This window comes from Medicago sativa, chromosome 6 (genome assembly GCF_051527215.1).
Source record: "Medicago sativa cultivar Bolivia chromosome 6, Bolivia_mono, whole genome shotgun sequence".
Classification (NCBI taxonomy): domain Eukaryota; kingdom Viridiplantae; phylum Streptophyta; class Magnoliopsida; order Fabales; family Fabaceae; genus Medicago; species Medicago sativa.
Genome location: NC_140754.1, coordinates 34,969,104 through 35,029,010, shown reverse-complemented (window position 1 = coordinate 35,029,010; position 59,907 = coordinate 34,969,104). Strand labels below are relative to the sequence as shown.

General features: G+C 34.0%; 2 protein-coding genes and 1 pseudogene across 2 annotated transcripts; 2 read left to right on the top strand and 1 right to left on the bottom strand.

The window, feature by feature from the left end:
• Positions 1-22,021: 22,021 nt before the first annotated feature.
• Positions 22,022-32,255, bottom strand: LOC146914768 (putative pectinesterase 55). The gene is made up of 5 exons (XM_085717505.1): positions 31,951-32,255; positions 30,976-31,135; positions 29,197-29,403; positions 28,606-28,832; positions 22,022-22,394 (listed from the first exon to the last, which is right to left on the bottom strand). The coding sequence occupies exons 1-5, from the start codon at positions 32,253-32,255 to the stop codon at positions 22,232-22,234; spliced, it is 1,062 nt and encodes a 353-aa protein (XP_085573631.1). The 3' UTR covers positions 22,022-22,231.
• A 5,851-nt stretch (positions 32,256-38,106) lies between these two features.
• On the top strand, positions 38,107-38,957 carry LOC146914767 (uncharacterized; annotated as a pseudogene).
• Positions 38,958-46,932: 7,975 nt separating this feature from the next.
• LOC146914766 (cytochrome P450 82A1-like) lies at positions 46,933-49,242 on the top strand. The gene is made up of 2 exons (XM_085717503.1): positions 46,933-47,965; positions 48,470-49,242. Exons 1-2 carry the CDS (start codon positions 47,021-47,023, stop codon positions 49,100-49,102), a joined length of 1,578 nt encoding a protein of 525 aa, XP_085573629.1. The 5' UTR covers positions 46,933-47,020; the 3' UTR covers positions 49,103-49,242.
• Positions 49,243-59,907: the final 10,665 nt, after the last annotated feature.

The window sequence follows — 59,907 nt, the reverse complement described above, 5'->3', positions numbered from 1 at the left end:
TTTACAAATGCATGAGCACATAGAATGCATGATTATGCATGTATGAACGCTTGGAAATGCATGATTGGTTTACAATTTAGCAGAGGAGTTTCACAGAGACAGACAAAACATTGGAAGATTGGGACGTGGTGGCTCGTGCTACAACATATACATATAGGAATCCTCTTTGGAGAGACCGTCGTTGAGAGACGTATTGAAACCATGGCTAAGGGCAATATATCATATCGCATATACAAATCTTGTAGAAGAGGGAACCTTGGAAGATTCTTTGATACAGGTCACCATTGCTAGGCGTGTCAGTGCTGGGTAAACATTGAATGTTCGCATCTGTGGTCAATGCTTTTCATATATTTTTCATTTTTTCAATCTTTCGTTTTTCAATCCCATTTTTGCCTGAACTGCCCTTTCGGGTTTTCGATTCACCGGGAATAAATTCTTTTCATTGCCCCATTTTTGCCTGGATTGCCTTCATAGGTTGTCAATCAGCGGGGTGCTCATTTTTGCTTAAGCCGCCCTTTCGGGTTTTCGACTTAGCGAGCTTTTCATTTTCATTTTTCATTTTCATTTTGTTTTTTCATTCTTTCCATTGACCACAGATCACCTTGGGGAACAACCTTCCTGTAACATGTATTGAAATGGACATTGATACACATTTATTCATGCATGTTTCACTGGAATGTACCCTATTGCTCAGGTTTGCTTTCAAAATAGACAGAAAAAAGATTTTTCAATTTTCAAAGATGTTTGTTTCAGACATTGACATTATCAAAATAGAAAGAAAATATTTTTGTATATAGCATTGAAAACAGAAAGAAAATAGAATTTCAAACAAAAACACAGGCTCAAATTGATGTAGAGGAGTGAAAGTCAGCCAAAGGCAATAACTCTACGGATTTACAAAGCTTGGAAAATGGTAATTTTATTGGTTGGTGGTACATTGAACACGATGACCACTACATTTCATAGAAATTTTGAATTCACAAGTACAGAAGCTTCTGATAAAGTCGATCATTGACAGCTGCAGATGCCCTAAGGGGTGATGGTGATTTGCCAGATATAGTTACTTGTCTTTTATTATCAATCTCATTTTTGCATGAACCGCCCTTTCGGGTTTTCGGCTCATCGAGACGCTCATTTTTGCCTGAGTTGCGTACAATCTCAGCGAGCTTTTTTCATATTCATTTTTTTGTCCCTAACTTTTGCCTGGATCGCCCTTTCGGGTTTTCGATCCATCGGGAAGCGCATTTTTGCCTAGGCCGCCCTTTCGGGTTTTCGACCTACCACGCTGTTCTTTTCATATTTTTAGACAAAGTATTTCTTGACTATATCGGCATTTACAGGATTCGGAAGTTCAATACCATCCATGTGTGTAAGGATCAAAGCACCACCGGAGAAAGCCGTCTTGACAACCTAATGACCTTCATAGTTAGGTGTCCACTTGCCCCTTGGGTCGGGTTGCTGACTTATCCTTCTTTTCAATACAAGTTCGCCTTCCTTGAATTCACGAGGCCGGACTTTCTTGTCAAAAGCATTCTTCATTCGCACTTGATACAACTGTCCATGAGCCATAGCGTCCATGCGTTTCTCTTCAATCAAATTCAACTGATCATACCGACTTTGACACCATTCAGCCTCAGTTAATTTTGCTTCCATGATCACTCGAAGAGACGGAATCTCCACTTCCAGAGGGAGAACTGCTTCCATGCCATATACAAGAGAAAAAGGAGTTGCCCCGGTTGAACTGCGCACTGTAGTACGGTAACCATGCAAGGCAAAAGGTAGCATGATGAGTCTCCCATTCACCTTAAGGAATCATCGTAGATGAGTCTCCCATTCACCTTTTACCTGATTATTGACAAGCGCGGAATCATCGTAGATGTCAAGATGCTTGATTCTCATATCAATGGCTTCTTCAATTCCCAAGATACACGCTTCATATTCAGCCATATTGTTCATGCATTCAAAAGTTATTCGAGCAGTGAAAGGAATGTGGTGCCCCTGCGGAGTTACAATAATGGCCCCAATCCCCTTACCATAAGCATTGACAGCGCCATCAAATACCAACCCCCATTTTCTATTGGGATCCGGCCCTTCATCAATCAGCGGTTCCTCACAGTCTTTTGCTTTCAGATACATAATCTCTTCATCAGGGAACTCAAACTTAATTGGTTGGTAATCATCAAGAGGTTGACAAGCAAGATGCTCAGCAAGGATACTTCCTTTGATTGCTTTTTGAGTTTTATACACAATGTCATATTCAGACAACAACATTTGCCAACGTGCAATCTTTCCAGTAACAGCAGGCTTTTCAAAGATGTATTTGATTGGATCCATTCGGGATATCAACCAAGTTGTATGATTCACCATATAATGACACAGGCGTTTGGCAGCCCAAGCTAAAGCACAACAAGTCTTTTCAAGCATTGTATACCGAGTCTCACAGTCAGTGAATTTCTTGCTCAGGTAGTAGATAGCATGTTCTTTCTTTCCAGTCTCGTCTTGTTGACCAAGAACACAACCCATGGATTCATCTAATACTGACAGGTACATAATCAAAGGCCTTCCTTCCACTGGTGGGACAAGGATAGGTGGTTCCAACAGATATTCTTTAATGCTATCAAAAGCTTCCTAGCATTCATCATTCCATACAACAGGCTGATTCTTTCTGAGCAATTTGAAAATTGGTCCACAGATAGCAGTCATGTGAGATATAAATCTTGAAACGTAATTCAGGCGCCTGAGGAAGCCTCTGACTTGCTTTTCAGTTTGAGGGACCGGCATCTCTCTGATAGCTCGGACTTTGTCAGGATCAACTTCAATGCCTCTTTGGCTGACAATGAAGCCTAGCAGCTTTCCATATCTTACACCGAACGTACATTTGTTGGGATTCAACCGCAGTTTGTACTTTCTTAATCTTTCAAACATCTTTTTCAAATACACAACATGTTGCTCTTCATCACTTGACTTCAGAATCATGTCATCAACATATACTTCAATCTCTTTGTGAATCATATCATGAAACAGAGTAGTCATGCCTCTTTGATACGTTGCACTAGCATTTATCAAACCAAACGATATCACTTTATAACAGAATGTCCCCCATGGAGTAATGAAAGAATTTTTTTCTCTATCTTCAGGTGACATCCGTATCTGGTTATAGCCAGAGAAACCATCCATAAAGGAGAACACTTTGGATTGAGCAGTACTGTCAACGAGTACATCAATATGGGGCAATGGGAAGTTATCTTTCGGACTAGCTTTATTCAAATCTCTGTAATCAACACACATCCGAACCTTCCCATCTTTCTTTGGCACTGGTACAATGTTGGCGATCCACTCAGGATATTCAGCTGTCATGAGGAAACCTGCGTCAATTTGCTTTTACACCTCAGCCTTAATCTTGAGAGCCATGTCTGGACGAGACCTTCTCAATTTCTGCTTGACGGGAAGGTATTCAGGCCTTGTAGGTATCCGATGCTCCACAATCTTGGGATCTAGACCCGGCATATCTTCATAGGACCATGCAAAGACATCTGGATAATCATGGAGAAGCTGAGTAATCTTCTTTTTTACCTCTGGCTCAAGTGCAACACCAATTTTGATCTCCCACTTGTTCTCTTCAGTACCCAGATTAACGAGTTCAATCTCTTCCTGGTGAGGCTGAATGGCTCTTCTTTCTTGCTCAAGCAGTCGAGTGATCTCATACGGTATCTCTTCGTCATCCTCCTCATCTTCAGCTTCGTATACAGGGAATTCAAAATTTGGAGGAACCGTAGGGTCACTGTGTTCAACGGGTTTATTATGGTTCAATCTGCATAATATGATTGGGATGATTTTAGAAAAAGGTTTTTTATGCAGATTTTTGAAATTAATAAGAAAATAAAGATGTTTTGGTTTTTTCTGGCATTACCATTATTTCCAAGAAAAAGCACTAAAAAGTAAAAAAACAAAGAGTCGCGGAAAAAGACGACAACTTTTATTGATAACGGCAATGCCGAAACAAACATGCCCTTACAAAGACATCACTTTCACCTTGGGCAGAGCGAAAGGATTGTTATTTTGAAAACAAAGAAAAGCATGAGCGTTGATAACACAGGCACATCACTACTTTTAGCAGCATCTTTGGCAATAGCGTTGATAAACCCAGCACTACAGAAAGTTCCTGTTGAAACGCCCGAGGTCGGGGAGAAGCCAAGGCCCTCTCTGCGCTTATTCTCCAAAACCTGTATCACTTTGCCCCTGCCAGCAGCTTGCCCTTCTTGAACAGCTTTCTGGGCGTCTTTCAATGAAGCCATAGTAGCACTACCTCTTCGGGGTTCTGCGCCTTCAAGAGCCAAGCCTTGGAATGACGTTCCTTCAGCGGACCCTGCTTCAATACAAGAGAAAGATGACACTTTGCTAACCAGATACGCTTCTTCACCATGTACAGTGACAAGCTTACCGTTCCTCACAAACTTGAGCTTTTGATGCAGAGTGGAAGTTACTGCCCCAGCATCGTGAATCCACGGTCTTCCGAGGAGGCAGCTATAAGAAGCATTGATGTCCATGACCTGGAAAGTGATCAGGAATGTCTCAAGACCAATGGTAATTGGCAGATCTACCTCTCCAAGAACATCCTTACGAGATCCGTCAAACGCCTTAACCAAATAACTACTCCCCCTCAGAGAGATTCCATGAGGACTCAACTGTCTCAGTGTAGACTCAGGCATTACATTTAAGGATGATCCAGTGTCCACCAACTCGTTGGATATCTTGTCAGACTTGCAGTGCACTGAGATATGCAAAGCTAAGTTGTGGTATTTCCCTGCTTCAGGAAGTTCATCGTCACCAAACCACAAGTTATTACAAGCAGTAATGTTCCCACTATTCCATCGAACTGATCCACGGAGACTTCATGATCAACATAGGCCTGTTCCAGCACTTTCGTCAACACTTTCCTGTATGCTTCTGAGCTTAGGAGTAAAGACAAGATGGATATTTTTGATGGAGTTTGCAGCAGTTGGTCTACAATCTTATAATCGCTCTTTTTGATGAGCCTCGGAATCTCGTCCAGATTAGACTCTTCAATAGACTGGCCCGATGGGCTGGCATTCTTGTCAACAGGAGGACCAACCGGTGGAGTTACTGTGGCAGCAGGTGTAACGACCTTCTTCTGGAACAAGGGTGGACGGACCCTTCCACTCCTCAGAGTTGTAGTTTCTTCAGCAATGTTACTAACCGCAGCTGGGGATACCAGAGGCACTTCTATCCCATTCTCAATCGTAGTCGTATCATACTTGTAAGGGATTGCCTTAGTAGAGGCATAAGATACCGGGCCAGGTAGCCTGATCACCAAGGGTTCGTCCTCCCTTGTCTGAGGTACACTTTTGGTAGGGAAATCATGAAACACTGGCACAATCATACAAACGTCACTAGCAACTAAGTGCTTGTTGTCCATTAGACTCTGTATATCACCCTGTACAGTATAACAACCCATAGGATTCTGAAGACACTCTGAACAGAGAGCAAGATCGTGATTAAACAAGGAAGCTTGGCAAAGCTTGACATGTAGTGGCACCAAAGGAGTAGCAACATTACGAACATCTAAAGTGGGAGCCTTTCGAGGAACCCGAGATGTTTCAACTTTATCAAAAGCCTCAATCATGTTAACAGCTGCATGGTCTGGAAGTGGATTGTCAAGAACGTGTGGAACACTATTTTCTAAAGTCAATCGTCCTCTGTCTATTAAATCCTTTACAACGTACATCAAAGCATAGCACCCTTCAACATCGTGGCCCTGAGCGCCCTGATGGAATTCACATCTGAGATCCTGTCGGAACCTGGGAGGCAATGGCGTAGGCGGAGGCTTGCCTGGCCTGGTGACGCAATGCCCTCTAGCAAGTAGAGTTGGGAGCAGATCAGCATACCGCATTGGTATTGGTGGAAAATAAGGCCTGGGCCGAGGGCCCTGTTGTTGTGGCTGTTGCTGTTGAGCAGGAGGCTGCTATTGTACCTGCTGGGCAATGGCATTAACGGACACTGGTGGTTGACCCGGTGGCAGGGGATATTGCTGGTAGAATGGTAGGAAGAAAGGATGTTGAGAGTACTGCATATATTGGTAGGGTAGAGGTACTTGAGCAGCATTAATTGGAGCAACAGCAGCTGTAGACTGGTTACCGAACACCATCCCTACTTCAGATTATTTCTTCTTATGGTGGCCATTACCATACTTCTTTGGCGCACTAGCTGAGGACTCACCTTTTTCAAGAATGATGATGCCTTCTCTGACAGCCTCCTCTAGACGAGTTCCCATAGTAACCATGTCGGAGAAATTATTTGGTGCAGAGACTATCATTCTTTCAACATATTCTTTCTTCAAAGTTTTCAAGAATGTCTGTGTCAGTTCTTCCTCATCGAGCCGAGGAGAAACACGGGCAGCTGCCCCTCTCCATCTCTGAGCATATTCACGGAAGGTTTCATCTGACTTCTGAGACAAAGACTTAAGAGAATCCCTATTCGGCTTTAAGCGGGTGTTAAACTCATAATGATTTTCAAAAGCAACAGCGAGTTCCTCAAAAGTATGGATATTGTCTTTACTCAAGCCAGTGTACCAATCTGCCGCATCTTCTGTCAAGCTATCCTGGAAGCAGTGGATCATTAGCGCATCATTATCTGCATAGTTGGCCATTTTCCGGACGTACCGAATGACGTGGCTATGTGGACAAGAAGATCCATTGAATTTGTCAAAATCTGGCACTTTGAACTTCTTAGGAACCTCAAATCGGGATACCAGGCATAGATCACGAGCCTTAGCAGAAACACCGTTCCCACGGCTAGCTTTGACCTCACGGAGCTCTCCAGCTAGCTCTCTTAATTGTTCTCTCATAGCCTCCATTATAGGGTCCTGTCCATGCGGAGTGTCAACATCGATTACCTGTTGCACAGTGTGCACAACAGGATCGGTAACAACAGTTGTCACTTGAGGCATAGAGGTACTTTTGGAAGCAAAAGTTGTCACAGGAATCTGTCCTTGATTGCCAATACCAGAAATACCAGCCACAATATTAGGAGCATAGAAAGCTGAGAGTCCATAAGGGTGCCCATTGGGCATAACAAACCGAGCATCAGAAGCCACAGTGGATAATGGGATGGATGGAATCATTTCAGTAGTAACCGGAACAGACGTGACCGGTTGTTCTTATGCAGCCATCAGAGTAGACATAGCGTCATGAGCCTTAGTCAAGTCTTCTTTCATAGCAGCCAATTCGGCACGGAGCTGAGCATTCTCTTCTTCAAAGTTAGGGTTTGTGATTGTTCTTTTGTGTTCTTGGTGAATTCTGAGATTTTGATCTAACTGCCAAGAGAGAGAAAATCTCTTTCTGTTTCTGCAATTTGCTGAGTTGTTGAAATCTGACTGGGGAATGTGATGACTGGGCCTTTATATAGCTGACGTGTGTACTTGAGACCCAATGGGTGCTTGCCACGTATTCTGGACTTGCCTTGGACTAATTTTGGCTTAAGGACCTTTCTGCAAAAATAACAACTAAAAGGACTAATCTGCAATTTAGTAAAAGAATTCAAAAACAAATTTTAAAACAACAAGGGACTGGACTACAACTTTTAAAATGCAACTTTAAAATTTTGAAGGACTAAAATGCAATTTTTTAAAATTTTGAAGGACTAAGATGAAAATAATAATAAAAATTGGAATAAAATTGGTAAAATGGAAAAAACGTAAAGTGAAACAATTAAAAAACACAAAAAGGACTATAATGAATCAACTACAAAATGAGGTACTTTAAAGTAACCTCTCTCTGTCAAAATTTCATGTGAAATGACCAAAATGCCCCTGGGGACTAAACCAACTCAAAATGACTCAAATGCAATTTTTGAAGTGGATTTTAACATGGAATTGAAACAAGGATTTTTACAAACAAATTGAAATGACTCAGAGACAATTTTCAGGGATTAAAATGAGTTTGATTGCAGGAAATGACTAAAATACCCTTTTTCATGAATTTTTGCAAATAACATTGAAATAAAATGCAGAGAAATATGCAATTGATCAGAGACAAATTCAAATGTCTTGGAATGCAAGAAAACCCTTTTGGATGGCTTGAAATGCAAGAAAACATAGACAAAGTCACAATTGAAAATAAAACAAAGATAGGAAAATATGCAGATAAAGCATGGTAAAAAATCAGGGTAAAACAATATCAAATTGGCAATCTCTCAAGAGTCAAAGGCACATATCAGAGATGAAAAAAAAATTTGAGCAAGTATTTTTAGGTCCAAAATTAGGGTATAACACCACTAATCTTTTGTTGTGTTTTCGAATCCAATAGACAGCTTTTGCAGTGATGATTCTTCAATCCTTGAATCTTTTGCAAATCCAGTTGATCTTCAGCTTCTGGTGAAATGACTTCTGATGAGGCAGCTTCTGATGACGCAGCTTCTGATGATACAGCTTCTGATAACGCAGCTTCTGATAGTGTGGCTTCTGGACCTCTTGTCTTCAGGAGCACTATTCTTCAGAAGCACTTTACTAACTTCAGGAGCGGCTTTACTTCAGGAGCGCTTTATCTCTTTAGGAGCGAGTTGCCTTCAGGAGCACTAAGCTTCAATTTTGTTGATTCCTTTCGCTCTTTATTTTCTCATTCAGAACCAATAAATGATGTAACTTTTTAATTATAGTCCTGTACACTTGAACAAATATTAGCTAGTCAAATTTACAATTTTTAATACCTTGTTATCATCAAAACTCTTTAAGGTTCATTGTTAAACACATTTTGTTCCAACACACTACTCCACTCTTCATGTCTGCTATAGTACAAGAATACAGCTGCACCTACGTTGGTTATTCGCTATACATGGAATGGATTTGAAATTGTTCCTTCATAGGACAATAACCAAATCAAGCAATAGATCATTGGTGATTATCAAGATCCAACAGCGACTCTTTTTGATGTGCTGACAATCAACAACATCTCTTTCACACCTCTATATAAATGAGTGAAGACTTGAAGATTCAATTTTACAAGTGCCAAAACTCTCCTGAAATTGTTCCACATCAAAGTTCACTTAGAATTTCTTAATAACTTTCATATCTTAGAAATTCTAGAGTCTTAAGAGTCTTATCTGATTTGTATTGTGAACTCCATTGGTTGCATATCAAGTGTTTAACCTCAATTTTCTGTGTAATTTTGTTTGAATAGAAGTGTTTTACTTTTCAGCTTGAGCATAGGAAGTCTCTTGTAGTTGTGCTTGAGCATAGGAAACCTCTTGCTTTTGTGCTTGAGTAGTTTGAATTCTCTTGCTTTTGTGCTTGAGAAATTGTAATCAGATATTGATTTCACTGAATACTCCTTGGAAGTGCAAGGGGGAGTGGACTACTTCCGGATTGTGGAAGGAACCACTATAAATTGCTTTGTGTCTTTCTTCTTTCTCTCTCTCTCTCTCTCTCTCTCTCTCTCTCTCTCTCTCTCTCTCTCTCTCTCTTTACTTATCCACTACATTTAGACTCTGAACATTACTTCAGAAGCTGAACCCATAGATTCTGACCAGTGATTTCAGTTTTAGGAGAAGAAAAAGCTAACACAATTCAACCCCTCTTCTTGTGTTTTTCTCACCTTCATTCTTTTCTTCTCCCTTTTTTTTTGTCCCTTCGGATTTAAAGAGTGTGCTTAACGCCATAGTCCCATTCGATTTATAATGTCCCTTTGAAATTTAAAATGGTCTTAAGAACATAATCCATTCGGTCAATTTTTCTCACTTGAAAATAAGAGTATTATTAAGATCATAGTCTCTTTCGATATATATTGTCCCTTTGGAAATAAGAATGATTTTAATAATATAGTTCCTTTTTTATGTTTTATGCCCTTGGAGAAGGTAAAGGTTAGAGTAGTGGAAACACCATATTAGAGTGGTCCTAGTACCATATAAGAGTGGTCTTAGTACCATAATAGAGTGGTATCAATACCATATTGTAGTGGTCTTGGCACCATATTTAAAGGTGTATTTTTAGAACAGATCATATAGTGCAATAGGACTCTGATACACTTGTAGCTGAGTTGTTTTATCCAGGGGGCGACCTAGTCCGCGAATCAGCCTAGTAATCTCTTCGATGACAGAAAAATATTTTGAACTAATTTTGACTATCGGTCAAACAATTTAAAGACGTTTGCTTCTGTCATGTCTACCGAAGAAATTACTAGTTTTGGTTGGTTGTTTGTAAGTATAACAAGGATAAGACAACTATATAAATACTCCGGTTAAAAGATCATGATAAAGTGTAAGAAAATGTCGAACACCGTTTTGCAGGCTTATCTGAATGAATAGTAATTCATTGTTATGAATACTAAGATCAACCTTTTGGTGGATCAAGTGGGTGATAGACTTTTTTGCTAAGACTTTCTGTTTTTGAAATTTCTATTTAGGAAATTAATTTCTGCAAAAAGATTTTGGTAGGAATTAAAATTTCTACTAAGAAATGGTTGAGGAATTTTTTATGCTACATGTTTTAATGCAAATTAGTTACGTTCAATGTTGCATGTAAATTGTTTTCAAATCTTTGACAATACAACATGACATTAAAACATTTGATTTATAGAATTTAATGTCTTATATAAGTGACATTAATTGACTTCAAAGCATTGACACATTTGAATTATTTTGGAATTCAATAGCTTGAAAACATGATTTGATTTCATTAATTGATATAGTTTCGGTTGACATTTAAGATATGGAACAAATATCATGCATTGAGCCGTCTAATAAAAATAAAATAATCAAATGATATTTGTTTTTGCACATTGCAATTCATATTTGTCATATCTATGATTATATCGTAGAACGAGATATGTTGTATTTTTTTTTGTATATGACTTTTTGTAGTCAAGTTAAAAATAATTAAGCAGTTGCATAAATCAATATTTAGATAATCTATATATTTAAACTTAATTCATTATGATGTATGAGACTTTGATGGTAATTTGACTAGATATGAACAAATATTTTATCACTTTTAGCGATGACTGTTTAGACTATACTTTGACATATCTCGTGAGAAATAAAAGTGATACGCTTGACAAGTTAAATAAAATTATAACTAAAATTGAAAATCAATTGAATAAGAAAATCAAGTGATTTCGTAGTGATAGAGGCACAAAAATATCATTTCCGCACTTTAATGAGTTTTATAAATGGCACAAAATTATTCATGAAACATATGTAACTTACTCTCTTGATATGAACGGTAAAGTGATTATAAAGAATAGACTATTTACCGAGTCAGTTGTTGACATCATGCTTAACTGTGCATCTCGTTGTTGGGAAATTTTTTATCAACTATTTGATTTGTGCTAAACAGAGTGCCTTAATCTAAGAACAAAATTTCTATCCATGAAATTTTGAAGAAGAGACAATACATGTTGTCTTATTTTTTTGGACTTGGGATTGCATGGCCTATCTTCGGATTCCAGATCCTAAGAGAGTAAAACTCACTAGTAGAGCCTATGAATATGAATTCATTGGGTATGATATTAACATGAAAGCATATAGACTTTATGATCTAAATGCTAATGTAATCATACAATCAAAAGATAATGATTTTTATGAAATTAAATTCCCCTTTAAATTAAGAAAAGGGAAATGCTAACCGGTGCCCCCGGGGCACTGGTTAAGGATATGAAAAAAGAAATTATATAGTAGTTAATGCATTGAAATTGTGTAATTAATTTATAATAAAGTCAAAAACAGTTTCCTTTTATGGTAATAATTCCCTTTTATGGTATGCTTAACAAATGCCCCGGGGGCACCGGTTAGCAGGACCCCTATATTTATAGGTGGCTGAATTTTTCGTATGTTATTCCCTTTGATGTGGGGGAACATTTTATTCAGTTTGCCGCTCTTGGTGGTCTTGCAAAGATGCGTCAATCCATTTTACAGGTTGTCTGGTTTGCAACATCGTGGGAGATTTGGAAAGGAAGAAACAATAGGATCTTCACTGGTAAACAATGCTCAATTTTACAGGTGGTGGACAAAATTAAGTCGTTGTCTTTTATGTGGTTGAAGGCGAAGTTTCCTTCTCTTCACCTCAACTATCATCGCTGGTGGCTTTCACCTTTCATTATTTTGGGCATTGGATAATTGTTTCTTGTCTGTTTATTTTCGTTGCTTTTCTCGGTTTGGTAACAATTGTATCTATTGTATAAACTCTGTTCTTCCTGGCATGTCTTATGCTAAGAAGGACCTTTTGATGTGGTAATATAGTTCATTTTAGCCTCTTCAAAAAAAAGTTTATGATCGTCATGTTTATAAAAAAAATTAATTATGGATGATGATACCTATTTAAAAAAAAAAAAAGCAAACATGCTTCAACATCCACGCCTATAGGTGTTCACGGGATGGGTCGGTTTTCATTGTAATCTTTTACCCGATACAATCAAGTTTCATTAGGTTGGATCAATAAATAATTACACGTAACTTTTAAAAAAAAAAACTTAAAAATATATATAATTAAATTACATTCTATATTATACAAATTTCAAGACTTTGACTAGATTCTACAAATTTTTTTTTAGGTAAACCAGGAGAGAGGACATGCATCAAGGAGAAGCAACGACATTCCAACTAGGTTTGCACCCCGATGGACTCCCATCCTATACTGCCAAACTCAAATTTTATTAAAAAAAAGGGGGGAAATTACAAGAGGGGGGACTAGGCCAAAACCCTCGGAAAAAAAACAAAAAACCAACAAAAAACATACAAAAGAGAAAAAGAGCCAAAATAACAGCCTCATACGGAAGTCTAAACCGAGGTAAACCACACCGGTCTGCATAAATATCCTGCTGAAATTCTGATGGACTTCAATAGCAATGCATTGATCAGAGACATGACCTCTATCATTCAGACAACTCTTAGTAACTCCAATACCATGCCAATACCAAGAAGGAACAAGCGAGAAACTAATCATAGGTTCAGCCAATAAAATAAAGACAGTTTTATGAGATACATAAAGATTTTTCAAGACCACTTTGGTGTCCGAGTTACCAACACCACGGACATTCCAGTACATAATTAACTATCATTGATCAGAGGTGGAACTTAATTAAAATTTGAGCACTTGAATTTAATTGAAACACTTTGAATCTCTATGACATGGACCGAGTATATAATAGTGTGAACACTGGGTCAATGCGTAGAAGAAACACATTGTATAGCTCAAATACAATGTTAAATGAGCAAGGATGGATACATCGCTGCCTGAATGCAGTAAAAAATAAGCAAGGGTCTCCACATCTTTGTGAACAAGTGTGGGTAAAGAAGTTAGTTAATGAGAGTATGATCCGTTTTAGAACATGGAATAAAGGCACCCTTACTTGAACATATATAGAAATAGCTGACGCTATCACTTAAATGAAGATTAATTTTATGTGACAACAAGAAACTATGTGGGTAGGTGAAAAGACGAAAGAATTAGATAGTTCAAGATCTAAGCATTGATAAACTGGAAAAGTTAGATCGAGAAATGGTGTAGGCATTATTGTGGGTAAGGAATTGAAAAAGGATATTGTGGATGTAAAGAGGATGTGAGATTTGATTGTATCCCACAAATTTTTAGTTTAATAAGACATCTTTATTTTTTATTTTTTTAAAAGGAAATAAGACATCTTTAATGTTATGAGTGTTTACTCACCTTAGGTAGGTTTGGAAGAATATTCTGAAGTTAAAATTTGGAAGGATTTGAAAGGTTTAATTCAGGATATACCACAAGGAGAAAATGTTTTTCTAGGAGGGGATTTAAATGGGCTTGTAAGGAGTGTTTGATAAGTTTTGAAGGCGTGAACGAGGGTATGGCGGTGGGGACATAAATGCATAGGGTAAATCCATCCTAGATTTTTTGTAGTCTTTTAATCTTATTTTAGGAAAATAAAAAGGAAATCTTTATACTAACAATTTAGAGTTTTTAGAAATAGCCTATTTCAAAATCCTCTCCTCTAAAGATGTCCACGTCATCATAATCCTACTTGGCAATTGTTCCAAAAAATTCTCCTAATTTTTAATACAAGCTTAATAATTATAATTATTATTAAAAACCCTTTTTTATTTAACATTAAATTGTACATAAAATACATAATTGGTTACAATCAAATAATTATTAATATAATTATTGTTTCGATTAAAATATATATGTTACATTTAAAAATTGGTACGTTACAATCAAATCATTATTAATATAATTATTGTTTCAATTAAAATTTATATGTTACATTAAAAAATTGGTACGTTACAATCAAATAATTATTAATATAATTAGTATTCGATTAACGTTTATACGGTACATTAAAAATTTGGTAGGTTACAAAATTATAATAAATAACTTGAATAAATTATATTTTGAATTCTGGTCCGTTACACTATGACAGTAACCAACTAATTAAAAATTTAATTGTAGTAATTAGTTTTTAAGGTTATATAATTAATTTTTATTCATTACAAAATTATATTACTTAATATTAATAAGATATTATTAAATTTCAAATGTTATGAAGTTAATTTTTTGTAGGTTACATGAAATATAATCTAATCGTTTAATGAACATTTTATAATATTAAAGACGTTGATAATATTAATTTTAAAACGGTCAAATTAATAATTAATAGATATTAACCGTTATGGTGCTATTTTTCTATATAAATAGTAGCGCTTTTGGGTACGAGTACAAAACAATCACAAAATATAGTTCTTATTTTTCTGTTCTCTGTTTCTCTGGTATCTATATTCTAAGTTATTTTTGTAATTTTTTCTATTGCAGAGAAAAATGTCTACGAAACACGACTTCATCACTGATGTTTCGCCAAGAAAACAATCGTGGACGTGAGGGTTTATTTTTTTTTCTTTCATATCATTTTAGTTTTTTTTTATTTTTTTTGTTTAAAGTGTAATGTTTTAATCTTTGTTTTGTAGGTTGACCGAATTAGTGTGTTGTACGAAGAAATTGATCTACAAGTTCAAGGAGTAGCTCCAAGAGGGAGTGGTGCTCACAATTTCCTCATTTGATGTTGCTTGCAATAGTGGTTTGTACCGACCACCACGCAACGAATACAAACTGAATTTCACAATCAGCATAAAAGTCAAAATATCTAAATATGTTTTGGTCCCTACATACATGTCTTAGTTTACACCTGCATCTAAGATTTTCAATGATTCTTACAACAACAACTACATGGTTGGTAAGTGACTATCACTTTAAACAATATTATGGTATTTAAACAATATTTGTATAATCTTTGACAATTTTAAATAGGTATCGCTTTAAATGTACTCTTTTTAGAGAGTATGTTAAAAAGTTGAACTCTTTTCTATCTTCCGGTGAATCTCAAAATGTTGTAGTTGCCATTATGTTTGCAAAAGTTAATTGTTTCAAGGTCACAATTTATAACTAGCAACGTGATTGTTTGTTTTTATATATATATAAAATTGAATCATATTTTTATCATCAAACTAATTTTGAACTCCCATCCCTTTCTAACAACATGAAAATTTTAGTTTTAAGTTACTTAATATTTAATATATTATATATTGATGCAATTGGTGTCTTGATTGGGGTGAATTTTGTTTGTATGAAGACGTCGAATCAATTATATTAAAAACCCTTCAAGCACAAGATGTTTCCAAGAAAGAAAAATACAAAGTTCAAGATACACATATACAAAAGAACCAAATCATGAGGCAGAATGACCAAAACAAGAGTAGAAGGATTATTCCACCAACATTTCAACTCAAAATACGTACCTGATTTCTTAGCATTTTGCCACCACTAAACGAGAATTGTAAATTTATCTAACAACACCATAAACTGGTTCTTGTGACAAAAATGTAAGAATCTTTGTCTTTCCAAATAATCCAAATGTCAGTCAACAAAATCAACTGAAAACTAAAACAAACTTTTTTTTTTTGAACAATTGAGAACCACCGAAATGAAAAGAGTACCCTCGCAATAATTAATGGGAAGAACACAACTATTATCCAACCACTTTAGAATATTATGTCATATGCTACCAAAGAATTCACAGTAAAAATATAAAAGATCATTTTTCTCTTTTTCACATCCGTCAGAACATAAAAATGAGTTCATATTTAAAATACTCCATCAAGCTAAGTTATCATTTGTTAGAATTCAGTTATTGAAGAGCCTCCACGGAAAGAGAGAGACATTTAGAGGGTCTAATTTGTTCTTAATGAGATTTTTTAGGGCCATATGTTCATCATGCTCCACCTGCATCATCAGATGATATACCCCTTTGTCAATGTACATTTCACCATGATCAACTTTAAAGAAAATTATCAAAGACGCTAGCCTTAAAAAAAATGTCCAACAAAGGACAACAATATATCCCCTGCACCTCCTTCTAAGAAAATTTTTATGACATCGTCTCCACCCCATCCAACTCCAACCTATGTATCTCCTTAAACGACATAGAGTTATTTTGAGATAACTCAATAATTCTTCTAAATATATTACACAAAGGACCGCTCTACAACCACGAATCATGGGAAAAATGTGTAATTTTCTCATTACGCTCCACTATCATCAAGTTGTCATCAAACCAGTTTCTAATCCCCATCTCCGCCCCTATTTTAACACAATGGAAGTACTTTTACCATACATACGCCTAAATGTCTCTACTCTTCACATGAACTCCCTCCAACCTATTCTAAGAAGCTAAAACTTTAAGATGCAAAGTCATTGATCCATATTAGCCTCCAAAACCATTCACTTAACAAAGATAATTGAAAATTCTGCACTATACAAACCCCCAAGCAACAACTATATCGACCAAAACACACCTTATCTCACTTAACCCAATTGAATTTCCTAGCTTCCACACTCCCTCCACACTAAAAATAATAAGGATTCAATAAAGTAAATTTTACTTATGTGAGCCTTGATGAATGAAAGAAATTAAACCAACTGTGCTGGATATTGAAGGAGAATACAAAGATACATTACAAGAACAAAGATACATTACAAGAACATTGAATTGAATTCGAATGGGTGAACTTGATTTGTTTTTATTTTTTTAATTTTAATATATAATACATTATGGTATTTAATTTTGAAGAGATATCAGTTTGAATGTACTCTTTTTCTATCTTCCGGTGAATTTAAAAAGGCTACTGACAATTTTTTTAGCAAGCGTTAAGTTGTTCCTAGGTAAGTATTTATAGCTATCGACTTGATTATTTAATATTATTAAAAAATACATATCTATTCATTTACTTGAACCATTTTATTTGTTTCTTTATAGACTGAAAAGTGATGTTACAAAATTATTTTCAATCAACTAAGATCAAATTCAACCGTTAAATTATAGAGACAAAAAAGAACTAAGGAAAATGTATGCTTATTTTGATGGAGGAGATTTTTTTTCACAATCCTTTTAGTAAATACATTTTCTAATAAATGGTAAAAGAAAATTACCTTTATTTTTAGTTGCTTGATCTATCCTGCATTAGCATACTAGAAGAGTTTTTTTAACCTTACTCCTACGATCATCATTGAGGAGTTGAAGAACTTGCATGTAATTGAGTGGGTTGACATAGATCTCCTACCTCTTTCTTCCCCATGTTTGGTGGAGGTTTTAGTTTGTGGGTTTCGGTTAGGAACTTTAAGAAGGAGTAAGTGTTTGCTTGGAAAAATGAGAAACAATGAATTCGAAATCATAATTTACACTAAAGTATAATGAAATTAGGTTAGAATGTTTTAATTTTTTACCCTTGATCTCTAATTAAAAAAATGAAGGGAGGAGATTAAAGAAAATTGTTTTCTCAATTTTTTCACACCGTAGATAATTTGCTTCCGAGAAAAATACTCTCTCCAATATTTTTGTAGGGACTCTCTCCAATCTTAGATATAAAAAATAAATAATTATATATTTTTCATCTTAAATTAAAACAATTATAACTTACTTTGACTCTATTTGATGTTATTTATCCTAATATACATTTTAATTCATATAAGTTTTATTTTAAGTATTTTTTTATCCTCATGAAACAAGTTCCAATAGATGGTACTTTTCATAATTTTATATATTTTTATCAAATTGAGAAAACTAATTGCATATAAGTAAATTTTTGAAGTTAGAGATTTTTTTATAATTGAAATCCGAGAGAGTATTGTGATTAGATAAAAAAAGTAATAATTTTATTCATAGTGGTAGATTAAAACAGAGGTAATCATACCTCTTATTAATTAGATATATTTTTAAGAATATATTAATTATTTATAGTGTTTTTATATTTTAAGCATAGTTGTACTTTTGTCCACTATTTTATCACTCACAAAAATAGTTGTATCTTTGTAAAATTTGACTTTTTTGGTCCCAATAAACACTGATCTATTGTTTCAATTTTAAATATGAAAATAAAGTACTACATAATGTCAAAATCCTGAAATAAAATCAAACTAAAAAAATTATATAATATTTAAAAAAACTTATTTATGGGTAAGTCCCGTTAAAGAATTTTAAATAAAATGTAACCCGTGCTTGGCACGGGGCGTTACACTAGTTTATTACATACAAGAGTGGGATTTCCTGCTCTCAAATAGATTTATTTCTTATTAGGAATTATGACAAAAATATTTGTTTGAATTTAAAGTTTTACAAGGAGAGAGTTTGACTATCAAACATATAATATTGGTTATGGATGTAAGGGTTAAGATAAGAGCGGAGGTAAGAGGCCATGATTAAGATACAAGAATCAAGTGGTGACATTTAAAGGATCAAAACCAAAGTGTTTTCCTACAAAAGATTTTGAAGGAAGTTTGTGTGAAGCTACATATAAGCGAAAATGATACGTGGAACAAGATGACATATGAGATTAGAAAAGTAGCAAAAGAGACACTAGAAGAATTAATAGGTTTTGGACCTAGCTAGGAGTAAAGAATCTTGGTGGAACCAAAGAGTTCAAATTAAAGTGAGAATCAAAATAGTACTTCACTAATAAAAAATAGGGATAAAGGTGATACATTTGAAGACTATTGCACATTAAGAAATTTAGCACATTTCAACCTTGATGACAAGGTTGTTTTCGAGGGGTGTGTTTTTTAAGATATAGTAAAGGCTGATTATTGTAGTTTAAGGAGTTAAGAGGTACTTTTTTTAGGATATAGTAAAAAACAAAGAGTTACTAACTCTACGACACCATTCAGCATTTTCCACATTTTTTAGGATGATATGTTTAAATATAAAGGATTCTCGTATAAAGCTAATATTTTTTCTTTCTCTTCAACGTGCACACATATGCATGCAAAGGTGTTAATATTAATTTTGTGACTTTACATTTAATATGTAGATCTACGTATCGGTGACGATGACTTAAAGAATTTGTGTTTGATTGAAATTGAAATGTTGCTTCAGGAAAACAGACGGTCGCTTACTGACTTCAAATCTATGCCCAGGCCAAATGCAGCAGACATGCCAACTTTCACAAACAAGCTTATCGTTGATGAGCTAAATTACAACAAAGATGAACAGGAAAAGACACACGCTGATATGTTACTGATGTTGACTGATGGACAAAGATGTGTGCATGACAAGATCATGGAGTCCATTGGTTCTGACGACGATGGTTTCTTTTTCTTATATGGTTACGGTGGTCCTCGAAAAACTTTTATATGCAAAACATTGTCGGCTACTGTTAGATTGAAGGGGAAAATATTGTCTATTGGCTCTTCTCTTACCAGGTGGAAGAACCGCGCACTCGACGCTGACACTCCCTATTGTGATTAATGAGGCATCATCGCTTACGATGGAAAAGGATAGTCCTAGGGAAGACCTGGTGCATGCTGCAAAGTTGATAATTTGGGATGAAGATCCAATGATGCACCGATGGTATTTTGAGAAAGTTGATCGATCAATGCGTGATATCATGTCCAAGAATGATCCCCTAAACGAGTTTAGACCTTTTGGTGGAATGACAAGAGTTTTAGGTGGTGATTTCAGGCAGATATTGCCTGTTGTCCGAAAAGGAACGAGGCAGGATATTGTTGATGCCTCAATCAATTCATCAAAGATATGAGCTTATTGTAATGTGTTGAGGCTTACTGTTAATATGAGATTGGGTGCATCTTCGGTACCTGCAGAGCAGGAAGAAATTGCTAATTTTGGCAAGTTGATACTCTCAATTGGAGACGGCAAAGACGCTTCGGATGAGAATGGTGAAATGAAGGTAGAAATTCCTGAAGATTTGCTCATATCGGACACAACAAATCCGTTGATGTCACTTATAGTCTTTGTGTATCCCGATTTGAATGATAACCTTGGTAACCGGCTATTTTTCCAAGAAAGGGGAATACTCGCACCAACGCTTGATACAGTTGAGCATGTTAACGAATATATGATGTCACTGATTTTAGGTGAAGAGAAAGAGTATTTAAGCTCTGATTCTGTTTGTCGATCGGGTGAAAATTCTGATGTCCAAAGTGAGTGGTTCACAACGGAATTTCTTAATGGTATTAAGAGCTTTAGAATTCCAAATCACCGGATGAAACTAAGGGTGGGATGTCCAGTTATGCTGATGACAAACATCGATCAGGCTAATGGACTGTGTAATGGTACGAGGCTGACAGTTACACATCTAGGGAAGAGCACGATAGTTGCTACTGTAATTACAGAAAAAGGGCAGGTACCAGGGTAATCATTCCCAGGATGAATCTTATTCCGAGTGATCCAGGACTACCCTTCAAATTCAGGCGCAGACAATTTCCATTGACGCTTTGTTTTGCAATGACAATAAATAAACGTCAGGGTCAATCTTTATCTTGAGTGGGAGTTTATCTTCCTAAGCCCGTGTTCACGCATGGACAACTCTATGTCGCTGTATCTCGAGTTACTTCTAGAGAAGGTTTGAAGTTGCTCATCTTGGATGAAGATAATAATGTTTGCAAGGAGACCGCAAACGTTGTGTATCGTGAAGTTTTTCAAAAAGTATGATCATTGGTATAAGTATAAGTATAAATCCAAAAATATTACATATGCTAAGTTTAACAATGATTACATCTTATATTACAAATAATTAGTATAAGTATAAATCCAAATACTTTAATCGTTATGTACAATGTTTAGATAAGTATAAATTTGATATACTACAAATAATTAGTATAAGTATAAATTTGATATATACAAAATTAACAAAATTAAGATGATCTTATTTTCCATATCAAATTTAAATTATAACCATACTTATATAACTTTAAGATAATATAATATAAAATCTCTACATTTGATCAAAAAAGTTTTTTATTTCCCCGTGCTTGGCACATGTCACTATACTAGTTGTAACTTAACTTTGGCTCCTCACCTATAAAATGAGCTATCATTCCTCACTTCTCACACTAAAAGTTCTCTTGAGTTGTCAAAGAACTTTTCTCTCTTCTCCCCCATTTAGCTTGTGTTGACGAGCAATTTTTTTCTTCTCCCTATTTTTCTTTCCCTTCGGATTTAAAGAGTGTTCTTAAGGTCATAGTTCCGTTTGGTTCATAATGTTCCTTTGGAATTAAAAATGGTCTTAAGAACATAGTTCATTTGATAAATTTTTCTAAGTTGAAAATAAGAGTATTATTAAGATCATAGTCTCTTTTGATATATAATGTCCCTTCGAAAATAAGAATGATCTTAATAATATGGTTCTTTTTTTATCTTTTATGCCCTTGGAGAAGTTAGAGGTTAGAGTTGTGGAAACACCATATTAGAGTGGTCCTAGTACCATATAAGAGTGGTCTTAGTACCATATAGAGTGGTATCAATACCATATTGGAGTGGTCTTAACACCATATTTAAAGGTGTCTTTCTTGAACATATCCTATAGTGCAATATGACTCTGATACAGTTGTAGCTGAGCTGTTTTATCCTAGGGCATCGTGGTTGATAGTCTGCTTGCACAATTTTGGACTATGCTTAAAGAGAACGACCAAGTCCGCGACTCAGCCTTATAATCTCTTCGGTGACAGAAAAACATTTTTAACTAATTTTGACTATTGTTCCAACAACAGAATATAGTGATTATTAAAAGAATTAAAAGAAAAACGGTCACATAAACTAGTTAAATTCATATCACAACATGGTCCTATCCAGCATAAGTCTAATTCATCTAACATAGTAGATAGAAATCCATCAAAAATTAAAAGTATACAGAAATTTGTTTGGTAGCAATATCTTTACAGGTTATATGCACCACCAAATCAGTTTTAGAACGGTTGATAATTAATCCATTCTTCTGGTGTGTTGATGAAGTTAAGACTAGCCATACTTTCAACAGTTGCTAAATCCAATTTCTTAGTCCATTTCACTCGCTTGGATGTATCAGCACCAGGTCCAAAATTGCCATATTCTGCGAATGTTATTTGTTCCCTGCAAAATTTCATTTCAAGACATGAATTTTTAAGTGGAAGATCAAAAAGAAATCTTAAAGGGGAAATAAGAAGGAAAAAAAGATTAAATTTATTTGAATTAACATCAATTTTTTTTTTTGAAGGAAACATCAATTTTGTTGTCCAATCAATTTATAGATATATAGTTGTAGAGATATTAAGCAAGAAAGGTCACTAAAAGAATTGAGGGTAAGAAATAGATTTCAATATTGAGAATTGTTTTAAATAAGTTTAGTCCAAATTATTAGGGAAAATAAATGAAGCCGAAAAATAAGTGTTTTATTTTTTCTGGATGTCTTGTCCTATTAAAAAAATTGTAGATAGATGAAATAACAATATACATTAAAAACTAACATGTGCAAGTTGAGAAGCCGAAATTCGAACTTTCAGGCACGACGTTTGACCTAACAATTTTGACATTTTTTGCTAGTTCAGTTAAGACTCGTTGACTTATTTTATTCAACGTTATTAGCTATATAAAATTAACTTTTATTTATGATGATGAAAGGCTTTATTCTTACCTAATATATTCTTATATAAGTGGATTGAAAATGTTTTATTGCATAATACCTGTAACATCCCGCTTTATCAAGTTGCGACGTAGTATCTGTTAACGATGAATTGTGTGCGTGTTAAGATAAGGGAAATTTTGGTATTTGAACTTGAGAAGTATATAAGAGATTTTAGTACCAAAATCTTCATTATTTCCCTCACTTTCTCTCACTGGGGTTTCAACAATTTTGTGCTCTCTTCTCTCTCTAGGAAATCGACCCATTCCTTCCTTTTTGCACAATCTTAACTTCAAATCTTCCCAAGCAAGAATTCTAGCATGTGATGGGTTTGTAGAATCAAGTTCTTCATCTTGTTTTCTTTCAAATAGGAGTAGTGATTCCAGGGTTTATGGTGTAGAAAAAGACTTAAGCTCAACTCAAAGTTCCATAAGGTGAGTTCCTAGTTAGAATTCCCCAAGGGTGTATTCTTGATAAATTTAAATTGTTTTGATTCCTAAGTGGTGTATGTATCTTACCCATACTTAAAACTAAAGATTTGTTCATTGTTAATGTGATATATATGATGTTCCTTGAAATTTCCATGTTTGTTTTGGCTTCTGGATGTTTAGGGTTACTAACAGATTCATGTTTGAGGTATTGCTATGCCAAATCGAAAATTCTGCCCTTGGAGCTCAAGAAACTCGCTAATGGCTAACTTTTTACGCCATTAGCGAAATTTCCCAGCAAGTTCCAGCAAGCTACGCCATTAGCGAAATGCAGTAGCTGAGGAAAATTTTTATTTCGTTGATAGCGAAAGTGTCTGGAAAATTTCTGGACTTTTCGCTATTTGCAAGCAATACATATGCTTTCGCTATTGCTATTTCGAGTATCTTGTTGGGACATCATTATACTACTTGAGTTCATCTTTAAAATTCTCTTTAATCAAGAGTATCACCTCAATACATGAACATGTAAATTGCAACCCTAAACAACCTTTAATATGAAGGGAAAAGACTTGGTATGAAGATCACATAAACCCTAGCTTTAATGAAGTATGTTGGGAGAGATAATCTAATCATGAAAGGGTAGTGGAACTAAGTAAGTATGGAAAGATTAGAGCCTCGACCTAATGGTTGAGAAAACTTGTAGAAAGCATAAACATTAGCGTAAAATGATTACGATAAATGCTTGCATATGAATGAAATGATGTAGGTGTCGCAGTTCTCGTTATCCACAGTAGAGGTGTAACTTCCCAAAAATTAGATGTAATGATTTAACGAAGTTAATTAGAAGTATTCTTGATTTTATGACTATAATGATGTTATGATTCTAGAATATTATGTTAGCTATGAAGAAATAGATTTATGATGATTAATGACGTGCTATGAGGATTATTATGACGAAGGAGAAAAGTAAATAAAATAATATAGAGGCGGAAGGTGTAGAATAGAATTTTTAATTAACTGGGGGAGGGAGGAGTAAAAATAATAGAAAATAGAATAGAAAGAAATAGTAGTAAGAGGCTAGCCCAAGTATAAATAGAGAATTAACACTCAGAGGTCTCACTTTTACTGAAGCGTAGAAACAAGAGAAGAGGAGCGAGGAAGAGGAGAAAAACCCTAATTCTAAAGGAGAGCGCCAAAAGCTGTGACTTCAGAAATTTGAAGTAAGGGGGAGATTCCTTTCACTCTAGGGTATATTAATCTATGATGGGGGTATCTTAGTTTTAGTATGATGTGATGTGATGTTATAATGTGAATTATAAAGAAATTATGGTGATGAACGAAGGTAATGATGTTGTTGAACGAATGAAATTTAGGAAGATTAATGTAGGGTTTATGAATTGAAAATTTGATCTTGAAAAGAATAGGTAATCCGGTGAGATATTGAAAAAGTTAGTGTTTAGATTTTAGGGTAACCCTAGGTGATGTTTCCTATAAATTTGGGATCAAACGGGGTTGAAAACAGATATTTTTAGGCAAGTTATGAGCAAATTCGAGGGTAAAAACGCCGTTTTCTGTGTTCTGAAACTGTCACAAACGTGCCACGTTTGGAGTCCAACGTGCCACGATTTTTCCAGGAATGAAAACCCTTTTTGAGCTGTCACCAACATGCCACGATGGGAACTCAACGTGCCACGATGCAGTGTCTACTTAGACTGATTTTTGACCCACTTTTATGCCTCTAAAGGGTTCCTAAGATGTATAGTAAGGTCCCATATCAATAAACTCAGATGAGAGGAGTTTAATTAAGGGTTATAAGTGTAGTTTCCTAAGCCATAATGTATTTTAAAATAAGACGAGTATCAAGATTATTAGAGAAGAATAAAGTTGAAGATAATAAGACTAATTAGAAAAGCATGAACTAGAGTAAACCAGAACACGAAGTTAGAAGTATGGGGTAATAGACGACTATAATGAAGAACTAATACATGATGATAAGATCTTAAAAACTTAATAATCTAGTCGTGTAGACAGAAACCATTATGTGGATAATGGAAGAGTGATTGAGAATGAAGGATATAATGTGTCTATAGAAGTAAAAGATGAAGAGAACGAGGGTAAATTAAGAATGGATGTGGGATCTAAACATGATGTTGATTTGAAAAAAATGTAAACTAATATGTAGATATGATGTTAACCGACGAATGAGATGTTCACGTTATAAGATGATGAGGTATGATGATAGTATAAATGTCGTATGATGATGATGAACGACATAAATAAAGATGCTTATGAAAGACTTAAGGGGAAAGTAGAGTGAGTTGTAAGAGGGTTATTCATGAACTAATAAATATGAAAATGATAGTAAATTATAGTAAGGGATAAATATAGCGACGCAGCTATATGGAGAGTGTGAACTTAGGAAAGTTGTCAGGTTGATGCGAAAAGAAGTCAAGGTAAAATGGTAAAGATAAAGACACAACGAGGCGTAGGTGAATGGGGATTAGAGAGGAGTAGGTTAAATAAAGAGATGTGGTGAAAGATGTGATGAATATCAAGTTACTTATGATTAATGATACAAGATCATAACAGTACAAATAGCGAGGACAAATTTAGAGAACTGATTACGATGTTGGGGTCGTTAGGGTGAAATGTAAACTGAGATAGGAATGTTGTGTATGAATTAAATGAACGGCGTGAGGGGTAATAAGAGCGGTGAGTCAGGATATGAATCTAATAGAATAGTGTAAGATGAATGAGAAGAAAGGTAAGGGATATGATAAGAAAAGATGATTGTTTTAGGAATAGTTCATAAACAAGAGACAAAGATAATAAAAGAAACTTAGAATAAAGATTGAGTCTAATGATTTAAACTATATTTTTAAAGGTACAAACCAAGTAAAATAAGTGTTTGATGTTAGAGGACTAAGGTAATAGACGATAATAATGATGAATTTAATAACTGACGATAGGGTCTTATGACTTAATAAGTCTAGTCGTATAGACAGAAGTTATTAGGAGGAAAGACGAGGGAGTAGTAAAAATCATAAAGACCTAGGATGAAGGAGGAGTAAATGGTGCAGAGAATGTAGAAGAAACCAAGGATGAGTGTAGGTTCTAAACACGACGCGAGTTTTAACAAGAGGATGAGTTAGATATAATCAGATGAACATATGATGTTAATTAACAATAAGGTGTTAATGATGATATATAAAGACGTTATGATTGTTAAAATGATGAAAGACGAAAAATGATGAAAGATGAATAATGACGAATGATGAAAAATGACGAATGACTATGACGTAAAGATGATGTGTTGTTTATGTGTCTTTCTAAATGATGTTTGGTGAGTCTTCATGCATCATATCATACTGCATAATGACGAATGACGAATGACGAAATGTATGTTTCAGTAACACATCTCTGAACTACATTATTATGACAATAGGATCCGGTACCGGCATGCATGTAGGTCTAGGAATGAAGTACGTTGCATATAGGTCATGATAGGTGAAGTGTGATATGTGCTAATGATGTGAATATGGTATGTGTGTTAAAGGTGTGCATAAGATGTATGTGTTAATGATGTTTATGAAATAAATTGTATGAATATCATGATGAATGATTGATGATGACATGATGAATAATTGATGATGATGTGAATGAAGGACCAATGATGATAAGATTATTTACTTTATTATTCATGTATTCCAATATATGTTATGTTGTGAATTCTCACCCCTTTGTTGTTGTTTGTGTATTTTGGTGTCTGTACCCTTGGGGTACAGATACTCAGGATGAGGAGTTTTAGCTTTGCGGGACGCTTAGAAGGTCGCAACAGGGATATACTCCTGTAGCTATTATTTGTGATATAAAGTAGTCGAATAAATACGTGCTCTGATCTGTAACACTGGGTTGGGGTTAAACGTTGAATGTCCCTGAATTATGAAGTTTAAGCACTTTGATGTTTTATACTATTTTTCCTAAATAATTTTGAAGACAAGATATTTTATAATAATGAAATTTTTATGAAGTATCTTCCGCTGTTGTATCTGATTCACTATTATTTTATTACGTAGTAAGATGAATGAATGTGTGTGACATCGTTTTTCGTTAAAACCATGATTATTATTATGTAAAATTATCGTCGGGAATTAGGGTGTTACAAGAGGGATGCGAGGAGTTTCCTTCATGGAAATGGGATAAGCTCCGCAAGGGGGGCCCACACGGCACTGAGGGAGTCCGACGTGTGTTAGCTAGGCACTCTCGGCTATGTATGGGATTCGTATTCGGGGTTACTCCACCCGGAACAATCCGTAAAATGAACTCAGATAATTGTTGTTACACACTATTATGATATGTATGAAATGATTATGGCAAGCAAATATATGATATGATACTTACATGTACAGTTTTGAAAGAGCGACCTAGTACCCTGCATGGTCGTGTAGGTATGAATAGAAGTCACAAACGTATAATCAACCAATCGGTTGTAAAGTAGACACGTGATAACCTTAGAATGTCCCCAAAGTTATAACTAGCCTAGAAAGTAGATAGAACTCACTGAGACGTTATGTCTCATCCCGTTCTTTCATTTGTTCAGGTTCACGGGTTTCGAGTGCCAAAGGTAAGGAGAAGGCTTTGGATTGATCGTGCTATCTTGGATTCCGATTATAAGACTTTCTAGTGATGCATATGTTATATTATTTGTTCTGTTGTAAAGTATTTTGTATTCAAGTTTGGTACGACAATCTTGGTGTAAATAATGTAACATATGACTGGAGTAGACTTTTGTAATCGAACTTCCGACTTATGTCGCTCTGTATTGTATAATTAATGTATCCAGTACCTATTATAATGCACGTATTTATTATTCTATACACTATTAAATATGGGCGTTACAATACCTAAAAAAAATTTATTGCATAAGAAATTAAGTAATGATGAAAAGATGTTTTGTTCACCCAAAATAAATTTATCATGCAATTAATTTTCATTTAATTAACTATCACTAAGTTCTATTTAACTATCACTATGAATCCATTTAAGTTGGTTTGATGGTGTTGGTTTGAGACTGTGGAGTGTGCTCTTCTCAAGGTCTTTGATTTGATTCTTTTGATATCAATTTATGATGGTTAGTTTAACTTCTTAAAAAATAAAATTAACTATCCAATCACTATCATTTTTTTTTTAGCATGGATCAATGTAATCTCATAACAATGTAAAGAAAAGAACATTTAAAAAATGGGGAACTTACTCTTCACCATCAAAACTCCATGGATTCCAACCTCTAGGTGCAACAATGTTGGTCATATTTGTTTTGTAAAATAAGACTCTAGCATAACGTCTCCAAGGCCTTCCCAAATAAGCCCTTGCATTACCAAAGACATGACAATCTTTGAAAACAAACCCACTTGCATCGTTTGCATTCGTTCTACCTTGTGCTGTTATATAACCACCACCAATAACAGATATGGAACACCTCTGCAAATTTCAATGAACAAATTTTACATTAAAACATGATTCTACAATATATAAAAATATGCAATTAAGACTTGGTATTTTCGATTAGAATTTAATCATTATGAATTATTTTACACATGAATTTAATAACGTGTTGACACATCAATTAATATAAAAACACATGAATTATCATACTCATAACAATTCATTTAATTCATGTGTCAAATAACTTTATACTATCAATACCATATGTATAAATTTAAAGATCTATTGTTTACAAGGAAGGACTTGGTATACCTTTGTACTTGTCTCATCTTGTATTCAATAAAATTTCTCTTTGCTATTAGAAAAAAAAATGGAAAATAAAAAAAGAGAATTTGTTTACCTCGAACAATGATTGGCCTGCACCAAAGATAAAATCTATAGCACCTTGTATGGTACAAAGCTTGTAGTAATGTCTTCCATTGTTGTCCCACAAAGTGTCTTGATAACCAAAGAAACCAACCCTAAAAAAATAGTTCTTATCTCCACTTATCATTGCAGCTACTGCAGCTATGTGGGTTTTGTTTTTTATCGGATTCTTGTATGAATTCTGCTCCACATAAATAAGCAAAATATTAATCCATCTATGTTACAATATAAATTCTTTTCAATGTATCATTATTTATAAGAAAATTACACATTACAAATTTATTTAAGAAATATTACACGTTCTACAAGTGTTAAAACCTAATCAAATCAACACACATGTAGTTATTTTTTTTTTATATTTAGTCTGCTGGGAAGTTTCCCTAAACTAATTAATTAGGTCATGCATATGAATCTTAAACCAAATAAACGTTCTAATTTGTTTGGTTAAAGAAAAAAAAAGAATGATTTATAAAGCAAATCATGATTCTTAAACCAAAAAGAATAATTTTTGTTTGGTATATAAATAACTGTTCTGTATTTAGTCAAATCAATCAGACAGACTTTTCGTTGAAAATATTCTTTTATATTTTTTCTGGTACACTCGTTGAAAATATTCTTTAACCAACAAATATTGTTATATTAACGAACTTCCTACTTCCCCCAAACATTGAAGACCAAATGCAATAACATGGTCTTGAACTATTGTAAAAAAAGTTGGTCTTGTTAATGCAATAACTTGGTAAATAATAGCAGTTTTTACTTTTTAGTCAAACTTGTTAATGAGAAACAATGCATAAAAAACAGAATTATCATAATCCTAATTTGGAACAATATATTCCTTCCAGCAATGCTATACATAGCGAATAAACTTTTGCAAAATTACACGATGGCTGATGTGTTGTTCATATGACAAAAAGAAAACACTTTAACCCGGACTTTAGTGGAATACATGGTTGGTCAATGATTAATTAGCCAATGAAAATAATTCGGGACGAATTTGGGAAGAATTCTCTCGCGAGATATACCATTTCCCTATTGCTTATCTTGAGTAATGCTACCAACACTCTTTTTTGAACAGTTTTTCTAATATTCATCCTCTTATTGGTTTAAATCATTGTGAGTCTACACTTTAAAAATTGAACCCACACAAAATGGTGGGACACACATTGATTTCATCCAATAAAATAGTGAGTGTTAAAGAGAGTGTTGAAAAGCGAGTATTGCTATCATTTCTCTCCTTATCTTTTTACATTTAAGCCATATTTTGTACACGGTATTAAAAGGAACAAAGTTTTGTGATGATTTCATTAATTTTTATAGTGACACCGACTTTACCCACATTTTATTGATGAATAAATAAGAATTTGTCGTTCTTATATCTCATTCTTTTTTTTTTTTTAAAACACCAATAGCAAACTCAAATCAATTTTTTAGAATAGGTTATCTTAGTTGGTGGTTTTGCCATATTACTTGTTTGAGTATTGGTTAATCTTTGTTTTTTGCTGGTTTATCGGATCATCTTGTTATAAACTTTTGGCGTTTTCTTCGATACATCTTGTACTAAGAAAAATGGTTGTTTCATGTTAATATAATTCATTTTGACTTGTTAAAAAAATAAACCCTAGAATAGCCGCATAGTCACACATAAACATCTAAGCAGCTAATAGTCAATCATAAGAAAAGGCATAAATAAAAGGAAAACTTTTCTTATTGACACTCTAAAACATTTAGTAATTGGTAAATTATTTCTCACCCTAAAACTGATGGATTTGACAACAACATTATCAGCCATTGAGGAGAATGTAGCACTTTGTGAGATTGGTCCATGGTCATTCCATTCAACAATGGTTTTCCTCTTTCCTGCTCCTTTTAGTATGATGTAAGGTTTATCACGTGGAATCTCTATCTTTTCCCTGAAATACACACAAAATTAACATTTTTCATAATCCATTTAAAATCGAGAGTTCAAATAATTATAAATTAAAAATCTTGTACAATAGTATTATTTTCAAACTAAACCAAATGAATTAATTTTTATATAAAGATTAATTATTTTTCCATCATATATATATCTTGTATGTGTAAATCACCAGTAAAAGGGTGTTCAACCCATCTATCCTATGCATCAAAAGTAATATAAAATATAAACCACCCTCTCAACTCCACAAAGAATAATAATACTTCTTTTGACTACACTAATGTACCACTCATTACACACAAACATTGACTCATTTGCTCTTCTCAAAAATCATTTTCAAAACGTACAATACTTTAAGTAGAAAAAAAAATGTTCACTCTTAGTTTCTCAAATATTAAAGCAATGAATGCCAAGTCACAAGAAAAAAAATCAAAAACTATTAAACCAAACAATGTGTGGATAAAAAATATTAGGGCTTTATTTTTTTGTTTTTGTGGTGCCCGGGATTCGAACCCCGGACCTTGCATGCAATATGCATTGTCCTTACTAGCTGAGCTAAGAACACGAGGACATATCAGAATTTTATTTGATAAAAAGAAACTATTTATTAATATTTAAAAAAAAACATTTATTATTGAAATTTGGGATGCATATTGGTGGTGAATTTCATATATATGATATATGTGGTCTATGTTACAGTCCACATACATCACTTATTCAATGAACCACAAATGTGAATTTATGCGTATAATAATAGTGATCAGAGAAGTATATTTTTAACTAATTAATGAAAGAGAATTGAAATTTTACCTGTAGGTACCAGCCTTCACCCTAATGGCAACCCAATGCTTATTGTTCAAAGGAATTGATTCAATAGCAGATTTAATTGTCGTGAAGTTCCCATTTCCCAATGGATCTACAATGATTGTTGAATAAGGTAAGAGCTTATTTCCCACTCTTTTGTAAAATTGAGCATTAGCTCCATCTTGTTTCAACCCCACAAAGAGAAAGATAAAGGAAAATAAGAACAAGCGAAACATGATGGTTGATCTTAGAATTTGGACTCTTAAGAATTGACCAAAGTGAAAACAAATATGCAATTGTTGAGGACTCATGTAAAATCACAATTCAAAGATGGGTGTGTATTTATAGGCAAAAAAATTCTACGTGATTTGGTGAGAACGTAGAGAAAAAGGGAATTTTGTAATAGTGGAAATAAGGGATATGCAATAATTAGTTTATTCAATTACGGCATTATAGTTTATTCTCAAAAGGATTACAAATAGCTGTATCATTGGAATCGACCAGTCTTGTATTTTTTTTACGTAATAAAGTAATGACTCTTATTTGTATCCATATTTATATTTATATATTTATTATATTTATATTTATAGTGTGAAACATATTAAACCAAACAAATTAGCCAAACAAAAGAGAGTATGAAACATATTAAGTTTTTATTTCCTCTAACAGAAAATTTAAGTTTTTATTTTAAATGAAACAAAATATATATTTTCTTAATCAAATAATTAATTGAAAATATTAACTTTTGATTTTATTTCTATAATTAACATTTAAATTTAATATGGTACATACTAATTGTTATGAAATATTTCCTTATCAAGTATTTACTTTTTCTTTCTTCCAAAAAAAAGTATTTTGCTTTTTTAGATTTCCATAAGCATATTTTTTTTAGAAATCAAATTATATTTTTTTTTTGGTAGTGTGAAATCAAATTATTTGGCATACATTATAAATATTTCAAAATTAAATTTTGGATCTTAAAGGACAAATATCTTTTGGGACATTCTTGCTAATCCGGTGCTAGTTTCGTCAAAGAAGATAGTCTAGTGCACAATTTAGAAAAAATAAAAATAAAATATAAAATTTGTACATATTATAAACATATTTTTTAAATAATGGTCAAACACAATTTATCTACACAAATGTTTTTAGAAAGGTTTCCTTGTGCATTTTAAAAACAACACTTAAACAATAATTAAAAGTGATGATAATAAGAACATTGAAGATTTAAAAGTGTGTGGAAAAGTAGGTTGGCTAAAGTGGAACTCAACTCAACTAAACATAGTTTAGATGGTTGGCATGTGGGCCATGGGATCATATGTCAAGTTCTACTAAAAAATCAATAAAAGTATAAGATATATGGAGGAATCAAACTTGTTTTATTCCATGTAATGAAATTTTAGCCAAAATTGTCGTACTAATTGCTTTTCGACTTGCCACCTTGTGTTGACATTCTTATGTCAATGATTTTCTTAATGAAAAATTTGGTCCGGCAATAAGCAACTTAAAGATGGTGTACTAATTAGGAAGAATTAACGTAATTGTTAGGTGATATCCCATAAAAGAACAAGCATGCTGGGAATTTAGGATGAACATTTATTTGACTTCATTTTAATAAGAGAGGGTTTAACAGTCTGTCTTAGACACTTGCGTCTGGCCAGAAAGTATTGATTGCAATAGTGTTTGTGTCATACACAAGCTGGTCCAACATTTTTAGTGTACGTCAAAATAAAATTATAATAGTGACATTTTTAAGGTCATTTTGGGAGGGTTCTTGGAATATTTTTGAAGCACGAAGTCTATATTATAAAATGGGAAATGTTAACCGCTGCTCTCGGGGCACTGGTTAAGAAAGCAAATATAGTAATACGACATTGGAACTTCTGCAGTCAACTCCTTTAAAGTATAAAAAGTGTAATTTTTGATTTAAAACTTTCTTTTTTTGGTTTTCTTAACCAGTGCCTCAGGGGCACCGGTTAACATTACCTTACTGACCAAATCTCATGATGGATGTGTTAAGTTGTATAATGATGGAAGATTTGATGGTTCCGATGACATCCATTTTGGCAGTTTGCTTCATGGCAACAAGGGAGATTAGACATCTGGCTTATCTTTTAATGAAGGTTAATGGATGCGCTTAGTTGTTTAGGGTTTATCATGGTTTAATGTCATAGCATCATATGATAATTTTTGCTACATTTTTATATATTTTCATAGCATTTGAACGCAAATGAGGGATCAATTAGAGGAGTTGTCACTGGTTTGAGGAATTTTTTGTATTATTTTCATTCGAGTTGATGTAATTCACATTTATCCGAAATCATGACCCTTCGTAGGTGTTTTGAATCATTTTAGATAAAAGTCATGTAAATCTGCAAAACAAGACATCACATGAAGGATCGAGGATATGATGAATGAAGTTCAATGGTTCTTGTAACAACTCGATTTTCGCTAGATTTATTTTATTATTTATTATATGTGTTTGTTTGTGATTATTTGTCTTGGTGTGTATTTTATTTCGGGATTAGTGGATTTTGGCTTACGGAGGGTATTTTAGTCATTTTAGAATTAGAGGCATTTTGGTCATTTTGTGAGCAAAGGTAAATTAGTAATTTTTCATTGAGGATTATTTTTAGCGTTTTAAGTGGGAATGAATATTTTTATTAAATTACTAGTGGGTTGCGGTAATTAATTAAGAACCGGTAACTATTCGTTATTTATTTTTTTATCCATTAAGAGAATAGAAATTTTGGGAATTAGTTTATGAGAACTTTGAGCCCATTAAGACATTTTCAGGGTTGAGCCCAATTGTTTAGAGCCTAATATAAACTATAGTTTTTGTGAAAATTAGGTCACTTAGGCTCATTCATTCATTTTCACAAAAACTTTGAAAAGAGGTAGAGAGAGAAAGAGCAAGAACAAGGGTTAGAGAGAAGAAACTTAGGTGAAGAAGAGAAGAGTAGAGATTCAAGAGGGTGGAGCTAAAGTGAAGCCTAAGCTTAGTTTGTGCTCAATTGAGGTAAGGGGGTAGTATTCATTCATAATCTTTTAGTATAATCTCTTTTCTACTTAAACCCATAAGTGCTTAATTTTGAGAAGTGATTATTATGAACTTTAATTGGTGAAATTCGTGCTCTTATTTTCATGCAATGTTTGGGTATGTGAAATTGATGATAATTAAGTTGTTGATGTTGAAATTGCTTGCTTAAGGTGTATATATGTGAATACTTTGTATTTTGCACAAAATTGGTGAAGTATGATATTATTATTGTTGGATTGTTATGAATTCAAGGTTAATTGATGTTGTTGTTGTTATGAGATGTTGTTGTTGATGATTGAAACCATGGGTATTCATAATTATGGAGTTGTGGTGTGAATTGAGTTGTTTTTGAAAGTTTTATGAAAAATGGGTAAATTGATGATTTGTGATGTAATGATGTTTTGATTTCAAGTTTTATGTGGTTTTGATTGCCTTTTTAAGTACATAAACATTTAGACAAACTTTGGAGACGAATTTGGGGTTAAGGGGATCAAAATTGGGGTTTTGGGGTTGAAAATAGTGGATTCCCGAGAGGGAAGACACGAAGAACAGAGTTGTTGTTTCGGTTATTTGGGGACCTATCCGAGCTTTCTAAAATGCTTCTTTCAACATGTTTGACTACTGTTTTTACTCTTTAATCTACTGGAACATCTTATGAATTGGATTGAGCTTGATTTTAGGAGATTGAACTAAACTTTTGCAAAACGTTCAAGAACATCGATTTTTCCGAAATTCGTTTGTCACAAAGGAAAGGGGTAGGGTTAAGGCTGTTTATTCAATACATGATTTCTAAAAATGGTTGTGAATGGTTTCATTGAGTTTTAACTTGTTTTTCTTTGAAAATGGCATTCTTTTGGAAAAATGATAAAGAGAGACGAACTTTGTGATTTTTATGATTTCGTCGTATTTGGCCGGTGAAGCGCACATATATACTCAACTGCACTTATATGTGATCTAAGGGTATACATAGTTGAGGCATTAGAATTGTTTGCTTAGTTTCGATTCAATTTCTACAATTGATTTTAAGTGGTGAAACGATAGACGAACTTTGTCGAAAATGACCTTTAAGGCCGAATATCTTGTAAATCTTTTGTGAATAGTTTGATATGATTATAGGAAGATGTATGAATGATTAATAGGTATTGAATATGATGTTTATCATGATGTGATGTACTTTTCTCCTTTGTTTTGATTGTGAGAAATTGTATGAAATTGTATGAAGTTGTTTTGATTGTGAGAAATTGTATGAAGTTATTGATGTGAATATGCTAAATACTGATTGTTGATGGTTAATTTATACATGCTAAATGTTAATATTGGATATGGTGATTGCATGTATTGAATTATGTTGTTGATTTCTTATATGCAAATTTGATGATGATAGTTGTGGTGCTTGCATGTATGAAAGGTGTTTGTTTTGGTTATGAATTATTACATACAAACGATGGTGTTATTGATGGTGAATGCATATTTGCAAAAATGAAGGTGGTTCAAGATATTTATATCCAGTGGTGTGATTTGAATACTTTGTATTCAATGGTTTATGATATTTATATATATCCAATGGTGATGATGTTGGTGAGTTGTTGTCGAACATGTGCATAGTGTGTCATATGTTCATGCATTCATAGTTGTGGGATATTTATATCCAGTTGCGGTGATTATGATGTGCTGTTGGCATCATGGGGTGACGGCCTAGACGTTGTTGGTGACGGTACCGCATGCATGTAGGAGTCGTGTCTAGGCGCATTACATACATTAGATGAAATTGTTAAATGCGTCATAATTGATTATGTGTTTGGTGAACTTTGGTGATTTATGTGCATTGGTGAGTTTGGTGAATGGTACACTTGATGATATTTGGTGAATATGTAAAGATGTGTACTTGTTGATGTTTGTTGTTAATGGTGATAGTTGTACATTTGATGATTTGAATTGATGATGTTTATTTCGGTGAAAATAATGAAGTGTAATTTATGTGAATGTGATTTTATGATCTTTTGGTGAAGATGACTTTTTTGCTTATGCTCTGAAATGATGAATTGTACTTGTTGAGTTAATTAGGCTAAATGAAAATAAGGTGAGTAATCCTTTCATTGATTGATGTTTATAAATGATGAGCTTATGTCGATGACTTAATTAAAGATTTAATATGATTGCTATGCTATGTTGGAATTGTGATAGCATGATGTGTATGGAATGGGGGACAACATTCATGTGATGTTAGTATTCTAGGAGGGATGGTTATATATATGTATCATGCATGAAATCTTTGAATGCTTATGTTTGCTTATGCTTGATTATGATTGATGTGAAGCTAACCCCCAGTGGTCTGTGGTGGACCGCCTACCTATTTGTATGAATGGGTAGACGGCGTGCATGTTTGATCTTTTAACTTGCTTGGTGAGTTGCTTGAGGACAGCGCGAGCTTCCTTTGTTTATCTGTTTAGAGTCTTAATATAGGCTCTGATGTAGGTTGTCGGTCTGTATTTTATTTTGGATTGATTTATGCTGTTGAGACTTTATCCATGTGTGGATATTTGGAGTTTATTTGATGGTGTATATGATATTTATAACATGGCTACTTGGTGATATATGTTATTTATCCGCTACCAAGTTTTTGAGAAATTTTTAATATGCAAGTTTGAGATCTTTTGGAGAACGTAATGTCTATTTCTTGAATTAATGCATTACTCGCGTGTTTTTATCATTTTAATAGAAGTAGGCGTTACAGTTCTTATAAGGTATTTGAATAAAATACAAAGCGAAGAAAATTCAATTCAAGTTCCAAGGCATCGCAAGACAGAAGAACGGGCGACAAAAGGGTCGGAAACTGTTGAATTTGTGCAGGATAAGATGCCTCATGCACCTCTGGGGAGGAAGTAGTGATGGAATGATACTAGACTTGGTGCATCAGAGCTTTCCAACTCTATCTAGTTGGCTTGCCATTGTTTAGTGATAAAGACTGACCATGGCTATTGTGTTGTCTACTTGAAATACTTCGATGACCTGACTACAGTTAATCAATGGTCATGGGGTGTCACTGCTCTTGCTTTCCTCTACAATTATCTAGGTGACCTGAAAAACCTAGTTGTATTTCCTTGTTTAGCTACACTTGTTTTATGCATGTAAAATTTGATAACTTAAATTGTTATTTTAAAACTTATCGGATTTTCACACATTATGTTTAATGGTATAATTTTGATTTCTTTTTAGCATGGATATATGAACACTTTTCAACCATTTATCCGAGGGATCTTGATTTGAATTATAGAGAGGACAGTGCACATTGGTTTCGGTTCATGCAAAAAAAGGGCCATGCTACACTGAATTCTTAAAGTGTTGCATTGGATCATATTGAGGTTGATGACATCATTTCCTATCCATATGATACTCGTTTGGAGAGTCATACGTTGGATGCCATAATTTAGTTTTTAGGGTGGATAATGTGCGACATGTCAAGTTTTCGTCCACACTTTTCATAGCATATGCTGAGGCAATTTGGATATGTTCAACCTACTCCTAGAAATTTTACTATTGCCCCGCTGTACACATTGAGCATTTATCAAATGGAATAGACTTTTCAGGATTATAATGTACATCTAATTTGTGAAGAAGACCGTGGGCAACTTGTGGACACTGATTGACAGGCACAAAATGGATACTTGGTGTGGTTCTATAGGGTGTCTCACCTTTTTTTTTTTTTAAATGTGATGTTCCTAATAACCCGTCAATCCCTACTAATTTTGAGGTTTTATTAGATGAGGAACACGGTGTTGATCCATTAACTATCATCTAAAGAATCAATGACCTGACAATTAACTCTATTGAACATAATATGGATTTTGCATGTACTCCTTTATACATGGCTATGGTGAAGATTATAGCTCTAGCCATGCCTGCCACTTAGTACCCGTCATTGAGGCGTAAAGGAAGAAATGTCGGGCAATATAGTCTTTGTGGCACTAAGTGATGTCTACATTTTGTTTTTGTGGTTTAGGAATTTAGACTTTGAATATGAACCTATGAAGTTGGAAATCGTAATTTGTTATGAACCTTTTTGATATTAGAATCAATTTATGAGAAAAACAAATCTTTTGAATCTCATGATCTTGTGTGTAATCTATTGGATACATCACTACAATGCTATTGTGCAACAAAGAATGTTCAGAATAAAATGACATGTTGCTTTCACATTCTTGCTTGTGTATCTCAATTCAATCCCTTATCAATTATAGCAATCACAAATATGGCATTGTATCTGGTATTGACAATGATTGACCCTGTTTTCGTTATTTTCTCATCTGGTAGAAAGTTATCGGAGCATCTAATACCTAGATACCAGAGGTTCATTTTAAAATCATGATTAACACGTCTGGTAAATATCTACCGAATGGTTCGGTACGTAACTACCAGACGTATAATAACTCAAATAGTATATACATAACACATCTGATTTTTATTTTAAATATCTTTTGAATATAATGCATATACTTGATGTTATACTTGAACATTTTTTGGAATCGATGTATATTTTTGAAAAGATGGTAGGCAATATCTGTCAAAAAAAGTGGTATCCATTAACTGGATTTTACAAAACACAACAATTTAGATTAATTATAAAATATTAGAGATGGGTCCATATGAGTGAGTTATGAGTAATAATATTCAAGTAACCAAATAAAGTATCGGTCAATACAATCAAAATCAAAACAAATAACTAAAACAATACAAACAAAATCTGTCAGTCTTGATCATATCTTCTGTGTCATCATCACTCAAAATTGGATCATTTTTATATGCTTCTTTATGTGGTTGGTTGCCTTTTTTAATATCCTTAAATTCTTTAAACAAAGTGATAATCCGAAGCTCGAGTGTCTGACCTTTTGTATGTTTTCAACTGCGTGGTTGATGGAGGTATTGGACATACGGGTCTAAAAAACACATGCACAAAATGGTTGGGAATCAATCTTAGACACATAGCCTATGAATATGGAATTGTTAGAGGATGACCACGTAGAGGAAAACATCTTTCAGAAAATTTGTTTTCATGATCTAGCACAACAATAACTTTATCGTATAATGATGCAAAGACATGTCCCATATCTGATATTGTCAACCATTTTTCTTCCTACATAATTGAGGTGTTTTCTTCTGGAGGGTACAACGAGTCAATCAGAACTTGTAGTTGATCTTCACCCCCAAATATTTCTAAATAATCATTCCTCCAAGACTTTCAGCCACAACTCGATAACTACAGTAACTATCACCATCCACGTTCACAATCTTTTCAATATGAGGTTTAATAACATTAGACATTATATCAATATAAGGAATATATTGTGTTGGTATCAAGCTCTGAGAGAGAAAACTACACGCACACTTTTCTTTGTTTGTAATGAAGGTTTTGTCTGTGAAGCCTGACTATCTAGAACTATCATCCAAAGTAGATTTGTTCCTCTTTTACGCACCTTTTTGTTTACCTTTTTGAACACCTTTTGTCTAAATCTTTTGAATTGGCAGAGTCAATGATATAGTTTCAGGGAATGCTGTAACACCCCGTTTTCCCAACATAAAAATTTCACATATAAATCAGAGTCATTGAACATAAACGGAATGCTACACTTATTAAAAAAATCATAATTGGAATAAATAACAATTCATCCTTCATAAATTGGTCAACATAAATATTCAAAAACTTCGCAGTGGATTTTAATTCAACAGCATAATTAGTCTTGGCACGAAGACCTCATCAAAACATCTAGTAATAATCCAAAAACTAAATCATAGTCATGTAAAATCATAAGCAGTACGTAAGGAATATAAAATAGCCACGAAAGTTCCCATTCCGTTACGTATCAGAGCACCTAAAGACACAGTGAGAGATAGCCACTCACGACAGCAATCAACAGTTACTTATTCTCGATCACCTGCAAGTTACTCATACGAAGAGCAACATTTCCAAGCAGAAGGGGTGAGATTCACAAACAATAATGTTAAGCATATAATTCAACAATTATATTTAACAACATAAACATCATCAACATATCATAACAATGGTCATGTAGCATCATTATCATCATCATAATCAACTTCATAATCAACATCAATATCAACTTCATAAATCAACTTAACAACTTGACTCGACAATGCAACTTAACTCGACTATGCAACTCTATCATTTTACTCATGCATGTGGTATAAGCCTTCGTCGCTTTGAGCATAAATATACTCTTAGGGCCTAAGCCCTCGTCTTTATTGAGCAAAAGCTCCTAGGGCATGAGCCCTCGTCTTTATTGAGCAAAAGCTCCTAGGGCATGAGCCCTCGTCTTTAAATGAGTATGCATGGACTCAACATCTTACAACTTAGACAACATGAACGTCTTATATGACCCAAATAATTTGGATCAACATCTCACATCTTAGAACGACACATGCAGCTTTAATCAATAGTAAACAGCAACATGGCAGCACATCAATAATCTCAAGATATAACAATATCAAAATGTAATCATCGTCTCAAAACATCACTTATAATTCACATAATGCATATACAATTATATATATCATCAGTAACAACATTAAATCATCTTATATCAACTTCACAGATCATCGTTAATATTATATTAAAACATCAACAATTCATCATGCAGTTTTGTAAAAACATAATAAATTATACATAACACATTTCCATGTCAAACCAAAGCCACTGGAAAGCTAACAAAATTATCTAAAACTTTCATGTTTACACCCAAGGCCAATTCTGTACCGATCAATACCAGTTTTCGTTTCGAAATCGAAAAAAGTTGTGCAGAAAGTCCATAAAAATTCACTGTGACCTACATGCAGTAATTTGACCATAACTCAAGTTCTATAAATCATTTTGACGTCAGACCAACGACATTAGAAAACTAATATCCATACCTACAACTTTCGTGTTTACGTCTAAGATCAATTTTGTACCGATCAATACCAGTTTTCGTTTCAAATTTGGAAAAGTTGTGTAAAAAGTCCATAAAAATTCACTGTGATCTACGCGCAGTAATTTGACCAGAAGTCAAGTTCTATATATCATTTTGACGTCAGACCAACGACATTAGAAAACTAATATCCATACCTACAACTTTCGTGTTTACACCTAAGACCAATTCTGTACCGATCAATACCAGTTTCTATTTCAAAATTCGGGACAAAGATAAGAAAAAAAATCAGGAAAAGCAACTTATATTATTCAAACTTCACATTCATTCAAAATCATCACAATCAACAACAACTCAACATAATTCATACCCAATGCATAATATGACATTAACAACAACAATCATCGACAACCACAAATCAACAACAACATAACATAAATCATCAATTATCACTCTTAACCCTAATTCTCCAATTCTCAAAAACTAAACCTACAACATGTTAAATGAAATTCCTAGAATCATAGACTCAAGATTATTGAATGATAGTCCCACCCTTACCTTATATTGATTGGTTGCAAGGATTCTACAGACTTCTCTTCTCTGACTCTTCTCTTCTCTAGGTTTCTCCTCTTTCTCCAAAACAGTTTTGCACGTAATATAATTTTCTAACTCTAGCTCTCCTTTTTATATAAACCTTAACCTATTTATTTTCTCTTAATTCCAATTCTGCCTCAAAGCCTCATTATTCTAAATAATTATATTTCTCCACTAAATATATTTCTCCACTAAATATATTCTTCCACTAAATATATACTTCCCCTAAATATAAAATAGGGGATACTAATAAATATCAACACATAATAATAAAAATATCACTTATCAAACATATTAATTAAATTATAACGGAAAAGACTCTAAACTCAAATAAATAAATAAGTAATAACAATAGGGCGTTACAAATGCTATTTCACGTATTTGTTCCTCGATATGCAACTTCACATTGTTATAAGCTTTATTGAATCTTTCGTACAAACACAAAAAATTGACATTAAGAGATAATAATTTAAAATAATACACTTATTTCATAAAGTTGAATATACAACTTCTTATAAATTTATAACATACCTGAATTGCATCCAACTCTGTTTGAATATAAACATGCTGATTACCTTCTTATACAACATCATCATGTTCAAAACATAACCTTTTCCATTGAGTGATTATTTCATCAATTCAAATATACTTCCCTAAATTCAATTTCTTAGAAATTACACAAGTACAAGGTAACCCATGAGTCCATCGTATCGCATAACCACCCTTTTTACTATCCAACCCACATTCTTTTTCTTGAGATGATTGTTTTTAAATGTAGTTCAAAGCAGGTCTAGAAGCACTATACTTCAAACTCTTGTACATTTTATTGTCTTTAAATATATGTTCTAAAACAGTGGAACTTCTTCCAAAAGTGGCTTGCATCTTAGTGAACTATTTTGTTAACATGGCATCTATTGATTCCTAACCTTTTACCAAATCACCCTTACCATATTGCAAATATCCTTTCAATGTACCATGAGCGGATTCAACCCTGTTAGTTGTTGTGTTACCAAAATGTGTAACATGGTCGATCTACGCTTTAACTATTTTTTTCCTTCAAAGGTTCCAATATTGTATTTTCAACATAATTTAGAAATTTTCAAAATTATTCACAAACCTTTATTAACTATAAAACTACTTCTACATATTGCTATTGGTTTGGAGAATTGACAATAATTTGCCATGAGTTCATGATGGTGTCAACCAAATCCGAGGACTTCACATGTTTCCCTTTGGAATATTTAACTTTGCAATCCAAAATGCATTTAGCTCTCACATTCTTTAAAATACGAAATTCACACGCTAAAGTAGTAGATGTTGGAAACATTTTGGAAACATCATTCATATGTGCGGTATCCCTGTTAGCAACATTTACCTTCTGTTGAACCATAGTGGGTTTTAGAACAATGTATCTAATGTTTTGATGATAACAATGTATGAAAGAACAATCTGGTACTATAATGCGTGCTCAAGTATGCAAGACTGTATTTAAATTCTGGCTTCAAAGTCAAGTTTTTGATTCAGATACACCAAGTTCCGAGCACAAGGCAAGCATTATGGTACTCAAGAAAAGCATTGGAAACTTTTGAAGATTATGGAAACTTTTGGTTCAGAAAGTCAAAGCTCTGATTAGAAGATGTTCCAAAGACTCTTATAAGAGCAAGTTATGATGGAAACAAGCTTTGACGACATCAGCAGTCTGGGTGATTCTGACCAGGTTTGTCTTCTTATGATGGAAGATCATTTTCAAGCTCTGATAGTAATGTTTGTCTGCTTCTAAACACATGCAAAAAAATACAAAGAACTTCAATGGAAAAAATAATGTAACAAATTATTCTATAAGAAGCAAAAAATTCACCTTGTATTATTCAATGACATTATCCAATTGAGGCGAAATTTTTAAATCTGAATCAAAGCTTATGAAAGACAATTTTGATGAGTTGAAAATCTTCAAACAACAACCCTTTCATTTATCTCATATAAAATAACCTGAGCAATTTGAATAGCGTAAGAGAGTACGAATAATTTATATGTACTAAAACTCGGTCAAATTTGAAAGCACCCAAACACTTAGAAAATTTCTACAAACTTATCATCTTAAAATTTCTTAAGTGTCAAAAGTTTCTTAAGCTTAAAGTTAGTTATTCGCTCTTCGAGTTCTAAAGTGTAGACACATACAAACTCTTTTATTAAACTCTACTGTATAAGTCCTCTTGTGTGAGGCAAGGAAGTCTTTGACTTGTGTGCGAGAGCAATTGTAATCTTGTGTGATAATAATGAAAAATATCTTCGAAGTGCAAGCGGATTGTACTAACCTCGGATTTTGAGGTGAACTAGGATAATTTGTTTGTGTTGTTTCTCTTCTTTTACTCTCTGATTATCGTTTTTGTTAAAACTCCTAAAAAGATTTTTAGGAAAATCCTACACATTCCCCTACCCTTCGTATTCAAAATTTTGTTAACACTTCAACAGAGTAACACTTTTGTAGAGCCCAAGTTAAATTTTTCTCTTTCTCACTAGTGAAAAAAGGAAACCCGCCATTATATGTCCTCTAAGTTTAGGTCAAACCAACAATCTCAAACAACATTGATTTGTATTGATTGGTTTTTTAAGTGGAATCCATCACCAATACAGCAGAAAATGTGTTAAATAATTTCATAGATTTAGTATGTGCAAAAAATATATCTTGTATAGTTGTTTTTGACTCCCCAGCTGTTCTCGAACCACTGATACTCAGTTTGTATCTATCACGTGCATTGTAAATTTGTTTGAGAATCGTCATGTTGTCTTTCCGTCTACCTTTCAAATCCATCAATATATTTTTCGGTTTTATCAAATTTCTTGTCATATCACATACAATCTTTGTCGCTTTTGCAGTTAAACAACCAGCCAAGATACGACCTTCTAACTTTGACTCCATCTAATGATTATGCAATCTTAAAACAAAATTCAGACTCCAGAATTTTTTTGCACTAAAATAGCCATCCCTGGCAATGGGTACCCAATGGGTAGGGTACTATAATACCTTTCTCCATACCAGCGTTTGTAAAAAATACCCGTATCCGAGCCCGTACCCTCGTGGGTAACAACTTTAGTGCCCTTCCCGGTACCCTATGGGCACCTAAGTACCCATACCCGCACCCATTACCCGCACTTTAACTATGAAAAGACAATAAAATATATCACAATTGAAAATAAAACTATGGTTCCAAAATTTTCAAATCAACTCAGAAAATAGTACGAACCATAATATTTAGCTAAGTAAAAAGACATCCAAAATATTCCTCGAAAATAAAAGTAAAAACATTCAAAATACATATAAAAAAGTGCATACTAAAATAAACATCAAATTAAGGTATGAAGGGAAGGATGAAACCATTACTATATTAGTTTTAAGGTTTAGGTATAGACGTAAATAGCTAAATAAATTAAATAATTATGCACCAAAAATAAATAAAGTATTTATTATATTATATAAATATGTATATGCGGGTTGCGGGACTGGGTAGTATAGTACCGTTACCCGCACCCATACCCACTTAAATTTGCGGGTAATTATCCGGACCCAAACCCATACCCATGAAAGCGAGGTTTTACCCTACCCATTGTGGGTATTTTTTGCGGGTGCCCATTGGACCTGGGTCCAATTGCCATCCCTACACTGATGTGATAATAAGGTCAAATTCGTAATTTCAGGGGCCTAAAGAGATATAGATGGCCTAAAAAAAATCTTCAAACCTTTATGACCACCAGTTAAATGTTTTGTCTATATGCATTTAATTTCTTACAACTTTCCATAAAAGTATACTTAAAAATATGTTCATAAAGTGACAAAACTTAATAATTTTATTGATATTGATATTTTATAATTGGTAAAGTCTTAGGGTAAGTTTGGTAAAGCCATTTTTTGAGCTGGTAATTTATGTCTTTTGAGCTTATTTGACAAAAAAAAAAAGATCTGTTTGGTAGCGGTCACTTTCTCTCGAGTTTATAGATTATTTTTATGAGCTTGTAGCCGGTAGTGATAAGGTAAATCAAGTATCTTATAGTTTATCACTTTTTATATTAATTTTCCCCTGTACAAACTTTATTGAAAAAAATTAAATGTTAATTAATTGCACATTTTTTTATGTATGCTCGTATTTATAAGCTAGTTCAATCGTTAATTTTACCAAACAATACAAATTCAATCAGTTAACTTATCCACTATTATTTATAAATTAACTTATAAACCTCACGCTATAAGTTCATTCGCTATAAACTAACTTTTTTTTTACCAAACGTAGCATCAAAATTTGGTTGAATATCAGTATCCATAGACAAAACTCACTAACAAAAAAAATATTTTTAAATAAATTAATACAAAAATACGATATATTATTAAATAATTGAACTATGGATAAACATCAAACTAAAGAGAGATACCTTTGTTCACCTTTTTATTTTTTTTTCCTTAACCCCAGCTCCAAGCCCTCATATTATATCTTCCATAGAATCATCACCTTCATACTTCCTCACCCAAATGGATTTCTCTCAAAACACAATTGCAATTGGCCTCCTTTCAGCAATCTTTCTCTTCATAATTCTATTCCACCACTCAAGATCCAACAAAACCAAACAACCCCCAATGGTTGCTCGTGCATGGCCAATAATTGGTCACCTTCCCCTCCTAAGCAAATCTCAAGCAACTCATCATCTTCTAGGTGCCATGGCAGACAAATATGGTCCTATTTTCACCATCAAACTCGGCACCGCGACAACTCTAGTCATAAACAACTGGGAAACAGCAAAAGAATGCTACACAACAAACGATACAGCTGTATCTTATCGTCCAAACCTCGTTGCATTCGAACACATGACATATAATCATGCCATGCTTGGTTTTGCACCTTACGGTCCCTTTTGGCGCGAAATGAGGAAGATTGTTACACTAAGTTTTCTCTCAAACCATCGGATCGATCTATTAACTCATGTTCGTGTCTTAGAAGTTCAAACTTCGATCAAAGAGCTATTTAGTTTTTGGAAAAACAAAAAAGACGAAAATGGTTATTTGCTTTTGGAGATGAAGAAATGGTTTCATGAGTTGGCCTTCAACACAGCTCTTAGAATGGTTGCTGGGAAGAGATATTTTGGAGAGAGTGTGATGGTTAAAGAAGAAGAAGCAAATAGGTGTTTGAACGCTTTGAGAGATTATATGCGTTTGATTGGTGTTTTTCCTATTGCTGATGCTGTTCCATTTTTGAGGTGGTTTGATTTTGGTGGACATGAGAAAAGTATGAAGGAGAATTTTAAGGAGTTGGATACTGTTGTGACAGAGTGGTTGAATGAGCACAAGAAGAAAAGGGAACATGGTGGTGATGATAAGAGTAAAGGGGATCAAGATTTTATTGATGTTATGCTTTCTACAATCGATGGAACAAACATTCATGGGTTTGATTCGGATACTATCATCAAAGCCACAACAATGGTATGTGTATAAAGTATTATCACCTACAAATATACATAGATAGTGTCGTTATTTAATTGCACTTTTAGTCTTCGTATTTTATCAGACAGATATTGAATTCGTCAGACTAATTTACCGAGTTAAACATCAAGTCATTTAATATTGACTTAAGTTTAGATTACTTGACAACAACAAATGTATGATCTCTGATTGTAATAGATCTGGATTCTGGCGAGCCTGACCACATGATTCAATCAATTATGTGTAAAAACGGATAAAAAATATTAGGAATTTTTACTGTAAATTATATAGGAATGTATTTGAATTTTCTTTAAGTCCAGTTGAACCCCTCCAACGGACTGCCTCCGCCGTCAAAGTTATGTATAAACGTGCCATGAAGTTTGAAATTCTAAAGATTTTTGAATAGATGTGACACATCCTTAGCTAATTAACTGTGAAAATTTAAATTTAAAAATAAGTGCAATAAATTATACAAATGTTGAACAATTTGTACTAATCTTGCAGGCGCTAGTTTTGGGAGCAACAGACACTAGCAGTGTTACACACATATGGGCATTGTGTTTATTATTGAACAATCCTCATACATTGGAAAAAGTTAAAGAAGAAATTGATCTCCACATTGGCAAAGAGAGATTATGCATCACTGAGGCAGATATTAACAAGTTGGTATACCTTCAAGCCGTTGTCAAAGAAACACTAAGACTCTATCCAGCATCACCTCTTTCAGGAATTCGCGAATTCAGAGAAGATTGCAAGATTGGTGGCTACGATGTGAAGAAAGGAACTCGACTATTTACGAACTTGTGGAAGATCCAAACTGATCCTAGTGTTTGGCCGGATCCATTGGAGTTTAAGCCTGAGAGATTTCTTACTACTCATAAAGATGTTGATGTTAAGGGTCATCATTTTGAGTTTTTACCCTTTGGAAGTGGAAGAAGGATTTGTCCTGGAATATCCTTCGGCCTTCGAACTGCTTATTTGACTCTTGCAAATTTTCTACACTCCTTTGAAGTCTTGAAAACATCAAATGAGCCAATTGATATGAGTGCTGTGGTGGAAACAACCAACATCAAAGTTACTCCTCTTGAAGTCCTCATCAAACCTCGTTTGTCTTTCAATTATTATGAAACCATGTAATGTACTAGCATATGATTCATGCTTAAGGTTATGAGTCTCTTATTGTATCTTCCAATAGTTGTAAAACAATGTAAACAAATTTGGGCCTTTTAATTTGAATGAATAAGACGAGTTCTTAAACTAAGGACTCCTTTGTATTATTTAGGGTGATTTAAACTTATACTATGAAAAGGAATCCACTATTTGAATTCAATTACAAGTGACATCTTTTCCTTAATTTAATTAAATTAATGGTAAGGTGTCCTGACTTCGAGAATTTGAGATTGGAAATTAAAATAATTACATGTAACAAGTCATGTGTTATTTATGCAATAAGTCAGGTGCATCTCATGCAATAAGTGAAGTGCATCACATGCAAGATATTAGTGTGTCAAGTAATGGTTTGGGCTTGGATCATTATTTAGGCTACCTTATATCATTATCTGGGTCTATATAATGTCACATCCTAATATTTCAAAAATACAATTACTTAATTAAAACTATTGAATAATTTGTTTGGTCTTAATCATTTGATTATCAAGACGGGGCACTCATTATTCGAATTTGGCTGAAAAATAAGTAAAATATGATAAATAGTTGTTCAAATCATAATTTGAATTCCACTTCTCCTAGATAACTCGTCCTTAACTAGAGTTCATTAAGAACTTGTTAGGTAATGAACTTAACCCAACCAAAAATGACTTATAAGTTATTTTATTAGAGCATAGTTTATTAGTAAACCGAGAACATTGAACTTTGTTCGAATGTCACTCGCGGGGAAGGGTTGGAGTTTGGCTCTAATTTAGGTGTTGAATATGGTTTTGGTGGTTAGATTTATTATTGGTGTGGGTGGCATCCATAATTTAGGTGGTGTATGTATTGAAGTTGTTATGGTTTTTCTTGTGGGTGTTCCGCCTATATACGATGTGTTTGTTTTGTAGTTTTTGTTTGACAGTACATGCCCGTCTTGTGCATGAACTTGATTGTTAATAAATTTTATTGTTAAAAAATAAAATAAACCCCTCCTTACCCTCTTCATCCTTCAATGTAGCGACTGTCGTGGGTGGTGTGACGGTTGGCAGTAGCCTCCCGCACCACCTCCTTTTCTGAATCTGCCAGAAGTTTCACTGTTGGCCTGGTCGGTGGTCTCTGGTGGGTTGAATATTGAAACTCTGTTACAAAGCTTCGATCTAGGTTCCTTGCTGTTTGGTGGTTCCACAATGAATCAACCCGTTTTTCGCTAGAATTATTTTATTTATTTATTATGTGTGTTTGTGTGTGAATAATTGGCTTTGTGTGTGTTTATTTGGGGTCAGTGGATTTTTGGCCTAGGAAGGGTATTTTAGTCTTTTTAAGACCAAGTGCATTTTTGTCATTTGTTGAGCAATGGTATTTTAGTAATCTTATAATTGGGATTATTTAAGTATTTTGAGGTGAATGGTTATTTTACTAAGTTATCAGTGAGTTGGGGTAATTATATAGAAACGGTAATTATTCGGTGTTTTAACGGTTAAGTGAGTAGTAACTTTTGGGGAATTAGTCAGTAAAAATGTTAAGCCCATTATGACAATTAGAAACCAAGCTCAATTAGAGGTGGCTATATAAACATTACACCAAGAGAAAATTAGGTTTTCCATTCATTCATTCACTTCACAAAATATTTTGAGAGAGGTAGAGAAAGAAAGAGGGGAAGAATAGAGAAAGGGGTTAGAGCGAAGATAAGCTTGGAGGAGAAGAAGAGGGCTAGAGACTTAAAGTTAGAGGAGTTAAAGTGAAGCTAAAGCTAGGATTTGTGAAGCTAGAGGTAAGGGGGGTAGATTCCTTTCATCAATTAAGCTAAAACCTTCATATTTTCAATTCTGTGAATAAGTGCTTATTTGTAAATTGTGAATATAGTGAATTTTAATGTCAATTTTCGTGCTCCTTATTTGATGATAAATTTGGGTATGTTAATGTGATGTTAAGCTTGTTGTTGTTGTTGATTTTCCATGGTTGAAGTATGCTAATATGAACCTTTATGACTTTTGCTTAATTTGATGAGAAATGATGTTTTTTTTTATTGCGCTAACGGTTGACCAAAATAGTCAGAGGCAAATTCCAGCCACCATCAACAATAATTTTTGACACTTTTCCAGTGAAACCAACATGAAAAAACGGATCAATATCAAATAAATCAACAAGAGGAGCACCTAGCCAATTGTCATTCCAAATATAAATATTTTCACCCGTTCCCACAATCCACTGAGAATTAGAAATTACCGTACCAATGTGAATTTTGATACCAGCCCAAACAGAAGATTTAAAGTAATGATTAACAGGTTTACCATTCGATAGAAATCTATGTTTGAGAAGGGCTGCCCATTGCGAATCTGAAGCAAGAAGGTTCCAAGCTAGCTTCAAAATTAGAGAATCGTTAATCAAGCGGGTTGGCTTTAAGTCCAAACCCCCCTCCGCCCACGGACGACTGAGACAATTCCAAGAAACTGTGCAAACTTTTCTAGTAAGAACATCTACGCTCCAAATGAAAATTTTAATCCAAGTATCCAGCATCCGGCGCAGCCGTCTCGGCCACATATAGACATGGAAAGTGTAAACTATAACATTCTGTGAATAATAGATTTAACAAGCTGAACACGGCCCGTGATTGAAAGAAAAGAACCCTTCCAAGTTGAGAGCTTCGTTTTGATCCTGTCTGTAATCATTTGAAAGTGAACAACCTTTGGCTTTCCTTGAAAAATAGGGGACCCCAAATAAAGAAAGGGGACGGTTCCCACAGTAAACCTCAATAAAGCAGAAATCATCTGGACGCAAGTAGCAGTCATAGCACCTGTGTGAAAGATTAAAATTTGATTAAATAAGTATAGAAAAAACACTATTAAAAAATTAGAGAAGTTGATTTTTTTTTTTCACAAATAGAAACCGCGAACCCTAAAATGTTATATGCAAGGTTATCAAAATCGGGACTTTACTTCAAGTCGAAAGGGAGTAGCAAAATCGGGACTCGTAAAATCGCAATCAAAATCGAAGGATTTTACTCAACGACTTTTGTAGAATCGATGTAGGATAGCAAAGTCGGGACTCGTAAAATCGCAATCAAAATCGAGGATTCTACCAAAACAAAAATAATGTTAAATATATGTTATAAATTGCATACGGTCATAAATGTCTAAAGTTCAAAGTCCACAAAATACATATACATAAATGTGGGAGAAGTGAAGGAATGAAATTTTTTGGCCTTTCGGGTATTTATAGAACGAATCATGGATTCAAATTGGGTCAATTTACGAACCAGGTCAAAAATTGACCCTTATAAAAAAATGAACAAAATCCTTCAAAATCCATCAAAATCCTGCGATTTTGAATGGATTTCACGATTTTGTGCGATTTTGTGCGATTTTGATAGGATTTTGCCTGTTTTTGGGACTTTGCTATGGATTTGAGTCGATGAAGCTACGCAAAGTCGCAAAAACCAGGATTTTGAGACTTAAGTCGGGTTTTTGATAACAATGGTTATATGCACTATGACTTTTTTGTTTGTTTGTTAAGGCTTGACGTATTAGTACTTTTATCCAATGATTTATTTTGTCATGGATCATGATGTAAAAGCACTAGTTATGTCCATGTTTATACCCTTATTTTAGTACTCTTTTAATATGTCAATTTGTCATATTTGGATACCGAAATTATGCTGCTGTTTTACCATCGAGAGGGTTTTTTTGTGTCAATTTAATTATACTTTGAGTTTGTGTCAATAGTTATGATGCCAATTTATCATACTGGTATACCAAAATCAAGAATAACAATTATTATGACAGGCCTTCTTTGTGTCAGATCAGCGTCAATTGAAATTTTAGATTTAATTTAAAAAATTAGAAAAATTGAGGGATGAAAATTGCAGATTTAAAAGTAGGAGACCAAAATCCAAAAAATGAACAAACAGAAGGACCAAACCTGCAATTAAGCCAAACCTTTTTTGTATAATAAAGTTTCAAAACTATTTAACATAATCTGATTTTCGTCCTATTAGCCTATGCAATGTGATTTTAAAAATTGTGACCAAGACATTGGCTAATAGGATTAAAACTGTTTTACCAAGTATTATTAGTGATCACCAAAGTGCATTTCTTCCTGGTAGGCTAATCACTGACAATTCTCTAATTGTCTTTGAAACCTTTCATTACATTAATAACACTACAAGAAATGTTGCATTTTGCCAGGGGCAGAAGCCCTGGCAAAATGCTAAAAGCCTTGGCAACTGGACGTTTGCCAGGAGTTTTGCCAGGAGCAGAATCACCAGCAAATCTGCTCATCGCAAATGAACCTGCCAGGGCTTTAGCTCCTGGCAAATGCGCTCCTGGCACAGGCCCTGGCTCAACCCCTGGCAAATTGAGTCTGCAGGATTGCAAGCTTTTCTGACGCATTCTGGTCAATGCAAGCTTTATACAGATAGTGTCAGCATCACATCAGTCATTTTTAATCCATGCCAGGAACTTTGCCAGGGGTTAACCCTTGGCAAAACGTTGTACGAAATTTTTTTAAAATAACGTTTTTAAATTGTTTAAAAAATCAAAATATTAAAATTTAATAATTAAAATAATTTTAAAAAAATGTTTTAAAATTGTTTTTTAATTAGATAGATATTTCTTTTAGGGAATGATTATTAGATAGATAGTAGGCATTTTTATGGCCCAAGATTAATACAATACATTGATAAAAATTAATAAGAAACATATACATTCTCAACAATGAGATAATCTAGCCGTTCTCTTACACAACAATGAACTAGTTGCTAGCTTTATGACAATATGAAACTGAATTTACATTGTATACATGCAGTATAATTGTTCTAGAAAAATAACATGCATATATACCGAGTCAATTTATGCAACATCTCTGCAACAAATCTTAATGTATGTGCAAACAAAGAATTGAAGGAGTCTAAAGCATACATGTCCAACTTCACGTTTTATGATTTAGGCTCTCAAATGGGGAAAGTGACATTTGTATAAGAAAATGATAACTTAACAATGACAAATGATACCGATCATATATTAGTTAGAACCAAATCAAATTTACTATTTCTCAATATTACACTAGAACATGACTATTAGCTTCAGGACCATATCCCAGCTTGGCTACTGAAAAACAATCATAATCGATGGCAAGAGAACAATCATAATCTTTATTTTGCAGATATTACAAACATCAATCTAATGAGTAATGTCATGAGCACATATAGCCATGCATCTGATAAATAACAACAAGTAGTTGTTACCTTTTACTCAGGGTTGACTATCTTGTGGAGAAGTTTCATCCCAAGAGCCTTTGAAATTAACAAAGTCAAGAAAAACATTTAGTCACTTGTGCGTGCTTGCATCTAAGCAAGCTGAAGGAACTACCATAATAATTACATTAAATATATACACTCACTTTTTCATATAAGGCTATGACACGATCAAGGTCACCTGCTTGAAGCATCACTTCGCATAAGGGTTCACGAGTAGGTCTTCTCCCCAAAAGCTCAAACCTATAACCACTAGGATCTTCAATAAAAGCTGTTACTGTAGAACCATCTTTGACAGGCTCCGGTTCTCTCATAACCTTTCCCCCTTTTCGTTTACAAGATTTACCATCTTGGCAACCTGAAAAATCACAGTATAAGAGCACAATAAACTTAATTGGATAGTCTTTCCTTTTTCAATCACTGTCATATGGAACAATTATGACAAATATGAAAATGGCTTAGTATTTGTGGGCTTTCCTTCATGTACTACTAATGAATTTCTAGTTCATTATATTATAATGAATTTTAGAAGAAACACTAGTAAGTCTCAAAATAATCAACAAATTATACAAAATAATCTTGAGTATTAGATGTCCGTATCAGTCCAAGCTTGAGAAGTTAAAGATGTGAAGATACCTAAATCATTCCATTAAAGACATAATGAATATCAAAGTATTCTAAGAATTCTACTACAAACTCACTTAGAAATTAACAAATTTAAAATACAAGTTGCAAGTAATCAAGTATCCAACACAAGCATCCTAACCTGAACAAAAAATCTAGCTTCATAAAGAAGTGTCGTGTATTTTCTATCAATTGCATCAATGCCATATATTAAAGAGAGTTAGAGATATGAAAAACACTAAGCTCTTACTCTTGAATATTACCCCTATGCCTTCTGACATTAAACCTCAATATGCTATATAATTCAAAAATGTTACTAGTGAAAAAATAACTACAACTTTTACAACTATTCTAGAAGAACCAGAGTGCAGTAAACCATAAACACTGCAGATAGATAAAGAAATAACAGATAGATAAACAATGCAGTGAAAAAATAACTACATCTTTTACAACTATTCTTTTACAATAGATCCACAACAAAGTGATTTCAAGATAGAAAATGATTCATTTTCAGTCCCCAAAAACACACACAAGAAAAATATAGCTCCATTATGAAATGTCAAGGGCAAGATAAATGAAGGAAAATTAAAAAGAAAGAAAGAAACCAAGGAAAACAATTATGTATGTCGTTGAGTCTTACTTGTATAGTAGCAAGTCTTCTCTTAAATCCTTTCCTCGGCGCTTTTTCAATTCATTTTTCCTTATGTAGTTTCCCATCTGAAGATAAACATATCACGTATAAGAGTTTGAAAATTTAAGAGTTACAACTTTGCAGTTCTTCTAACAATATGATGATACTAGAATTTTCGTGACTCTGTTACTAACTACACCAAAGTTCCTCTCAACTCTGATGATTCACGGATCCTTAGCTAAGTTCACAAATGACTAGACTAGCATCTAAATGTTCCAAGTGTTTGAAGAAAAGATATGAAACACGATTACCTATAACAAGTTTTGTTCTAAATTAACATTTCTCTACAATAGATGTCTTTCTTCTGGAAGTGATAACACCAATAATGCATCAACCTGAAAAACAATTAATTTTTTTCTTCATAAACAATTGAGAGATAAAGAAGCAATATTGTGTCCAAAGTAAAATTAAGTCAGAGACTATTTTCAAAGAAAAACATGACATGTCCTGTTTCAAAACAACAGCTATCAGATTACACTGATCTAACACTAAACCACACTCTTAGAAGACTCATTCAAGCTTGGTGTACATTCGAGAGACTATAGTTTCAACATTACATCACTATAAACCTTGATTTCTAACATAAAATGAGACCAAATAAGATTCTAACAACAACTAAGTCTAATATATCCATTGAGACTTTATTAAAAAGATCAAAACCATCATTTCAACAAAAATAACATGTCTAGTTTAGTGCCTTTCACCAAAATCCGAAAATGAATATTAAAAACTTCTAAAAATTAATTTGGATACAAAGTAGAAAGTGGAACTCACCAAGAGGAAGGAAAAGAAATGAAATGGCTGCAGGTTGCATTTTCCAGCGCGGTGGACACGATTTCCGACACGGTTGCAGCGGTTTCCGGCACGGTGGTTGTCGTCGAAAGTTCTCCGATCCCAAAATAAATATAGGGGTTTAGTTGTAGATGTCATGGGGAAGAAGAAAATCATATTAGTTTTTCAAATGGAGATTTGTGGTGGTCGGAAAGTAAGAGACAAGGTGAAAATTGAGATTTTTAAATTTTATCAATCTAGAAAACAAATGGGTGCTTTTTGAAGAGTAAGAAGAGAGGGTCGTACTGGTGGTAATTTCGTCTCCAATGGAGGTCGGAGCATGACGGCGGGTGGCCGCGAAGAAGAGTGACAGTGGGTGTTTTGGGAGAGGAGTTGGCTGGAGTTTGAACGTACAGAGAGAAAGAGAGTTCCAAGGTCTGTTAAGTTACTAGAGAAAAATAAAAGGGAAAAGGGTAAAAAGTAAGTGGGCCCTTTCAATTTGCCAGGGGTTATGGTAGGTTGCTCCCGTCAAATGTAAACCAGGAGTAGTGTGGGCCCGGTTTGCAATTTGCCAGGGGTCTCCCTGGCAAGACTCCTGGTAAATTTGCCAGGGGTTCATGCTCCTGGCATAATTCCCTGGCTAATCGCAACATTTCTTGTAGTGTAAGCCTAGGAAGAAAAACAATGGATTTGTGGGAATTAAACTTGATATGGCTAAAGCTTATGATAGTTTGGAATGAGATTTTATTGAAAAAACTCTTGTTTCTATGGGATTTCCTCCTAAAATTATTAATGTTATTATGAACTGTATTAGATCAGTCTCTTTCTCCATTCTCATAAATGGCCAGCCTACTGACTCCTTTAAACCTAACAGAGGAATAAGACAAGGAGGTCCCTTATCCCCCTATCTGTTTATAATCTGTGCAGAGGTTCTCTCAGGTTTACTTTCCAAAAGTCAGCAGGAGGGTCTTATACATGGAGTTGTTATTGCTACTAATGCCCCACCTATTTCACATCTTTTATATGCTGATGATTGCATTTTATTTTGCAAGGCTAGACCTGAAGAAGGGAAGGCAATTAAGGACATTCAAGACCAATACCAAGAAGCCTCTGGACAAAGAGTAAATCTAGACAAATCTGACATGTTTTTCAGCCCTAACATAAGCTTGGATTTTAAAAGGAGTTTCCAAGAACAACTGCCTATCAAGATCAGTTCCAGTATTAACAAATACCTAGGCATGCCAACTCATTTTGGGCGCTCCAAAGAACATGATGTTGGAACAAGAACTTTTGAGAGTTTTGATGATAACAAGGTATTAAAAATTGTCAATTGGATAAGCTAATATTTATTGAAGTGTACAGGACCATGGACAAAATTTGACATCTTAAATAGGTTCTGAATGAACAAAAGAGAGCTAAGGAATCAACAAAAAGGAAGATAAAAGAATCTGAAGAGAAGTGCTCCTGAAGACAAAAGTGCTCCTGAAGTGATGACGTCATCTGAAGCAAGTTCATTAGAAGCATCTCATCAGAAGCTGAAGATCACCAGAAGTTGAAGTTCATCAGGAGATGTAAGACTTAAAGCTTCAAGGGCTGTTCAATAGTTTTAAACTCGTCTAAGCATTGCAGAAGACTGGAAATGTAAAGCAACTGTCAATTTGAGAGGATTTGAAGGCATTGGATGCTTATCTTCAAAAAGCGTTGACAAAGTACAATTGTACAAAGTGTACAACCACTACCTCCACTACTCTATTTCTGTCTCTGCTACAAGACAAGAAAAACAGCTCTGCCTGCAACGATGTTCCTTCATAATGGGAATGGATTTGAAATTGATTCTTCATAGGACAACTACCATATCAGACAAAAGATCATTGGTGATTGATCAAAGCTTCAAATGACTATTTTTGATGTGCTGGCAATTTCACAACGTCTCTTTCACACCTCTATATAAAGGAGTGAAGACTTAGAGATTTAAAAGGACTCAACAACAATTTACAAGTGCCAAAAATCTGCTAAAATTGTTTTGCATTCAAAGTTCACTTAGAATTTTTGTTTCAAAAGTTCATATCTTAGAAATTCTAGAGTCTTAAGAGTCTGTATCTGATTTGTATTGTGAACACCACTGATTGTATATCAACTGTTCAACCTCAAACATTTTTCTTTGTAATTCTGTTTAATTAGAAGTCTCTTGCAGTTGTGCTTGAGCAATAGAAGTCTCTTGATTGTGTTCAGGATCATAGGAAGTCTCTTGCAGTTGTGCTTGAGCAGTTTGAAGTCTTTTGCTAGTTTTAGCAGTGAGCAATTGTAATCAGATATTACATTAAAGTGAACTCTCCTTGGAAGTGCAAGGGGGACACGACTACTTCCGGTTTGTGGAAGGAACCTATATAATTTGCTTTGTGTCTTTCTTATTTCTCTCTCTCTCTCTCTCTCTGTTTTTATCCGCTGCAAGTTAGTCCTGAACATCACTTCAGAAGCAGTCTCTATTTGCTTCTGGCCAGTGTTTTCAGCTTAGGAGAAAACGAAGAAAAAGCTAACACAATCCAACCCCCCTTCTTGTGTTTTTCTCATCTTCACATGATTTTAGCATCCTCATGGACAGAATCTGGGCTAAGCTTAAAGGCTGGAAGGAGAAGAATTTATCATTTGAAGGAAGAAGTGTGCTCATTAAATCTGTGGCTCAGGCTATCCCTACATACATCATGAGCTGTTTTCTATTACCTAAAGGTGTTTGTGACAAAATCGAAAGAGCAGTGTGCAATTTTTGGTGGGGAAATTTTGGTTCTAGTAGAAAAATCCTTTGGATTAAAAAGGAAAGAATTTTTAAGCCAAAACAAGATGGAGGCATGGGATTTAAATCTTTAAGAGATTTTAACTTAGCCATGTTGGCCAAATAAATTTGGAGGATGCATGTTAATCCTCACTCCTTGTTATCAAAATGTTATAAGGCAAAATACTACCAAATTGTTGATGTTATCAAAGCCCCCATAGGAAGTAACCCTAGTTATGCCTGGAGAAGCCTCCATACTTCAATTAAGGTTATCTCTAAAGGCAGTTGCTGGAAGATAGGCAATGGTGAAAAAGTTAACATTTGGCTTGACAATTCGCTCCCTTTCCACTCTAATTTTAAAGTCTTAACTCCTCCTAGCACCAACTCTAATTTAATTAAGGTTAGAGACCTTATGGACAGAGATACATCTTGTTGGAACCAAGACACCCTGACAAGAAATTTCTACCATATAGACAAGTGCCAGATTGAGCAGCTACCTATTGTTAATCCTAATACAGAGGATGAATTAATGTGGATGTTTGAAGACTTTGGGCACTACTCAGTTAAATCTGGATACAGAGCTTTACAAGGATGGGGGTCTACTGATGATCAACAACCTTCCACTAGCAGTTCCTTTTCCAAAATCTGGAACAACATTTGGAAGATTAATTCTATTCCTACGCATA

What these genes read in the sequence shown, in the direction of transcription:
- LOC146914768 (XM_085717505.1), bottom strand. Translation starts at nt 32,255, where the DNA reads ATGAGTCCTCAACAATTGCATATTTGTTTTCACTTTGGTCAATTCTTA. An exon ending in TCAAATCCATCAGTTTTAGG is followed by an intron (nt 29,404 to 30,975) that starts GTGAGAAATAAT and finishes TATGTGGAGCAG; the next exon opens with AATTCATACAAGAATCCGAT. An exon ending in CAGGCCAATCATTGTTCGAG is followed by an intron (nt 28,833 to 29,196) that starts GTAAACAAATTC and finishes TGAAATTTGCAG; the next exon opens with AGGTGTTCCATATCTGTTAT.
- LOC146914766 (XM_085717503.1), top strand. Translation starts at nt 47,021, where the DNA reads ATGGATTTCTCTCAAAACACAATTGCAATTGGCCTCCTTTCAGCAATC. An exon ending in TCATCAAAGCCACAACAATG is followed by an intron (nt 47,966 to 48,469) that starts GTATGTGTATAA and finishes CTAATCTTGCAG; the next exon opens with GCGCTAGTTTTGGGAGCAAC.